The sequence below is a fragment of the Metopolophium dirhodum genome, chromosome 1 (genome assembly GCF_019925205.1).
Source record: "Metopolophium dirhodum isolate CAU chromosome 1, ASM1992520v1, whole genome shotgun sequence".
NCBI lineage: Eukaryota > Metazoa > Arthropoda > Insecta > Hemiptera > Aphididae > Metopolophium > Metopolophium dirhodum.
The window spans coordinates 70,793,242-70,865,330 of NC_083560.1; the positions used below are offsets into that span (position 1 = coordinate 70,793,242).

General features: G+C 30.8%; 5 protein-coding genes and 6 pseudogenes across 5 annotated transcripts; 5 read left to right on the top strand and 6 right to left on the bottom strand.

Annotated features, from left to right (window-relative positions):
• Nucleotides 1-1,020: 1,020 nt before the first annotated feature.
• LOC132936415 (elongation factor Ts, mitochondrial) lies at nt 1,021-3,571 on the top strand. Its single transcript, XM_061003138.1, has 5 exons — nt 1,021-1,270; nt 2,234-2,393; nt 2,456-2,713; nt 2,767-3,085; nt 3,193-3,571. Exons 2-5 carry the CDS (start codon nt 2,238-2,240, stop codon nt 3,453-3,455), a joined length of 996 nt encoding a protein of 331 aa, XP_060859121.1. The 5' UTR covers nt 1,021-1,270; nt 2,234-2,237; the 3' UTR covers nt 3,456-3,571.
• Nucleotides 3,572-4,937: 1,366 nt separating this feature from the next.
• On the bottom strand, nt 4,938-11,751 carry LOC132941169 (E3 ubiquitin-protein ligase UHRF1-like; annotated as a pseudogene).
• Nucleotides 11,752-18,085: 6,334 nt separating this feature from the next.
• On the top strand, nt 18,086-21,124 carry LOC132933744 (histone-lysine N-methyltransferase SETDB1-B-like). The gene is made up of 2 exons (XM_061000020.1): nt 18,086-19,205; nt 20,733-21,124. Exons 1-2 carry the CDS (start codon nt 18,086-18,088, stop codon nt 21,122-21,124), a joined length of 1,512 nt encoding a protein of 503 aa, XP_060856003.1.
• Nucleotides 21,125-23,142: 2,018 nt separating this feature from the next.
• Nucleotides 23,143-24,433, top strand: LOC132941178 (uncharacterized; annotated as a pseudogene).
• Nucleotides 24,434-26,618: 2,185 nt separating this feature from the next.
• Nucleotides 26,619-27,358, bottom strand: LOC132941189 (uncharacterized). Its single transcript, XM_061009130.1, has one exon. It carries the CDS (start codon nt 27,219-27,221, stop codon nt 26,619-26,621), a length of 603 nt encoding a protein of 200 aa, XP_060865113.1. The 5' UTR covers nt 27,222-27,358.
• A 448-nt stretch (nt 27,359-27,806) lies between these two features.
• Nucleotides 27,807-30,509, top strand: LOC132941197 (uncharacterized; annotated as a pseudogene).
• Nucleotides 30,510-30,963: 454 nt separating this feature from the next.
• On the bottom strand, nt 30,964-32,483 carry LOC132941207 (uncharacterized; annotated as a pseudogene).
• A 327-nt stretch (nt 32,484-32,810) lies between these two features.
• Nucleotides 32,811-34,478, bottom strand: LOC132933902 (putative nuclease HARBI1; annotated as a pseudogene).
• Nucleotides 34,479-35,950: 1,472 nt separating this feature from the next.
• On the top strand, nt 35,951-36,475 carry LOC132933538 (uncharacterized; annotated as a pseudogene).
• A 10,872-nt stretch (nt 36,476-47,347) lies between these two features.
• On the bottom strand, nt 47,348-51,351 carry LOC132941224 (uncharacterized protein K02A2.6-like). Its single transcript, XM_061009174.1, has 2 exons — nt 50,250-51,351; nt 47,348-49,907 (listed from the first exon to the last, which is right to left on the bottom strand). Exons 1-2 carry the CDS (start codon nt 51,296-51,298, stop codon nt 47,348-47,350), a joined length of 3,609 nt encoding a protein of 1,202 aa, XP_060865157.1. The 5' UTR covers nt 51,299-51,351.
• Nucleotides 51,352-54,438: 3,087 nt separating this feature from the next.
• On the bottom strand, nt 54,439-58,038 carry LOC132941233 (uncharacterized). The gene has a single exon (XM_061009187.1). It carries the CDS (start codon nt 58,036-58,038, stop codon nt 54,439-54,441), a length of 3,600 nt encoding a protein of 1,199 aa, XP_060865170.1.
• Between the last annotated feature and the right edge of the window lie 14,051 nt (nt 58,039-72,089).

Here is a 72,089-nt window from a genome sequence, read left to right on the forward strand (position 1 = left end):
TTTACCATTGTTTTAAAAATTCCCTAATAAAATAATGTCCGTTATTCGGAGAGTCCGCTATTCGGAGGTTTTCTTATTGAAAAGTAGTGAAAATGTCCCCGTTCCCCAAAAAACGTCCGCTATTGGGAGGTGTCCGTTAGTGGAGGTTTCACTGTATTATTAAACTATAATAAAATGCAGTTGAACATGATTATTAAAAATTAAATTAAAATTAATTTGTATTTACAGAAATGTAGTAATTATGTTTCACCACATTCGTAACGCATTTTTACTAGATAATTTTTTTAATTTTCTCTAACAAAAACTTATGAGGAACCTCGTATTTTTGACAGAGTCAAAAATTATCTATAGACAATGGTTAAAATAGATAAGTACCTACTAAAAAAAACCTAAATTTTCTTATGCCTATGAATATAGCTTAAAACGAGTCAAAATATTATGAAAATTCCATGGTGTATATAATATACTAATATTATACATTTAGTGAACATTTCATGTAAATACGGTTATTTAGAGTTACACTAAAAATTGATTTTAAGTAAAAATAGTAAATAGGTACCCTTTCTTTTTTAATTTTTTTTTGGTTTTCTTGATTCTTTTGAAAACTCCTGGGAATTTTTTACCTCTATCCCTCCAAAGTACTAACTTGATTCGCTTTCCTACCAGAAAAGATGCTGAAGTAGATAATCAAAGTTTTTACTGCCTCAAGAGGACGTGATGACACTATGACAGACACAAAAAAAAACAAAAAACAAACGCACATGTAAATCAGTACATTCATAGATCGGTGATCCACTCATAATCTAAAGTGTAAAATGTTTAAATATTAATATTACTAGTTTAATAATAATTAATTTAATTATAATATTATACTTATATTATAAATTATAATACCTACCACCTAGTTTTATGCGAATCATGATCTGATGATTTATATTATTATAATATTATTATCTATTGGCACCTGGCTACGCGATAACAGTGATACGCGTTATCTGGTGCACACGTTCGGAGGAAAATCTAAAAGCTACAACTTATCACTTACTTCTCGACTGTCGATAATAATTTTTAATATTCACATAATATCTACATTCTATCTTTGTCTGTTCTTTGATATTATATGACTTTAAGCACAATTCAGGCCGAAGTTAGTATCTCCCACTTTTCAAAGGCTCCAGTCTAAGTTTTTTTCATTTTGGTTCACATTTCTAGTGGCGTGAGAAATTCTAGACTTACAAACATCCACCATACAGTGCTTGCAGTTATTCAGGTAATGTATTTAAATTACCCGCCGTGTTCCATATTAAAACTCATTCGTTTTGTAGCTATTTTAAAGTATTGTTTCAGAACATCGCATAACTGTAATATGTTTGTTTAAGTTATACGAGTAGTTTCGAGACAAATGAAGTAGTTTTTTTATCTTAGGTAGATCATTATCATATTGTGTTTGGGTCAGCTATGGCTTGTCCGTTAATCAAATTGATATAAATTTCCTCAACCGTTAATTATAATTTATAATAGAAATAACTATTGTTAAATCAAACAGTTTGATTACAATCATACATACTTTAAGTATACCTATTGGCTATTGTTAAATAATATTGTATTTATTTCCTTATTAATTTGATTTACTTATTTCTAAGTAAGGTCTATTAATTATTTATCTGTATTGTAAAGTATAAGGATATATGTATATTCAATTGATAATAATACCTATTATATTATAGCTCAGCCATGGTAGAAATATAAACAATAATCTTAACATAAATCTAAAGCAACTGTACACAATGTATGTATAAAAATTACTAATATTTCATACACAGCCCATATAATAATAATATGTTGTTAATTATTTACAATATAAATACCGTGTGTCCGCGAAAACTGGGTACACTCCATAACTCAGTTACCTACATTACTGAGTAGTTAATACCTTATACATATTTTAGAATTCTGTGTGCAGGAGATTGATGATCCAATAGTCTAGTTTTATCGTTTTATGCCCTGCAAGCAAAATTAAAAAATATGTATAGGGTACTGCATAATCAGGGATATTTAATTATACAGTATACGCTGTTTTCACGGATACATGGTATATATGTATATATTTTCATAATATATTTCCATAATCTAAAATGAGAATTTATCCTTCCTTGTTCATATTTTTAAAATTAGAATCAATGACAAGTTAGGTTTATAAAAAAAAATGTTAAAGGATTTTTTTTTGTTACAGCATAATGTTAAGATCTTTAATATTAGCTAGAGGAATACATACATCCAGTGCAAACTGGTCATCTAGCAAAGCACAACTTTTAAAATTAAGAAAGAAAACAGGATATCCATTTGAAAGCTGTAAAAAGGCTTTACAATTAAATGAAAACAGTTTAGAAAAGGTAAAAACAGTTAGTTTATATAATTTGATATATTGTAAGTTATAATATATATTTTTGTACAGTCAGAGGTATGGTTAAAAGAAGAAGCTCAAAGGCTAGGTTGGGCAAAGGCTAATAAACTTGCCAACCGTGCCACAGCCCAAGGAGTTATTGCATTTGCAATTGATAACCAAAAAGAAGTTGCTACTATGGTGGAAGTGAATTGTGAAACTGATTTTGTGGCTCGTAACAAGTGTTTTCATTCTGTTGTTGAAGTAGTCACTTCATCTTGTTTAGATTTTGCTAAACAACAAAAAGCCTTAGAAAATTCATTTTCTAAGGTACATACATAATCTTAAGCTAAAAACATTGTCATAATATTACTTGATTTTAGGTAAATTTAAAAAGTGGCGATTTAATGGAGTTAAGCGGTGCTGAAGGTAAATCATTGGCTGATCATGTTGCAGTTACAATAGGTAATCTTGGAGAAAATGTTACTCTCAGACGTGCCACATGTTTAAACACTAGAGACACTGGTTTGAATATTATGGGTCTTACTCATCCATCAAATACAACTGGATCTCAATTTCTTTCCGGTAAATACGGATCTCTTCTAATTTATCGTAAACAACAAGATAGTGAAAAAATTAATCAAAGGTCTATGGAGAGTTCTCATGATGAAATTCTTCGCCAAATGTGTCAACATGTTATTGGTAAATACATTTTTCTATTTATTCATAATTTATCCAAACTAATTTAATTTGTATAAATTAGTTAGTCATTTATGTAAAACAAATTAAAGTGTTTATTTTTTATTTAGGTATGAATCCAAAAAGTGTTGGAGTACTTAATATACATGAACCTATAAAATCTCAAGAAGTGGTGCCTGCTAAAACATTTAATGAAAATGATGATTCATCCATGGATAGTATAGATGAAAAAAATTCAGACTCTACAATTGAAGAAGATGGCATGCTTGAACAAGCTTTTTTATTGGATCCATCCATAACTGTAGGACAAGTAGCAACCGATTATGGAATTGATGTACTAGATTTTGTGCGTTACGAATGTGGTGAAACATAATTACTACATATCTGTAAATACAATTAATTTAAATTTAATTTTTAATAATCATGTTCAACTGCATTTTATTATAGTTTAATAATACTAGAAATTATAAAATAATGTTTTATTTTTTATTTTATTTTCTGTATTAGAAAATAATTCTTTATTATTACATATATGACGTAATATTAATATATAAGGTTCTACCTTATATATTTATTAATGAATATCGTATAGTTCAGAAAACTGATTTTTTACTTATAATATCTTCATAATATCACAGTCTAATTTATAAGATGCTATACTGCTTGGGTTATTTACAAAAAAATATTTCATTGTTATTTAATAACTTTTCATTTTAGTAACTTAACATTAAAATGTTAAAAACTAATCTTTTGACCACACATAGTGTTACAAATACCTTGGTTGTTTATTCTTAGTTTAGTAAGACACTCAAAGTGTTACTGGTGTAATTTTATCAAAATGTTTAGTATTGTCAATTTCTTTGTTAAGCCATTTTATATTCTCTACAAGCCATTTAGCCATATATAAATTTATTTTTTAAACACTTAATGTTGACAGTTACAACACAAATAAGTATTCACTCTTTTTTAACTTAAATTTTTTTATTATGATAAAAATGTCTTGTGCTTGGTTTTAAATTTATAATCAGAATTATCTGTATCATTATGAGAATCTAACCAGGGATTCCACAAAATATACAATGATATTTTGTATATATTATTTTTATCAATTTTTATACAATAAAAATGACCACTATGGCAAAATAACAATTACAAGCAATAGCAATGGTTGTTGCTCGTAGATAGAGTTTAGAAAGCCGAAAAATGCATACAATTATATTATTTAATTTAATTTATGTTTGTAAATATGTATCTAATTGAAAATTTTTTATTTAAAAATAGCTTCTACATTTAAATTTTTTTATTTAAAACTAGCTTTTACATTTAAAATTAATATATCACTGGACATGTTGTGTAACTCGACTATCTATTATGTAGTTAGAACACTATTATAGGTACTTAATATGTGACTTTAATGGTACCTAGTAGGTACTTTAAGACATTTTTAGAACACAAATAAAAAAATAAATGATTAGAATCATAATATTCCTTTATATCTAAATTATATTTGACCTATTATGAATCTTGATGTTAAGAACATTATCTGTATTTGTATGTGGGTTTTTTACAATAATTTAATTTTTTAACAAGTTATGCGTATATAATATAGCGTAAATTTTAAATGCTTATAACTCACTTAAAAACAGGCAACTGAGTTAGTGTTGTAAAAAACTCATAAACTATGAATACTACTTCTTTTTAAAAAAAGTTCCCTTATCTCCAAGTATAATGAAATATAAATATATGTATGCTCAAATAAAGCTTAAAAATAGATTTAAATAAATTATTGTTCTATCCAAAGCGTACTTTCTGAGATAAATAATAATAATAATATATTAAGCAAGTAATTAATAAATTATTTATGACCTGTGTTAAATCTTGGAAATATACAAACGAGTTTTAGCCAATGTAGTATTAATGTTCAAAGAGTAAACTTTTCCCAATTCAGCATGATGGGCATTGGTACCTCAGAACCGAATAATCTTTTTGAACATCCCTAAAAAATAATAGAAATATTAGTTTATATCTAAAAACAAAATAAATCTTAGTCACAGGCTTACTTTACAAATGCTGTGAGCAGATTCTAATGCAATTGGTTCAAAGATCAATATCCAGACAACATATGAACATTAAAGTTTCTTCAACTCTATCCAAAAATATCTATACGGGATATTAATTATAATATAAATTTGTTGTGAAATTAAGAATAATTTTTTTTTCAATAGTTTCACACTTTTTTCCCGTCTTTTAAATTCTCTTTACAATGAACCAAATATTTTTTATTGGTAGCATAAATTGTGATAAATACTTCTGCTTCATTTTCCAGTTTATAAAGCAATTTTTGCTTTCTTTTCGGAGCTATTTTGCTCATTTTTTCTTTTTGGTAAATTTTCATTTGACTTGCTGTTTTCCATGTCAGTGTCTTGTAGTGTTCTTTTTCTCTTAAACCCGGGTAAATCTGATTTTGTATTGCCAAGACCAGTAGAAGGTATATAATTATCAGGATGCTAATAAACCACATGAAATGATTGAACAAATAACTAAATATTTTAAGTGTTACTAACTTTTTTCAATTCACAATTATTTAAAAACCCAGTTGAGTTATATGCTTTTTGCTTTTTGCTTTTTTGTGTCCAAGGAGCTAGTATAGGATCATCTCGTTTTAATATAAAACGCCATACAACAAACTTAGGTATTCGGGTTTTTGGATATTACTTCTTTACTTTGAGAAGACCATCGTAGTTTTAAAATAACTTTTATCTAATTAGTCATTACTAATTAATTAATTAAATTATATTTAGATTTCAATTTTGCCACTGTTATTTAATATATTTAAAACTAAAAGTGTAATGTTTGGATTTTGAAGAACCTATCTTTCAGATCAATTATATTTATAAGTACCTATTTAATTTGACCAGATGACCAGAAAATAAAAACTGTTTTTACAAATAAAATATTGATACTAATTGCCCACTTTGGGTGCATACTTGGAACAGTGGCGTATTTAGTATTTTTGTAGGGGGCGGATGACAAGAATTTGAGCTTACAGATTACAATATAATAATTATAATGCATATGTATACTACACATGTTTTTAAAGAGCCATGGGGGCGGATTTGTCCTCATATTTCTATTGTCAATATCTCTTCATAACCACCACTTGATACAATACTAAATGCACCTTGATTGTCACGGCCATGTATTCCTCCAACTGGTGGTTGGTGAATGCCACTTTCAGACACCTTAAGAACAACAATTTAAAAACCATTTATATACTTGAAAAACAATTTCTCCGCAACCCACTTAAACATGGAATAACCATGTAGTGCCAACTTCAATACCTGGAATGGGGCCAAAATGATTTGGTGGAACAATATTACATTTCTTTGTTCTACCAACACATGCCATTCCCCTACCTCAATCTCGTTTTAATATTAACTCTGATGTCTTTTTTTTTGAGGTCTTTAATTTTTCACCAGCTTTTACAATTTTGTTTTCATAATTTTTGTATGTTGGACAATACCTGGAACAAATGTTTTGCGCTTAAATATACTCATAGTAGTTATAACCATCAATCTAAATACAACTTTTTTCAATAATTTCTGGAATCACTGTCAAGGGTGATGTAAGGTAGGCCATATGAAAACTTTCATCACATTCATCACATAATATCTCTTCATTCTCAGCTTTCTTGCTACCATAAATACTACAACCGCAGTATGCATATAATTTATTAATGTTATTTTTGAATTTAGTACAACTCAAAACTTTAGCTCCTTTTCAAGAAAAAAAAACATTTATTTAATAACTAATATTTTATTTACTAATAACAAAATTTCAAATTTTTGTTCTTACTTTCCTTTACTTGTTTGCATGATTGTATCTTCTTTTTCAGTTCTCTCTGCAACCAACTTGTATGGTTTTATTTTTAAGATATGGTAAAGGAACATCAGATGACAATATTGGTCAACACTGCTTTATTTGATCCAACAGTCATATCTCCCATTACCTCACTATTTTGTCTATTTACTGTTATCTTTTTCACTAATACGTCATATACCAATAGCCACGTTACATTCTTTAGGATGATCAGTGTTAAAATTCACATAAAAACTTTATTATTGATTTTTAATTGATCAAAGGCAAATTATCAGTAGAATATCATTATAATATTGAAAGATATAAGAATATAAGATGTTATATCTTTCAATTAAGCTTTAGTGAGTGGTTGTTTATTAGGGGCTCTAAATTGATATAATTAATTAGACTTATAAATGCAATAAACATATAAATGCAGCTTAAAAAATATATATATATATTTAAGGCATTTAGGTTCTTTTACAGAATAAATCAGTCCATCGTGTTCCTCTTGACTGTCAGAGGAAGTTGGTTAAGTTTCTATACCTACTATATTCAACTTAAGAAACGTAGTACAATTTTTGTTTGTAGATATTATTAATAGCTAAGAACAAAATACAGAGCCCCAGAAATTATGGAAAACTTAGAACATTTTAAATATATAAATTTCTTTAAAAACAAAGTTTTGGAAAATAAAAAATGTATTTACGCTTAAAATATTTTAAAGGTTATTAAAATCATTAATCAAAACATGGATAAAGAAACAAAATATTATTATTTATTTAAATCAAAATTGTTTTTAATAATCAATTAAGCTGTAATATGAGTAACAAATAAAATAATGGACTGAAAACTAAAGCTGAATGTTCAATAAATTCTGATTGCACTATTGTTTTCAGCATAAAAAAAATGGGGAAGGTAGGTATAACCTTGCTGTACAGTTGGTGTCGAATGTATCTTGTGTAATTGAGTAAGCCATTGTAATGCATATTGTATTACTGTGGCGAAGTCATGCATGGTGGGCGGAGGGCCCTGCCCCCTCACCCATTGTCCGTATCTAAACATCCAAACAACATAAAATAAATAACCATTTCAAGGGTTAAGTATTTTTTATATTTTGGTTTTGGCTCACCTTCCTCCACAATTTTAAAATCCTGGCTATGCCACTGTTATATTAGGTTTTAATACAGTTATCATTGCATTCGAATAACAATTCTGAGTGACTACGGTCTTTCAGCCAATATTGCACATAATATATGATATTTTAAGATACCTATGTAGTATAATGTACATTTAAATTGCTGTTATAGTACCTACCAACATTGAAATAATTATAATAATAATAAGTGATAAATTAATAACTGTTATTTATTTTACTAGCAATAGGTAGAATTTATTTTGCTGAAAACATTATATTTACTATATTACCTATTAAGATTTAGATAATTATTATAATTATTTATTTTTATATAATTTATTATTGTTATTAGCTTTTGAGTCAATACCGACTTATCGTGGAGCGGTGTACCTATATATAGGTTTGTGGTAGAAATAGGCAATAGCATAAATTAATATATTTACACATTCAATCTGTTTATGCGTAGGTGCAAGAAATACCTTGATAAATATTTTTTTAAAAGTACAAAATAATATAGTTGAAGAGGTATTATTTGTAATAGTTTCTCTTATAGGTACTTATGTATGTTCCTGTGTTAATATATTTTAATTTTTTTAAAAAAAATTTTACATAAACATTTTAATTTAATTTAAGTCAATAGTTTTTTACGAGGGTTTTTACACCACATTTAGAAAATTAGTCTGTTTACATATTATTTTAATGGATTTTAAAAATTAATATTTTCATGGTTTATGTATACCTTGTCTGTGTGGATGAGCTAATTGACAATTGAAAAATAATTCTCTGTGGCTGACTAAATTATTGTATATTTGAGGTTGACAATACAACTTCAATCAATATCATACGTCATACAAACCACATCGTCCAAATTATTATGTTGTAAAATTAGAATCGCTGGGCTGGGTGATAATATAGGTATTATACAATTTTATATATTTTATAGCCATAGTGTACGTGTCATAGGTATTGAGTCGATCATATGAGTAGACGATTGTTACAAAGACAGGTAGGCTAATTATTACTAATTAAGTTAGGTACTTGAGTAAAGAAAAATCAAATTATCATCCAATAATCACATAGCCCAAGAAAACACAAATTATCAAAATTATAATAATTATTGCCTTGCCTCCCGTCGTGATTAAAACAGTTTTCCGCAATAAATAAAATTTTTAGTTATTTGTTCTAAATTGTATAGTGCTGCGGGGCCCATAAGCGCAACTACAGGGGGGCTTAGTCCCCCTCAAAACTTGTAACAGCCCCCTCAAAATAAATTATTCAATTCTTTCCTAAAATATTAACAAATCTTTAAAACTTAAACTGTATTAAATTAATATAAAAGAAATTTCCTTATTTTTTTTTTTTTTGAAAAAATGTAATTATTTAATTTTTTTTAATATTGCCTATGATAATTATGGTAAATAATATTTACTAAATATTTTAAGCTGTATGCCTGTATTCGTTTTAAGGAAACAATTTATGTCGGTATGATATAAATTATTTTGTATTTGGTAAGATTATTACACATAATTTTACAGTATACACTGAACTATAATATAGAGATAGGTAATAAACTAATAACGAAATAAAAATCCCCTGAAAAAAATCCCCGACCCTAGGAAAAATAACCCCCAGACTACAGTAGTACTGACAACCACATGGCATTTTTCAAACGTTATTAGTGTAATTATTATATTATTATACTTATATAATATAGGTATACTTTTCATTAAAAAAATTAATATATAATAATTAATATTCAAAAATAAGGCATAATTTTTTATATTTTTAAGTGGATATATATGAGGGTGTTGGGGCATCACCCCCACTGGTTACTTTTCATGTAATGTCAGGTGGGGGCTGTAACATTTCAGCCCTAGTTGCGCCACTGGCAGGGCCGGATTGATTAGGCAAGCTATACCAAGAAAATCTCTATTGGCCGCTTAAAGTTTGGGCCGGCCGTGTGAGTATGGGTGAAAATAAATTCATGTTTAAATTTTTAAAATACGATTATCCACGTATATGCTCATAACAATAGCGCGGTTTTATATGCATTAAAAACCAACAAAATATGCGCTAAAAAATCCTAAATATGCATAGTAAAATTAGCAAAAAAATTATCGAACCCTACTATAAATACTTATCTACTTTTTTTCTTTTTTTTAGGTAGTTTTAATCTATAAGAAAAAAATAGGAATCAATTTATATCAACAAAATATCCTAAAACAAATTTGAGTCTTTAAAATCTTTATCTTATTATGTATTTTATTACCCTGATTATTGATCTAAGGTCAGATTTGGGAAAATCGTTTATACCTACAAGTATACCTATTAATTTATTATGATATTAATCGAAACTTTAAAATATGAAATTTTTTTCTTATATTATAATACTATATATTTTAAAAATATCTAAAAAAACATCGAAATATTCACTAAAAGATGAAATATGCTATTAAAATTGTAAAATAAGCCCTTAAAATAGAAAAATGTCAAAAAATGTCAAAATATGCAAAAATATGCGCTATAAAGTTTCATTTTTTAAATCGTCATGTCATGAAACAAATTATTGTGTGCTCACTATTAGCATATCATACGATCAACCAGAATAAATAAGCTGATGCATACAAATCCGCGCTCTACTCTTAACATTTTAGATGTAATTTTGGCCCAGTGAATATGTAAAAGGGCCGATACATAAAAATCCAACGCAGATATAGTGCGATGCATGGGTCTATACCAGTGGTTTTCAAATTTTTTTTATACACGGCACACCGTTCACTTCAAAAAATTTTCACGGCACACTGACCTTTTTTTAGACGAACAAAATTGTTTTGAATTAATTATAATTTTATATACATTTAATTAGAAATGTGTGATTGATGGGATAACAAATATTTATTAATTATTTATTTATTTATTAATATTACAATTACAGTATAATTAGTTATTAAATTTATTTACAAAAAAAAGTGTAGTTTATAAATAGGTATATTTAATGAGAAATGTGTGCCTGATGGGCGTTACAAATATTTTTAATTCTTGGACGAATAGTTGACAGACATACTCTCATTTCTTCTTCCACTGAATTTAGTTTTTCTCGTTTTTCTCGTTTTTTATTTTTTATATTCGTAAATCGTAAGTGCTGAAAACCCTTGTTCACAAAGATATGAGGTTGAGAACGGCAAAAGAATAGTCAGTGCTTTTATAGATAACTCTGGATATTCGTTAGAAACATATATCCAGAATTTATTGAGAGTGATCTTTTTGAATTTCAACTGCAATGTTCGATAATTTTTAATTGAACAGAGATTTTCTTCTTCAACAAGTTTTAAATCAACCAAGTCACTAAAAGACACATTAAAAGGGTCTCGTACCCAGTCATAATTTTTAATATTAATACTTGGAAAATATTTATTCATTTTTACTTCTACAATGTGATAGACTTGACTATTAATGACAAAATGTTGTCATCCGCAACTAGTAAAAAAGTACGTGGAAACATGATTAAATTACCTTGATTAATTTTAGTTTTCCATAAATTCAATTTTTCGATGAAAGCTATAATTTTGTCCGACGATGTTAGTATATTTTCATCACGACCTTGCATACTTGAATTTAGTTTATTGAGATGCTCAAACAAATCAGAAAGATGACTTTGTCCACCACTCTTCATCCCCAAGAAAGTTGAATTCAGTTTCTTCCATAGTTAAAAACCGCGGCACCCAGTTTGAAAACCACTGGTCTATACTCTGTCCAGCGAAAGAACCCGCCGATTCTGCGCACCGCCCGTGACACCTTGCTATCGAAACAGGTTCCCCTATGGCGGGGTGTTGCGGGGGGGGGCAGTTTTAGTCAGTGCGCGGCGCATTCTTTCGCTGGACAGACTATGCTAGGTACAAATAAAAACTACGTGATTATATCACCTATATCCCTCTAAAGTACCAATTAGATTCACTTTCCTACCAGAAAAGATGCTCAATCGTTTGTAAGTAGTTAATCACAGTGCTCGAATTGGGAAAAAAATATAATCTACCTGTTTATTCAATGTACTAAATAGATAACATAATTAATAATTACTGTTTTTGATTCAAAAGAAAACACGTTTTTTGATGAGTATAAAAAAATTTAAAAATTCAAAAACACTGATAAATGATAACCATAACTGAAACTGATAACATTTTATTCGGAACACGACTAAAAATAGTACTAGCACACATCAGTATCTTTGTCTTAAATAATATACTTGTATATTATGGTAAATATGATCTGTGATCGTGAACTACTGACTATATATAAGCAAAACACTGCAAAGTAATGTTATAATTAATCCACATTTAATAAATATTATTTCGGACATTAATTTGTACCGTCAAATGAAATATAGGGGTATGCAAAAAAAAATAGTAGGGGAGTTACGTCCCCCTGTGCACCCTCCCCCAATTCGAGCAATTAATTAAATACAAGATTAACAGATTAACTTAATCGTTTGTAAAGATTTGTTAAAATAAAATTATTGTTTGTTAAGAAAAGCATTAAAAATAATAGTGTTGAAACATTTAGGAACAATAATTATAACGGCTCATTGTGTATAACAATATACAGTAGGAGGTACACCCTCAGGTTTACACCCACTTTACCCTGTCGCTGGCAGGTTGTGTCACCTAAACGGCAATCGAATACCTGCGTCAATCGTTTTCGTGTGTGCACCGAACGCGTTTAATGCTGCTCAGGGCGAATTGCTCGTGGACTTCATTTTGTGATACACCGACGATTTTCAATAATATGCATCATCAATCATCATACATTGGTAAGTACTATAATTAACAAAATTATCTTCTTTTAAACAAAATAAATCTAGGGAATTTCGTGCATTTTTTTTTTAACTCAAATATCTGCAGTGGCTTGAAATTTTCACAGGATATTCTTATTAACATCTACTGGACATGAAATAATTTTTTTAATATTTTGGCTTTTTTTGCGCTTTTTCCCTATTAAATATGTATTTTAATTTTTCGATTTTTTTTATTTAAATTAATATATTATGATAACATATTTATTTTCTTATAAATAAATATGAATATTTGATGTAAGGTTTGTCATACATTTTTCATATATCTGGCAATTACAAAATATCGTTAACATAGTCATAATCTTATTTATATGCCTTTAGACTTCACATTTTCACTAAATTACCAAATTATTAAAATTTGAAAACATTTTTGCCATATAAAATGCATACGAATTTGAATTCATAGGTACCCTAAGTTTCAAAACTTAATACTTTACTTTCCATACAAGTTTTTCTTACTATAATTATAATAACAAGATAAGTGTAATTTAAATATTAAATATTTTATATATTTAATATATATTAATTTCCTAAATATATCTTAGAAACATCTAAAGTTATGACTTTGAAAAAATTGAAAAATGTTTAAAAATTACATAAATTCATAATATATTAACGATTTATCAAACAATTTTAGTATTTTGTTATAACTTTTTTTCAAAAAAATTTTAGTTTTTTGTAAACAATTAAGTTTTTTAATTTTTAAGAATAATAGTTTAAGTTCAAAGTTTCTGCTTACATTATTCAATGAGCTATGAGAAATTAAAAAGGCGCGTGACGGGCTTGCGGTAATTGATTATCTTAAACGTGTAAATGTTACTCGCTTCAACAGTGGTGGCTCGAAATATGGTGCACAGGAGGCACGTTAACTACCCAACAAAATTATATAAAAACTATTAGATTCTTATAGTACATTATAATTGGTTATTTTGTACATGGTCTGTAATAAAAAAAAGTTTTTAGATAGCTTTTTGTGTTGGGGTAAGTGTGTCTATCAACGATTAAATAATTCAATTAGCACAGGTATTTTGGCCGTATACATATTCGCTATGTGCGTCGACATGTCAGTTAGTAATAAATGTTTTTTTGGAACACATTTATATATTATATATGTGTGTACCGGACCTATATTTTTTATCGCACAACGATGTCTCGTCGATCGTCGATAACGCACCACCGTACGTTAGCCATTGATTCCCGGTTTAGATAAGTACTAAGTAGTAAGTGGTACATTATTTTAGGTATGTACCTATACCAAAATTAATATTTTTTACCATCTTACATAGTCATCTTATAGGCACATTTTTGTGCACCACACCTTTATGTGAACCTCGCGAGCCGCCACTCCTTCAGTCTTCATACAATAATTACATACCTACCTTTAAATTGTTGTTATACGTACATGTGATTTATTTTTATGTACTAAAACGTTAGTGGAACCAGAATTTTTCTAAACTGTTTAGTTGTTTTGAAATATTTAAAATGTGTATCAAAATAAATTATTGCATTGCTTTGCTGTAACTAAAATGTATGTAGGTACATAACGAAAATATATTTTTAGTATTTTTAATAATAATAAAAACAAACGTTATATTGATATTCTGATACTTCTATAACTGTCCTTAACACAAAAAATTTACATATTTCTATATAAATCTGTTATAAAAAAGGTCGGCAAGTGGGTGTTGCTCTGATGTACAAGTGGGTCACTGTAATGGATGATGTTAAATTTGATTTCAACGATATGATATCATTGTATAAGAAAAACGATTCTAAGCGAAGACGGTCAATAAAACTATGATATTACTAAGTATATTTGATGATATTGTTGTAAATAAAGTAATTTATATATAATAGTATATAACCTATTTACGTGGAACCTTGTTCTAAAAGTTGAACATTAATAAATTTAATAAATAATACATTTTAAATTTGATAATTTTTTTTAAAATTTGAACTTTAAATGCTTACAAAAAAAATATGCCTATGTAATTTTAATATTTTTCAATTGCGATATTTCGATAGGAAATTTATATTCTATTTGGTTAGTTTTTTTTTATTATGAACTGTTTTCTTTATCTTATTTATTTTTATAGCTTAAGATATCAAATAGACAACCGGGTTCTTATTATTTTGGAAATTTTTAAATTGTAGAATGTAGATATTTTAGTATATAAATTTAATCCATAAGTTAAAATCCATGATAAAGTAAATTTCTTTATCATGTTATAATCATTACCTATATTACAATTTTCAGTACATTATCACATTTTTGTTTCATTGTATTTTTTCCTTAACTAGGTACATATTAAAAATGAAAAATGTATAATATTGTTATGTTGTAAATTAAATATTGTTCTATTACATAAAGCTTTTTATATTAAAAGTAAGCAATGGATATTTACCTAATTTAGATTTGTTAATAAATATTCCATACATGTTTTTATTATAAATATTATTTATTCTAAACTGGATACTTAGAAATATTGACCACAGATTTTAGGTTTAAAGACACCATTAAGAAGTGCTTCTAAAACTATAACTTGATTAGTTTTAAATTAAATTTTTTTTATTTTTTAAGTTAAAATCATTTAAATTATTTGTGGTAAATAAATTATTGGTCCAGTATATTGCAAAAGGTTTTGTAAATGTTGGTCTTCACAATACTGTGCGAGTGTGCTTGATTTTTCGTAAAAAAAAATACCAATTCTGGTAATCTCCCTGAGATGGGCTTATTATTTTAATTTCCCCCATGTGTTAAAAAGCTAAGATCCGGCCCTGCATATTAATAACATAGGTAGGCACTTTCAGAATAATAATACAGATAATAATGTATTATGTTATAGCGTATAGGTAATTACTTATATTACGATTAATGCGAAGGTGTATAAAATCAAGGTGTATGAATGGAGTGTTGTGGGGGGAGCTAAGCCACTGATCACTTTAGTTGACATAAATCTAGCACCCCTGTAAAATTAACCCAAATTGCGCCTATGACAGTGTAGAGTGTCGGCACACATAGTATCACTTATCAGTATGTAAAATATTAATATTTAAATCTTATATCAGACTATTCAATAGACTGCACAGCTGTTGATTCCCCGATACTATATGTTATTCCATGTTATTTTTTTAATTATTGGTGGGTCTGAAGCTTATAGGGTGGGGGGGGGGGGGTCGGAGTGGTCGAGCAGTCTGAGGCGTTCGTTTAAATAGGTATCGACCACTGGCGGCTTTTTTCTCTGGGCATTCAATAGTCTAGAGAGAGAAGCCGCCATCCCCCAACCGGGCATAGCAAAAACCTACGGGTGCCTAATTTGAAATTCTGCCAAAAGCCAAAACACACGTGTTTACCAACCTACAGTATCCTTAAATATATAATCTAAATCTTGATACGGTCGAGAGCGGTATCCGTCTTAACGTGTCTCGTGAGTGTATGTGACGTTGGCGGCGATCTGCGTCAGGCCCGAGGGTGAAGGCAGAGTTGATCGGGTGACACAACACAGTTTAATTTATAGAAATAAAATACACGGGAGATGCTAGGCAGTAGGCGTAAGGAATGGTTGATATATTTAAATACTTTACATAATTGCGTAGCGGTGGCATGATTGGTCACCACGGGTTTACAAAATGAACCGGCTGACAGTGAATTAACGGCGAAACCGACAGGTCGGTACGTGACTTGTGGAGCGTGCGCCATTTTCTACATGGCTGGTTTACTTGAAGAGATTTGTCACAGTTTACTGATGTCAGTACGACAGTATACCTAAGTATCATGTTTCTCAGTGCGTCAGGACACTACGGTGGTGGCGATGTTCGCTACGCGGTGTACGGAAAAAGATAGATCACCGGCCGTTCCGTACCGGTTGACCATTGTACCCATTGGCGCAAATAGGGGGGGGGGGGAGGGCTTGAGAGGACTAAGTCTCCCCAAAGGTCGGTCAAGTCCCCACAGTTTAAAATCTAGTAATTAGTACTCATTTTTATATTTTGTGGTACTAAGCAATATGGCCTACGGGGAGGGGGGCTTGAGTCCCCCCAAAAAATTTAGTCAATTTGCGCCTATAGTTGTACCGTTCCAGTGTTCATCCGCCGTTAACGGTCGGCGCGCTGGTGTAGCTTACCATGGTCCGGTGGTATTTAAATCCCATTTTTAGCAGTTTTTCGTAATTTATCGGTAGTTATTCCCGTGGCATTAAATAACTATTGAGAAAATCGAAAAATGACCTCTCTAAAGTACTATCTTGATCCAATTTGCTAAAAGATAAAGTACTATCTTGATCCAATTTGCTAAAAGATAAAGTACTATATGTTGAAATCGAAGTACTCCTTCTAGTGGAAATTTTGTATACAGGATATCAAAAAAAAAAATAAACACCATTGAAAAACCACTAGCTTCCTCGCTCCGCTCAGAATCTAAAAATGTTTAAATTAATTGCTTAAATAAATACATTTCCCTATCATATTATATTTTTTGAGACCATAAGTTTTAAAAACAATCGATTCAATAGGTACTTTGTTTAAAATTACAAGCAGATAAATATAATATATCTTATAGAAAATTTAAGTTATAACACATAGAAGAATTTTTTCATATAAAATGCATTTTTAATTCTTCTGTTTGTTGAATTAATTTTAAACTTTTAAAATGAATGTTTTTAATTGTTTTATTCAATATTCTATTAAAACATGAGATATGCCCATTTACATACAATATTGTAATCGCATGTAGATTAATATTAATAATACGATTAATTAAAAATATTAACGCATATAGTATTAATATATTAGTATTATATTAGTTGGTGTCATCCTTATTGGCTATATTCATTATTATTAATGGAAAATGGATGTTTTTTGAATAATTTGTGTTTATACTAGTATAGAAAATAAATACATGTATATCATGTGACTTTAAACTTAATCTGTGTTAATTCATTTTAAAAATATCAACCACACATATAATTTGTTTATTAGGTACCTTTATTTCGTAAAATTCAAGTCGTGTAAATAATAATAAAATTAATCGGAAACTCGGCAACTCAGCATAACAATAAATAAACATGTATTGATAAAGAACTATATATTGGTAATTGTTTGTTGAATATTATTTATTATTTGATTTCAATTTTTATTTCCAGACTATAGTGACAGTATAATGAAACATAAAGACACACCGTTTGATGACATTACTCAACCAATTAAAGTTGAAAATAAAATACTTCAAACAGATATCTTGCAATCATCAAAAACTATTCCAAGTCCCAAAAAATATATTATTCATAACTGTAATCATTCTTGTGTAGAATGGGCTGAATATGATCAGAATAAAACAAAAAAAATTAATATGTTGGCAATACCATTACATTTTGGTTTTAATAGACATACAACAAATGGCAATGGTATTACAAATTCAATTACATATTATGAGACTCCTTGTGGCATTTTTATTAAAACGATGACAAATATGATGCATTATCTGACAATAACCAGAAGCAAAATGACAATCGACCAATTTGATTTCAATAGCTGTGTGAATCCATTAGCCCAATTTAATGTTTCAAGACCCGTCAATTTTTTGGACGATATATCTGAAGGCCTAGAATTTAGACCAATAACATGTGTAAATAGTATTAACAAAGAACTACCACAAAAAATTAAGTATATGGTTAGTAGACAAGCAGCGACCGGAGTCAACATAAATGTGGAAACTAATTTCTTATGTGGATGCGATTGTACAGACAACTGTGAAGACAAATCAAAATGTGCTTGTTGGCAGAGTACAATAAACGGACAAAGTAATATGCCAGAACTTGAGAAAAATCCGAATACAGGTTATAACTATCGACGATTGTATACAAATGTACCAACTGGTATTTATGAGTGCAATAAGACGTGTAAATGTCACAGTTCTTGTTTAAATCGTGTTGTGCAACAGCCCATGTCTCATAATTTACAATTGTTTAAGACAGAGAAAAAGGGTTGGGGTGTACGTTGCTTAAATGATATAACACGAGGAACATTTATATGTTGTTATATTGGGGACATACTAACTGAGACTAATGCCACAGAACAAGGTAAACAAAATGGTGATGAATACTTGGCTGATTTAGATTTTATTGAAGTAGTCGAAAAATGTAAAGAAGATTATGAAGAAAATGCTTTTTCAAGTCAACAGATAAAAAGACCTCGAAAACTGTCAAAAAAAACTATGATATTGTTAAATAAACTTACCACACAAAAATCATCTCAAGGTCATATTCAAACAATATGTAATGGTAATACATTTTTCTTTCGAAACAATTTATAATACTTCTAGCTGATCCCGTGCAATTGGTTTCCCGTTAAATATACCAACACTATATGACTCAAACTTTGTTCAATTCGTTGTTTAATATTCGGTGTAAGGTGTTCAAAACTTATTTTAACTTTTCCGTTGCCCGGAATAAAAATTCTGTTTCACAACAGTATGTTATCAGGTAGGCAATGAAAAAACTAAATTAAATTAGCCTATATTCTTCCCAGAGAATATTATCTACACACAAACATTAATTTATATATATATTATATTGACAAATAATAATACAAATCAACAAACATGCCCGTAACCAATAGCAAGCAACATACAATACACTATTATTATTTTAATCTGCAACACAATTTTTTATTATTTAGTTTACTTTTTCTGAACAGATGGCGTCACTGTTGTATTTTTGACATCCACATTCCCACTTTTCCGGTGGATTTTCCAAAAATTTTCTTTGGCAAAAACCTTTTCCTAGCAATTACGAACATCTTAAGAAAATTTGAGCCAAATCGGACCAGCTGTTCTCGATTTATTAGGTAACATACATTTTTCATGCTCCATTTTTATTTATAGATAACAGCTGATGCATGGCGTTGCTCGTGACAAATTATATACCCATGGATTTACCACTTTTCTTAAACTCTGTTTAACGAAAACTTCAGATATTTTCAACACAGTCAGTTTTGATACAGGTCTAAAAAATTTCACTTCGAGGTACACATTCTCAGGAGTACATTTACGTTTGTACCAAATTTCAAAACCACGAGTGCGAAAGACTTGTTGGCTGTGGATTCCAACACACACACACACACACACACACACACACACACACACACACACACACACACATTGCCTTTTATTAATATACATTATTATTAATTATTAAAATATTCATCATAGCGTATGTCATACCATATCTTCCAAACCCAAGTACCTGTCAACCTTAGTAGTTAGGTAGAACAAAAACAATGAAAAGCACGTCATAGTCTGTTTTTTATTTAATATTAAGATTATCCCTGACTAAATTTGATATATGCCACAAAATAAAAAAATGATTAATTTAGCTTTGTAACACTAATATACACAAAAATAATTTTATATTTATTTTTACATACAAACTTGTTTGGGGAGGGTGGTAGAGTGGATTTAAGGCTAAAATTGGTACAAAACCCATTAGGGCAGATGTTTATAATTAGTTTTTAAAGGGGTCCAAATGATTTGAAAAAATGTTGAGGTCCAGAAAATCTCATATATTTTTTTGCTTAGCATGTTATTTCGGCAAAATATTGTTGGCTATCTATTTATTTCCTCTCCATAGTACGTGTGTGGATACTGGACAGAGGGCCGGCTTTTTAATAAACCCTGCTTTATCAGTAATAACTTTGCAAAAGTTCAGAAAAATCGATCTAGTATGATATTTCCTGTTAGCGGAGACAAACTTAAAACTCCTTAATATTTTATATAATAGTATAGATATACTTAAATTTGTTTTTTATAGATAAGAATTTAGCCTTGAACAATACATTTCAATTTTTGGAATTCAGAAACCTCGAACACAAGTACTTAACCTCTAACAGACGCTATTATGGACCTCAAAAATCAGTACGTTACTATTATGGTAATGGCGATGGAGTGTATACCATAAATGCAAAAACTAGTGGCAACATTGGACGATATTTCAATCACTCATGCACTCCAAATTTATTTGTGCAAAATGTGTTTGTGGACACACAAGATTTACGTTTTCCGTGGGTATCGTTCTTTTCGGAACATTACATACCAGCTGGAACTGAACTTACGTGGGATTACGGTTACGAGGTAGGAAGCATTTCAGGAAAAGTGATGACTTGTTATTGTGATTCAGCTAAATGTAAACGAAGACTTCTCTAAGTGTATAAACGTTGTTTAAGAAAAACAGTTATAATTTAGGGTAATATTTAATTAATATAACATAATATAATCTGTTTACATTACAAACTCGGAACTCCACAACCACTTTCACCAGAATATACTTTCACATACTGACAACATTTTATTGTTATAACTTTCACATATTCACAATAGTAGGTAATACACTTATGACTGAATAGTTTTGTAATCTATTATGAATACGCAATACAATAACTTTAAAAGAAAATAGCGACCTCTTTTGCACAATTAATATATTTCTCACTTTTTGATACTACGTCGTACGTGTTAGAATTGTTTAGTTATAATTCATGAGGATCACATGAAACAAGATGAGTTGGTAGGTACTCTATATTTTACCAGTACTATAAAATTCAAGTATCAGTACATCTTAATGTACCGGCAATTTACAAATTTTTCAATATAACTGTTATTTTTAGGATATTGTTTAGCCATTAATACTGTACGTTTATATAGTTAAATATATTTAGTTTAGCTTTCAATGCATTTAAAAGTGTATTTTAGTTGAATTTGGCTGAGATACTAACTTCTTTAAAAAAAAAAAAAGTTGAATAGTGTTTTATTTCCTTATAATAATAATAATAGTTTATTGTCAATATAATATTTTACAAAAAGATAACACAGACTAAAATAAAATGGTTAATGACGCCGCCCCAAAAGCTTAGCTTGTGGTGTGTACAGCAAGTTCAATACAACACAAATATATTACATAAATTATTTAAATAATTAAATATACATATAATATTCTATTATTACTTACGTATTAGGTATAGAATAAACATATTTTATATTATAAGGTAGCCGGTAGGTAATATAATGATAAGAATACAACTAATAATAATAATACAACTTTTTTTTATAATGTAACATAGTTATGATTTAGATGTTTTAAAAAATGTTATAATGATATTTATTTTTATATGATTTTAAATTAATGTTAAGCTTAATACATTAATAAATACCGACATTAAAAACCATTTTTCTACAAAATTCTTTATTGGTTACTGGGATATTCAGATTTAGGTACAGTTTGTTTCACGCGTGATTGATAGCTATATTATGTAACGGGTAATATTCTTTTAGATCTATGTTAAAAATATAATTAAGGATATTCCATATATATATATATACAAGCTATTTAGGTTTCTTACATCGAATGTCCTGTAAAGGTCATCTAATTGAAAATCATAACGGTTTTAATAATATAAATCTCAACAGTGAGTTTAATGTAATAATAAGCGGGTTTAAAGAAAACTTAGATGCGTTATTCTAAAAAATAGAGGTCCTTTTGTATTACAGATATCCAAATTGTATCATTTTTGATGTTGTAAAATCCGTGTCATCTTACGTGATATTAGTGTACAAATATTTAAATTTTACATTGTAAGTAGGTATAACTACTTACTTAATATTATTTTTTTTAAACAATAGCTAGTACTATTGTCATGGAAAATAAAAAAAAAGTTAGTAAGGTCTTATTCTAGTAAATATTTACTTCGAATTATTGCTAGTGATAATGTATTACACATCTCAAAATAGTAAATAGCAACAATGTTATGAATATTTATCTAATTTATCATTGTTATATTATATCATATAATAAATACATATTAAGTATATTTGTTTGTATGTATATGGTTTCTATTTTTCGTAAATTATTTCGTATGTTTAATGATTGGGTCTTTGGAAAATACTATTTTTTCTTTTCATTTATAGTATATTATATTACAATATTGATGCCAGGTTGCATGAAAGCGATCTTTAAATTTATCTAATGATTCATCTATGTTGGCCGGGTTTAACGGTTTAACGGTCAATGAAATGAAGCAAAATACGACTATGGTTGAGAAGGGAAGGATGATATTCTTGTGGTGCAAAAATATACCTTTGCACCACCCAGTTTACGCCACTGCTAATGAATAGTTTTTTCCATAGAGTATACAGAGGCGCCCTAATTGAAATAATATTATGATGCGGAAATGGAAACAAAACAGTGTAGGCAAACTATAGAAAATATTTTATTGTATGTGAACTATAGTATAATACTTATTGTAATTTAATTATATTACTCATTATTAACCTTTATTTATAACTATCAATTATTACTTTAAAACTGAACATTTGAACTATAATAGTTAAAATAATAATATAACTGATCATTTTTATATTAAATTGTATCTATACCTATAAATTATCAGTAAGTAATAATTGTATTAAATAATTATTTTATATGTATACATTTTAATCTATAATTGATAAGCTTGGTCTAACTATTATGGACACCCGCCTAGATCATTAACTTTAATTATTTATTGTTCTAGTTTAACTTAGATATAATAATTGTTCTTACATTATCTATATTTTTTTTAAATTCATATACAGTATTATATTACTATACTGTAGTTGGTGATTCTAACTTACAATACATATTTCACACTGAGTTGTTTTGTTTATATTTTACTCATTATCATTTTGCATCCCTTTGAATTACTATTTAGAATTCACTGTTAACCATTAAATAGTTTAACATTTTTAAAAACGTAATTTTATTTTTATATCGTTGAATTATCTATATTTATTTTGTCAACAAGTAGCTTTAGTTTTTATTTTCGTTATAATAAAGTCCACTATACTTTTTTGTTTTGTATTAGTTTTAGGTTTATCATTCTTGCATAAAGGTAATTTTATGTTTAAAATGTGTGGCTGACTTTTGTCACGTCATTACATAACAATATTATTAATTCTAAACTTGTCGTATTTAGTAAGTGGATTCCAATGCTACCAGTGTTCTACAAGTAGAATTAAATAGTTTAAATTAAATTGTGACCCAAAAGAATTTGATAATTGTGGTGCTTACGAAAAATTCTACAAAAATCATAGAATGCACTAGTGATGAATCTCATATGCCTGACATATTTTGTGTTAAAGTAACCAAACAAGGCCTCCAAGGATTTATACGTGAGTCAAAAGTTTCTAATAATTCATTTGATCAATATCATCAACATATTTGTATAGTATTCTAATATTAATACATTATGTTAATTACATTTTATTGTTTTTAATATCAGGAGATGGTCGTTGGAGAAATGTGATCCGCTGTTGTGGATTGGTTTCAGATACTGGTGTGACTGCCGACTGGTGTATGCACCTGAGTTGAATGGAATGGAGTCTATTGGGATTTGGGAAAAATGTTTTTGTTCGAAAGATAACTGTAATTCGTTCACCAACATTACTCCATTATCGGACATAACAACCACACTGTGTTCATAAATTACTATGTACATATTAAGGAATTGATAGGAATTGAATTATTTTTAATTTCGTAAAAAAATCCGTCCAAACTTTATAGTGTTGATAATTAAATTTTTTTTATACATTTTATAATTTAATTAATTATTACTTTAAAAATATAAACTATTTTAACTATTTTAATTAAATACTTATTTTTAATTTCGTAAAAAAATCCGTCCAAACTTTATAGTGTTGATAATTAAATTTTTTTTATACATTTTATAATTTAATTAATTATTACTTTAAAAATATAAACTATTTTAACTATTTTAATTTTATATTTTATAAACAATTTGATGCTAGCTTGGTCTTTTTAAAAAAGGTCCATCTTCTCAATTATCTGAACCAGGAACAAATTATCAATGTTTTGTACAGTTTGTTAATTTAGTATCAGGTATGAATGTAAGATGTAGATAATTACATTTTAAAATATAGATAATTTCATTACATATTTTTTATAACTAGGACTAGGACCCATTTTCCTAATTAAAGGAGATTTCCGAGATAATTTGATTGATAATGTCGATTTAGGTATTCCATACTTCACAGCAGCTTTATTAATTAAAAATAAGCGTGAATATTTAATATAAGGCTCCTGATATATCGTTCTAATAGCAGTTGAAAAATATTAAAAATACATAGGCACAATTTTTTTTTATAAGCATTTGAAGTTTAAATTTTGACAACATTTATCAAATTTATAATTTATTAATTATTTTGTAGTTAAAAATGTATAAAACTTTTATGGCTAAGGATTGAAAATTTAAAACAAGGGTCCACGTCAATAGGTTATATATAAATTACTTTATTCACAATAATATCATCAAATATACTTGGTAATATCATAGGCTGACTGACCGTTTTCGCTCAGAATCGTTTTTCTTATACAATGATATTATATCATTGAATTCAAATTTAACACCATCCATTACAGTGACCCACTTGTAAGCTACTGAACAGCAGAGCGACATCCACTTATCCACCTTTTTCTTATAGGTGTTTGATACTAGTAGGGCACCATTGAGTTCAGTTTGAAAAAAATTAATTTAATATGGAATGTGTAATAAATGTTTTTTGATTGTTCATAATATATACTCAAAAATCATTATTTCAAAAAACTAATGTACACATTCATTCATAATTTATAAGCCAGATAAATTAAATTTGTTATTCAAATAAGTGAAATTTTTCAGCAACCTTAAAATATCTTAATAATTAACAAGACTGACTAAAAACTTGTGTATCTTTTATTAATATTATACCATGTTACAAATAAAATAAAAATAACATATTCAATTTATTAAATACATAATCAAATTCAAATAACTGATGTAGAATTGTATGTATGATTTGAGGGAAGGGGCATTACAAAACCGATAAATTTATAAAGTCTATACTACCTGAAAATTAAATTGAAATTGTACAATGATTTATGACATTTTAATATTTATATAGTTATCAGTGAATATCACTCAAGACATCAATTAACAAAATGAATTGTTTATATGTTGGTATAAATACAATTAACATATTATTTTGGTTGTTTAAAGTTGAAAAAATATTTTTTAAAAAAATTGTATTAACCAACTAAGCATTAACAATTAGAAAAATAGAAAAGGTAACACAATATATTAAAACCCATACTTTGATATAATATTAAGATATGATAAATAAGTGAGATTCTAAATTATAATATTTTTTATAACATATTTTGAAAAATATTTATTAATGTTACATAAATCAAGTCTGCATGAAATAAATGAATCAATTATATAAAAAAAGGTTTTATCTTACATAGTTAAGTTAATTAAATCATCTTAAATTTGCATAATATAAAAAATAAAGTGGATTAATGTGATATGCAAAAATTAAGTTGATAATTTACGCAATGTTAGAAAATAGTTATTACAAATTAGTAACTAATAATACTGAGGTACATACCAATTCAAAATATAGAATACAAAACTATAAATGGTTTTTATAAAACTTAAACCAAAAATAAAAAAAATAAATGTATGCATTAATTTTAAGGTTGGAATAAATCATTCTAAATAATTGTTAGAATTTACCAATTTACCGAGATAAGGTCATTTGGGACCCAATTTTTCAATATGACCTTTGCACTTCACGGAATTAATGAGGCTCGTCCCAGGGTTTTCCCGTGCTACACCAGGCGGGCTGTGTGACCATTAAACGCGCCCATGCTGCACGTACATTCGTCCCTCCGGCATCCGTTTTCCCGGGCGTACTTTAGGCACTCTATATTACCCGAATACGCGGCGAAGACGCACGTCAATTTGTCCCACGGGCACCCGTTTTCCCGGGCGTACCTTAGGCACTCTATATTACCCGAAGACGCGGCGAAGACGCACGTCCATTCGTTCCACGGGCACCCGTTTTCCCGGGCGTACTTTAGGCACTCCAGATTACCCGATTTCGCGGCGTTTGTGCACGTGTCCTCATCCCATCCAACGCCGATCTCGTGTGCAAGTTTCAGGCAATCGATGTGCTCGTGCGACGCTGCCTCACTGCATATGTTTTTAAACTTCTTTTTAAATTTCTTTCCAAACCTGCGGTTCAATCTTCTGAACAGGGTTTGCCTTTTGTTGTCCCCGTTTAGTTGTTTGTTGATTTTTATTATTTCGAACAGCGACCAGCAACAATTTTGCATATCGACGTCCAGTGTTTCCAGTAAGTCGAACTTTTTACGCTCAATCTTGTTGCAAGCGTAGTACGCCGTTTTCAACAAGCTCGGCGGTGCGGACATTTCTCTCGTTGTCCGACGACCTAGCTGTCCGCTCCAAACGTGCAGTATAGCAGCTTTCTACCCGTACGTAAAAGAAAACTCGAAAAGGTCACTCAAGACATTTAACAATAAAACGATGAGCTATCCGAGTTTACTGTAACGATAAACAACTTGCAAGGAAAAATAATGTTCTATGTTAAAAATATTAGTGGCAATCGACGTTTGAGCACATGCTTACACGCGCCAACATAAGACGGCGCAAGAATAATAATTAATAACGTTAAAAAAAATTCAACCAAGCGCATGAGTTTAGATTTGTGCAAGTGGGTATAAACATAACCTATAAACTAATAGACGGCACATTCCACTCCGTCATGCCATCAATGCTAGGAAATCATATATCTGAGAAAGAAAGAAGTAGTAAATCATGGAGGAAATACTTCACTTTTTTAAAATTTTCTTTATCAACCATAAACATATTATTATATCTTCTTCTTCTAAAGGCGGTATTCCACTATAACACCGTGTTCCGGGTTGGCTGTGTAGACCGTGTGATATCCAATGATATGATTGGATAGTTAATTTCATAACCGTAGTTTGGATACTATGATATTCCACGTTAACACTTGTTACCATAAAGTTAAATTATTTCAACTTTTCACCGTGTGGTTATTGTTGGTATAATATCGAATATAATTTTTCGTTTTATTTATTTATAATTTGTATTATCTTATCTTGTTAATAATTATTAATTAAGACGGTATTCCACTAAAGGCGCCTTGTGAAGCTGTGAGCTCACTGTGAAACGTGAAATGTGATAATAAATAATTTGTTCACGTCGTGATCTTTCGTGGTTTTCCGTACAAAATTGGTTTATTTTATTATACCACAGAATAAAATTATACCATTAATATTTGTAGGTTAGAAATTGTTTTAAATAAAAGCGGGAAAAATAGAATATTGTTGTAATAATTTTAAAATATAATCCTACCTATTTATATTTAATTTTGTAACTTCTTTTTAAGCAGAAGATTGTTTTAGAAATAAAAATTGTTCATATTTTATTTAATTTATTAAGTTAATTTTTTAATATATTAATATATTTTTATCGTTCAACATTTTGTTAAATATATCTTCATTGGAATACTACGAATACCAAAAAAAGGTTCACAGACGAAAATTATTAATTGCATGTGCAGTTCATATTTTAAAGAATAGGTGAATATGTATTGCAATAATTATTAAAAATTGTAAATACTAATGTGTTTAAGTAGTAAGTACTGATTATTATTGGTATTGTATATATAAAAGTAACAGAAAAAAGATCGAAGGTGGCATGTAAGACCTATATTTACGAAGAACGTAGACGTTTGGATCACTACACTACACTTGTAAAAGAGTATCAACTGAATAATTCTGCAATGTTTATCAATTTCATGCGCATGAGCTCTTCAAATTTTGAAGATCTAGTTAACTTAGTTGCTCCTTTAATTTACAGACATCCATACAGGCCTGATATTCTTTCACTCAGAGAAATATTATCTGCAACATTGAGGTAGGTAGTATTAATAATTAAATTATGACATTAAGTACAATACATTAAAATATTAAATGAAAATAATTAATACTTAAATATATTAATATACACTATACAGTATTACAGTGTCGTCCTGGTATCTAAAGCGCCCAGATGTATTTCTTACAAAGGGCCCTCAAAAATGACATAAATGTCATCTCATAAAATGATATAAAAAAGTGGTTGAATGTAATACAAAATATTATAAATTTTTAAAGTTAACTTATTTTATACACAAACAATTAAGTTAACTACATATAGTTAGAGTAACTATTTATAGGTAGGTACTTAATACTATAATATTATGGAAATAATAGAAACAATACCATATAATATACAACTTAACATCTATGTTTTAATGTGATACTACATGTACTATACAAATTTTACAATTTATTTAATTTATATCAGTAATTTTTTTTTAATTGACAAGATGATTTTGCAATTTTATCAACTAGTTTATCTGAGTCAACCAAAATATAATACTTTGCCTTGAGCTCTAAAAATTCTCAGCGCTCGGCCCTAGTAAAGAAAAATTGCATCTTAAAATTACGTAAAGTCCATTATTGAATAAGCCAACCAGTTATACAATGTACCCTATAAAAAAAAAAATTATAGGGGCCCCGGCCACAACCCCATAGCCAGGCCGACACTGTCAATATATTTTATGTATTAATAAATATGACACTGTATGTAGGTACTTAGCAACTGGCGATAGTATGGCCAGTATAATGTATTCTTTTAGAATAGGAGAGTCTACTGTATTAGGACTTATTAAAGAATGTTGTTTGGCTCTATGGGAAGTACTCAAAGATAAAGTAATAACATTGGCATACACTATGGAATTGTTGAGATAAATGTTTTCAAAAATAAAATGACAAATTTTCTGAGGGCATATTAATTTTTTCTGTAGGTGTTTTTTACTCTAAATAAGCATGCTTGGTTGGAAGTGTCTGAATGATTCAGTAATTATTGGAATATGCCGAACTGTGTAGGAGCTATGAATGGAAAACATATTGTTCATCAGGTTACAATTTAAATTATAGATTTAATATAATTATGAATATTAAATAGTTATTTCAATTATATAGGCATTTTCTAATAGTGGTTCAATGTATTACAATTACAAGGGAACTCACAGCATTGTACTCTTTGCAATATGTGATGCCAAGTACAATTTTACAGCTGTCGATATTGGAGCACCAGGACGATGCAGTGATGGAGGAGTCTTTAGACAATGTAATTTAGGCAAACAAATTATAAGTAATGAAATTGATTTTCCGGATGATGCACCGATTGATAGTGATAATGGGTTCATCCCATACTATATTGTAGCAGATGAAGCATTCATGTTGTTACCTAATGTTATGAGACCCTATCCTGGCCGATCAAAGGCAAATTTTCCTATTGATGAAGCAGTTTTTAACTACAGGTTAAAATAACATATATTATATATTATTATGTATCATACTTTCATTGTAATAAATATTTCAGATAATTTTTAAAATATTCAGTTTTATATAAACCAATAAATATTAGTAATTAGTAATTTTATGTTTTAAAGGTTAAGCAGAGCTCGTAGGTGTATAGAAAATACTTTTGGTATAATGGCCTCTAAATGGCGTATATTTCGACGACCAATAATAGCTACTGAAGAAACGGTTAATGCAATTGTACAAGCTTCCGTTGTGCTTCACAACTATGTAAAAAAATATGAAAGTAGAGAAGGTTAATGAATAATTTAATTATTACTAATTTGTTTATACTATATATTTTACGTTTAATATCAACTTACGTATAACAACACGTAATATTAAAACTTACTCTAGGTGTTCAAATGTATTGTGATTCTACAAGAAATTAATCTCATAATATGGATGTAATTGGAGCATTGGCACCTATTAGAGATATGGGATCAAATTTCTACGGCCAAACCGCTAAAGTTATAAGAGAAAAAATTAAAAAATTATTTAATGAATGAAGGAGAATTACCATATGATAAGATTTAAAATGTTTTATTCATTAAAAAATTTCATAATATACTGAAAATAAAATAAAAACAAGTATATACTATTTAAGTATAAAATGAATAGCTTCAATTAATGTATGTATGGTATACAAATTAAAAAAACAACCTTTGTAGTTTACAATATAAATAAAATGCAATAAAAAAAATATGTTGAAAATTCAGTTATCCATATCCCTCAAAATGGTTTCAACTAGTACTCCTTGTAATTTCCTTTTTTTGTTATGTGGCAAGTCAGATATTAAATCTACTATGTAATTATAAAATATTGTATCTGATGATATATTTTGTAATGGTAATGGAGATGTCGGTCTTGAAGCTTTAAGCTCTTCCAGTAAAGCTTCTTCAAATTTGTAGTTACTAGCAGATTTCTCTAAATAAAAAATCATTTAATTTCAATTAGTGTAGCAGATAATTGTAATCATAGGCGTGCACCCTGAGGCCTCTGGATTTTTCTTTAATAAATACATAGATATCTATGCTATACTAGTGAACAATTTTTAAAATTTTACATGAAAAAAGTGAAGCCAGTTTTAATATCTCATAGTATAGATATCTGTGAATAAATGTAATAAAAGTTATTAATTAATCAGTTATAATCGACCAAATGATTTATTGGGCTATAGTAGATAGAAACTAGCAAGTGATCTATCACTTAGAGGCTACTGTCTACTAAATATTTAACAGTTTCTATAAATATATTCGTACGTGATATTTTTCAACAGGCTATGAAATATTATAACTTATAATAGTACTTAATAAAATATATTGTTGTTCTATTTAAAAAAGACTGTCCTTTCGGGGAGGGCTGCAGCCCACTGTAGGGGGTCTAAATACGCCACTGATCTTTGATCATATACAATGGTTGGAGTTACAAATATTATTATCAATGTTTTAAATAATACAAAATTTTCCATCCATACTTAATTTAATATTTTCAGTTCCAACATTTTTAGTTTGTAAATCCACCACATGATCAATGTCTTCTCTTTCTCCAATACTAGATACAGTCCTATAGTAAAAATATATTAAGGCAAAATAAATTAAAATTCAAATTTGTCAATAAAAAATAATTGTATGGATTATTTTAAAGTCACCTACTTATTTTTCATCAAAATAACATCATCCTAAAATATTAGACTGTTAAAATGTTTCCACGGCTTTTGAGGTTTTCCTCCTTTTGAACCACTTGCTTTGTTATTTTTTTTTGATTTTATTCTCTTATATTGGTTTTAAGTATACACATTTTATTTCCAAATCCTTAGCTGAGAATGTACCTTTAATCAAAATAAATTATCAAATATTTAAGGCTTTGTCGCCAGCTCGAAAACCCTCATAGGTTTTACCATAAAAGTTTATTTATGAATTATGATATTATTAAAAAATTTACTGTCCCCATGGTAATTATAAAAACAAGATAATCTTTCATAAAATTGTATTTTATAAAGTGATCTTTTTATTGCATAGGTATTTAAGTAATATAATATTCAAAAGCTACTTACAATTCAATTCCTTTATGATTTCTTCCCATACCTTATTAAGAGCATTGGGATATCTTTTTTTCTTTTAGAAGTCGATGATCCCATAATGGCCTTCTTTTCTGCACTTCAAGAATAAGTTGTGATGTTGAAGTCTGAAGTAAATGGTTTATTTAAATATTTTTACCCTCCACCCTCTTCATATTACGTCAAAGTGATATTAGATTATATTGATTTTCAATAAGTTTTTAAAATAATCAGACAAAATATTTCATTTATTAAACAAATACTCAGTGTAAAAAAGCCTGACATTTTTTATTTTTTTACCAATTGTATGTTTAAATTGCTCAATTGGGCATAAGTTAATTATAATAAATAAATAAATAAATATGCATTTAAAGTTAACTATATGGATACTTTTACCTACTCAGTTCATATATATTATAAATATAGGTTAGGTTAGGTTATAAATATATATATTGGATATATTTTGATGAATGTAAAATTAAATTATTTACAGTAGAAGCATCATCAAATTATGATATATCACTAGATTTAAATCAGTCCTCTAAAGATATAGTTAATAACATACAAGACACTAAAGTTTGAACCCAGGTTTTAAATTTAGATTTAAAAGTAGGTAATATATGTCTCAATCTTCATAAGACCTACAACAAAAGAGTAGAAATATTTGTGTTAGAAAAAAGTATACAAATAAATTAAACAGTCTCCACTTTTTTAATAAATTACCTAAGAAACAATTAATTTCTTTTGTCTATACCATTTCTTTGTGTGACTGCTATTGGAACACCTTCATTTTGATGAAATTCATCAATTTGAATGTCAAAGTCTTGGTCATTATCTTCAATATCATATAAATCATTGTTCTTAAGAGCCAAATTATTTAAAATACAAGCACCAGTCACAATAAGACTCATTAATTCAACTGACTTTGATTCTAGTGACCTACAAATTGAGTAATGTTTTTAGTTTTCTTCTGGTACCTTTATTATATTTAATATCATAATAAACTAAATAAACTACATAATAAACTTATAATAAACTATATTAAATTAAAAATCATTACTTGAGTCTTCGAAAACGCCCTAGTAACAATCCAAAAGCTTGTTCAATAACCACTCTAGTTGAACTTAATCTTTTATTGAATAATTTTTCTCTATCTGACAATATGTGGGTAGCCTTGTATAGAACTAAAAGGCTCTCAAGTAATGGAAACACAGAATCACCAAGAATATGAAGATTTTTAGAAATCATTTCTTGAGGATTGTTTATTAAAGTTTCTCCTAATAAAGAATTTTTAAAAACTCTTGCATCATGCGAACACCCGGGCCACCCAGAAAATATGTAGATAAATTCTAAATGAGCATTACAAACAGCCTAAGAATTTAAAAATAAATAATTAGGTTTTTTCTTAAATATCATTTATACCAGTAGAACAATTGACTGGAATATTTTGCGGTTGGTGTAGTTACTCCTTTTAGCTTTTGCTGAATGTATATGGCAGTCGTCAATACATCCAATAGTATTTGGTACATAATTCATTCGTAAGTTTTTAAAATCTTGCACAGTTTCTTAAACAAAAACAGTTGAATTAAATTATGTTAATGATTACACAAAATCATGATCTACTGGTTTCTGAACTTCCTCTAGGCCATATTATGAATTCATCAAGAAGGTTTGACAGTGCACGTATATATTTATGTATAGTATGATATGCATTCCCTCTATTTAACCCGGAAACGATCACCAACTTGACTGTAAAATGGTCAACAATAATAAATATTATTAAATAATACCTACTAAAATAAATCATTTTTGTTAATTACCGAAATGTCTCAGTGTTACTTAAGTACCAAATAGTCATTAGAGTAGCTTTCTGAAAATCAATCCCAGGTCTTCACTCTTTCTGCTTTTATATTGTGATATTTATACAAAGGTTGCATTTTACACATTAAAACCTTTATTACAAATTATATAAAAATAATAATAAATAGTAAACATAATTTAATTACCTCAACTGAATTTCTCATGAGTCTGAAATGACTTTTAAAATCAATGTCATCATATAAACTGGTCACTAACATGAAATTTGTAATATGGGCTTTCGAATTTTTCAAGAGCAGTTGAATTAATAGCTTTTTCTTTTTATCTAAAGATTTATTTATATTTTGTAGGTGATTTAAACTAAATAATAATACTAAATTATTATTCATTATTTAAGAATTTGATCACCTACAAATTATTAAAAGATTCAACTTGGTACACACTCACAACAAAAATTTTAAATTAGTATTTCTGAATAGTGAATTCTGATATTATTTAATTAATTCAATATTATTAAATGCTTAATTCCATAAGAATATTTTGATATAAAAATATAAAATATCAATGAACCACACAATTGATAAGACAGTGATAATAATTCTGGTTATTGCGGTTAAAAGAATTAACCAACATGTTTCAGCGTATTAACAAAAAAAGCGTTCCTAAATTATTACCAATCCACTGAACAATCCGCTAGATTAGTTGATGAATTTAGGAACACACGGTATCCGTAGGAATAGGTACTGTTAAATACTAAAAGCATTTATTTATGCATTATTCTATATTATATACTTCAATAGTAAAAATATTAATTTTTTAATAGCAGATATTTATTTCTGTGTTTTAAATCAAAAATTACTATATTTATATAGTATACAAACACAATTTATTTTTTTTTTACCACTTCACACTCAATAAAGTCAAACGGGCTATCCAAAAATACACCTTGAAGAAGTCCCTGGGCTATGACCTAAATACTGCTGAAGTACTGAAGTAGTTAGATGTCTCCGCAAAAAAGCTATAGTTCTTGAAACATATATATATTTAATGGATGCTTGTTACTTTCTTACTTTTGAATCCTATACTAGTTTAATGAAGTATTCAAATACCCACATATTTTTCAATTCTTCATGACTCATGAGTATTTATTCCAAATACTTTTTAAATGTATTTTATCCTAGTCTATTAATTATTATAGGTTTGGTTATTTAAAGAAGTCACATTAGTATTGTGTCCTAAATTGTTTTATATTTTGTTCTATAGTAGAAAAACAAATAGGTGGCATGTACGTCCAATATTTAAGGAAAGAAAAACTCATAGACTCATAGACCACTGTCTATTAGCAGAGTTTCAGCTATCAAATTCTGCTATGTATTATAATTTTCTTAGAATGAGCTCAATATGTTTTGAAAATTTGGTTCAACTGATTGGTCCAAGTGTACAGCGTGTACCATCTCGGCCTGATATATTATCAGTTGGTGAACTTTTAACATGTACTCTTAGGTAAATTACTCATATTGAAAATGTATTCTAATGAAGGTACTTTTCAAGCAAATTTTTTAAGTTTAATCTGATAGAAACAGGTACATTGTTTTCTCTTGTAGATATTTGGCCTCTGGTGACAGTATGATGGATATAGGTTATGCCTTTAGAATTGCACAACCTACAGTTTCAAAACTTATTAGACAATGCTGTACAACTTTATGGGATGTTTTATGCAATAAAGCAATTACTTGGAAATATTTTAAAAATATTTACATGTGTCTATAATCAAATAAATTAGTTTAAAATTTAAACATATTGACTTCATTATTTTAAGGTACTAATGAAACCACAAACTGAAAATTGGGTATCGATAGTCAATTAATTTAATATGAAGTGGAATTTTCCAAATTGTGTTGGGAGTATTGATGGCAAACATGTTGTTCATCAGGTGCGGATTCTAAAAATATATATTTTAAAATTACACATAACAGGTATATTTATTTAACAATAGTTATTAATTTAATAGGCATTTGCAAACAGTGGATCTACTAACTACAACTATAAAAGGACCCATAGTATTATTCTTTTAGCTGTTTGTGATGCATCATATTGCTTGACATTAGTTGACATAGGAATTCCAGGAAGATGTAGTGATGGCGGTGTTTTTAGAAATTGTAGTTGGGGTAAACAAATAATTAATAAAACAATTAATTTTCCCAATGCTATTGAAATTGATGATGAAAATGGTCCCATATTGTGTTGTTGCTGATGAAGCATTTCCTTTATTAACAAATGTTATGAGACCATATCCAGGTAGATCAAAAGAAAATTTATCTGACATCAAACCATTTTTAACTATAGGTAACAACTAAAAAGTATTCATATAAAAGATTTTAAATTTAAATATATAAAGAAATAAATTTAATTATTAGACTTAGCCGTGCAAGGCGTACAATCGAAAATGCCTTTGGTATATTGGCTAGCAAATGGAGAGTATTTCGATCACCTATAACAGGAAGTGAGAAAACTGTTATAGCAATAACCAAAGCTGCAGCTGTCTTACACAATTTTGTTAGAATATCTGAAAAAACACAGGTACTAATAATTTATTAAAATTTGTTATAGAAAATGAAAACACTACTTAAAAATGTTCATCTTAAGGGGGAATATGCGATTGAGTTTTTGACGAATTCCGTCGGAGAGCGTTACTAATAATCAGAATCGCGCAATACCCCTACTCTAACTATCTTCGACCTACTGTTGGAAGACGGCGCGCTGGCGACTCAGCAGCGATTCCCACTACTCACGTTCGATTACTATTATTATCTATGCCACTGAAATAATAGTCGCACCACGATATAAAATATAAAAATAATAATAATATTATTTCTGAATATTACTTTGAAGACATTATAAATAAATATCAAAATATAGATATAATCATACATATTATAATATTATGTTGTTTGCTAGTTATTATTGTACAGCTCGTATATTTGGTAATTGCATTTATGATATTGCTATGCATTACCTACCACTATTGGCAGAGTCAATATTTTGTCATTTTAGTCATTCTACGGTGAACGTGTAGTGTGAGCTCATATTTTATTAATAACGTATTTACTATTGTGTTTTATATTGGACGAATAAATTATGGCAAACAAAAAACACGGTAAACAGTCTAAATGCACAACAAAAGTGCAAAATCTAAGTGCGTAAAAAACTTAGTGTCTGGTAAATACTGAAAAAAGGAAAAAAAAAGAAGCTAATACTAATAGAATTGAAGAGGATATCGAAAACCCGACCATAAGGTAACGAAGCAGAAGTATAAAAAGTATTTAAATTTACGTTAGGTTATTAAAAAATGTATGTGTTTTTGACTAATTGTCTCAACTCTAAAGACTAATAATATAACTTATTAAACATTTTACAAACACCTAATGACGAACCCAGTGCCTTAACTAGGTTTTATGAATTGAACCTACTGTATTAGATAATAAAATACTAAAATGAATTACTTTGTTATTTTTTATTTACCTTATTATATAGCTTTTATTGTTTATTTTCTTCTCTCAAATTTACACCTAAGACTTCTATAAATGTCGGGGGTCCCAATTTATTATAAACTGAGGCCCCTTGGTGGTGCTGAGCACCCTTGCCCCCCTCCCCCCCCGCTAGTTACGGCACTGGACGAACCTTAGGTAAATTACATTTTCAAGCATTTCTGTTTTGGGAAACAATTTTATTTGTATAATACCTACCTAATAAAAATACGTATAAATAACTCATATTAAGTAATACTTATAACTTATAAGTATTACTTAATAGATTTTTGGGTTACTTATAAGTTATAAGTAACCCAAAAATCTCCAGAATGATTTGAAAATGCTATTCAGAGGTTTCACTGTATTTTCACCGGCTTTTTTATTTTTAAAAAAATGTTTGAAAAGAATTCTATGTTAAAAAGCTTGAAAATATAATTCAAAGTTCCTCATAAGTTTTTCTTGTCATAGTTTAAAAATATCGATAATCCATATACCGGCATAATTTTTTAGTAAAAATTTAAAATGTTTTTTATTTATGATAGTGTCAATATAGATGAAATTGACCATCCGGGACGTACATTTCACCAGCCCCCCCCAAACATAATTTTTGACATTTTTTTTTTGCAAAACATTAGTGTGCCATTAGTGTGAATTTGTGTGACTATTTTCAGAATTTGTGCGATACTGGTTTAACCGTAAATTCAAAAATATATATGGGGGGCTGTAGAAATGTTCCCCAGCCCCCCCTCATAGAAAAAATTACAATTTTCAAATTTTTCTTTTGCCAAACATTAGTGCGTCATTAGTGTGAATTTGTGCGACAACAACCAGAATTCGTGCGACACCCGTTATACTCGGAAAAAATCGTTTTTCCATTTTGAGCATTTCCCCAGCCCCCCCTCATGGAAAAAATTACAATTTTCAAATTTTTCTTTTGCCAAACATTAGTGCGTCATTAGTGTGAATTTGTGCGACAACAACCAGAATTCGTGCGACACCCGTTATACTCGGAAAAAATCGTTTTTCCATTTTGAGCATTTCCCCAGCCCCCCCTCATGGAAAAAATTACAATTTTCAAATTTTTCTTTTGCCAAACATTAGTGCGTCATTAGTGTGAATTTGTGCGACAACAACCAGAATTCGTGCGACACCCGTTATACTCGGAAAAAATCGTTTTTCCATTTTGAGCATTTCCCCAGCCCCCCCTCATGGAAAAAATTACAATTTTCAAATTTTTCTTTTGCCAAACATTAGTGCGTCATTAGTGTGAATTTGTGCGACAACAACCAGAATTCGTGCGAACCCGTTATACTCGGAAAAAATCGTTTTTCCATTTTGAGCATTTCCCCAGCCCCCCCCTCATGGAAAAAATTACAATTTTCAAAATTTTCTTTTGCCAAACATTAGTGCGTCATTAGTGTGAATTTGTGCGACAACAACCAGAATTCGTGCGACACCTGTTGTACTCGGAAAATTTTGAGCATTTCCCCAGCCCCCCCCCTCTCCACCCATTATGGAAAAAATTACAATTTGCAAATTTTTCTTTTGCCACCATAAATTTTTGCGCTGTCTTCCAGGTAAGTCGAAATATTAAATTTTAACATTGGATCTAAATCAAAAATTTTCATATTCAGTCATCACCAATATTACTTAATGTATTCAGATATAAAATAAGACCTTTTATATATTGCATGCTTGTTTAGAAAATAATATCACATTATTGTACTTTCAGTATGATTTTAAATACGATTTTTTTAAATTTTATTTTTAATAAATCGTTGTGGTAGATCTTATTAAATTTAAATAATATGTAAATGTACAAACTATAGACAACACAATATTATATCAATGAATCAAAATAAGGTTTCTAAAATTATATACCTATGTAATTTATCTTTTTAATTTAAGCTAAATTAATTTTGTTATTTACAATTAAAATAATGAATTCATAAATACTTTCTTGATACTTAGTAAAAATAATTATATGGCCTGTGCCAGAGTAAGGTAATGTGTGCCCGATCCACTGCGACCTCTTATATCGGCTATGCGCGCCTTGCTCTCAACATTGTCTTTCCGATATAAATCTAAGAACATCAATGCTTGGCCTGGTATGCATTATTTTGTTTGTAGGTTTATTCAACCTGGATTCGTCTAATATTTTCGCAAGACACATAGGTAATTATAGTGTTATATTAAAGCTGTAAGGATTGGTTTTGTGTAGGTATTTGAATTTATTAAACATAATATTAGCGTAATATTTGTATTCTCTATATTTTTCCTTTTAATATGATAACACATTTTTATTATTGATAATATTTGACACAACTTTAATTTAAATTGTATTAATTAAGAACTCAATATATCAAATTTTTTTCGGTATCGGTCAGCTTGTAAATTATAAGATCCATGTGGGAAGCCAGTTTCACTAGCTCCACTCGGTAACGGGGGATTTTTAGAATACACATTTTGCGTAAGATACAATGGAAAGTAAAAATTATTGTGGTCTTGCCAGGTTACTCGAAATAGAGTTAAAATGTTTTAATTGGTTGATAAAATGTATATAATTTCGTCAGTGAAGTAGCAGAACACTGTTTTCTAGTTGTATTTTCTTTTGTTAATTAATTGATTACCTATATTTAAAATTACTAATAAGATTTTTTTTTATAAAATAGACCGTACTATGTTTATTGAATCCATAATGGTAAATTTATAATTACTGATACAGTGAAATTAGTTGGTAACTTAACTACTTACGTGTTAGTGCAATAATTGCAGTGCATGTATGTATAATGAATAGATAGAAAATTCAACATTACAATAAAAGATGAGTATAAATATGACATTTATCTTATAAATTATATTAAATTTGGCAACTTTATACAATGGTGACATCGTATTTTAGTATTTAATACGCGCAATGTAAACCAATAAGGTTCGCGCGCAATCGTATTCAACCCGCCCCGCTTACTCCACATGGTTGAATCACTGTGTTCTGAGGTCACTGAAATCAGGAAATTTCGGTAGCCTGGGTACCAGGATGGTATAGTTTACATTTTATATAATTTAACTATAATTTATTATTATTTTACGTCATTCGCACATACATAATTGTAGGTATTGATGGTGTATGGTAGTGTAGATTGCCGAACATTTGAGGTACTGATCTGTCGACATATTTATATTATTATTATTGCACGCAGATAATCACCAAACAACTTTAGAACACGAATATTAAAACGAACAAATATTTTACTGACTAAATCACTCCTTTATATTATTTTTGTATTGGTACTTCTTATTAGCAAGTTAGTTTTTGTTATTAATAACGTGTGTAAAAATACATCTAATAATAACCTTATTATGGAATAACATTTTAGTTTATTTGCTTATAATATGCATATTAATAGTCTGTAATCACTAATCGTATTTCAAACATTTGTATGATTTGCTATATTGATGTTATAACAAATCAGTTCCGAATAATATTTTGTTTTTAGTGACGTATTGATTTTCATCGAGAACGTTTGTTGTTTGAAGTGATTTTTATTAATAATAATATATTGAGTTTAATTTTGATCAATTATTGTGAACATGGGTGGAAGAAAACCAGCTGTGGCACCATCAGTGACTATTGATGCAATTTTACTTTTTAAAAACGAAATTATTGTTTCACATGACGTCGATAATGCTAGTAAGTACCTACAGTAAATTATAATGATTGTGTGTTATTAACATATTAAGATCTATACATTGCAATAAAAAGAAAAACATTAGTTTAGTTTTGATATTTACCTCAGTACATATTGCAGTACTAAGAATCTAAGATTTGTGTATCATGAAGATACTTATATAGATAAGTACAATCAATTATAATGTTGATGTTATAGTTTAAGGTTAAAACATTTGAGTATTTGACAAGACACTGAGTTGAACCGAATACAATTTTATTTAATGTAGGTAAATTGAAATTGAATGTAATGTTATAATATATTTTACTTCACCGATTACCAGATAGCCACTGAGCCAGCGATGAAACAATACTGCTTTGGGACGCGTATAATATGTAGCGTGTCAACGAACTATATTGTTATAAATGTATAAAAATAATTATGTGATTCCGTGTTGGCGTGATATACTAAACGAATGTAAGATGAAATTATGATATATTGATGTATTCAGATTTCAGGGTGTATCTTATATCGTAGCCCTCGTGGTGTTTAATGATTATGAGTCGTCAATTGGAATTTGAAAAAACAAAAGATGTATTTCTTTATATTTTGAACCTTGTAGTATCTCCACAGTATTTTATTTTTTTTTTTTAAGAGCGTCTAAACTTTGAATTTTGACAACATTTTTAATAATCACTACAATAAATTTGCAAATTATTTTTAGTTGTAAATTATGAGATTTTCTTTTAATATCCGTGGATCAAAATCGTTCCAAGGAATCAAAACGATTGTACAAGACGTACATGTCCCCAACCCCACCCGTTTCCTTTTTCAACTTTTTTCAACGCTAATATTATATAGTACTTCATTCCTGCCAATTGCTGCCACCACTTCCAGAATTCCTGCTTAATTACCGCCCCCGCAAAAATCAAAAAACCATGAGCGGGGTTTGGAAACGTACTGTCCAATTATAATTCTGAAAACTGGTGATCTATAAATCTATATTCAATAAAGCTTAGGTGAATAAAAATCTTTAGTAAAAAAATATAACATAAATTAAAAAATCACCAATGGATAAAACAAATCTAAAAAAAAATAAAATAAATATAAATCGAAAAATATAATAAAAATATAAATAAAAAATCTGTGATAAAAGACTTATATTTCATAAAAATATCTCTTTATTTGATATAAAAGCATAATTGAATAAATATAGATATATTTTTTTAAATATAAATTTTTTATCATATATAGATTTTTATTTTTTTGAATATAATTTTTTTATCAAATTTATATATATTTGTATTAAATATAATTTTTTTATAAAATATAGATTTTTTTATTTGATTTATATTTAATTTGTTTTATGCAAACAAAATTTTTTTTGGAAAATATAGATTTTTTATTATTATTTTTTATTAATAATTAATATTTTTAATTAATAGATTTTATTTATTTACAATAAATTTTTTTTTCAATATATACATTTTTTTATAAAATATAATTTTTTTTATTAAAAATTGGATTTATTATTAATATTTTTAGATTTCTTTTTGGATTTTAATAATTTTTTTATTAATATTTTTTTTTTATATATAGATTCGTTTTATATAATCGAGATTTCATATACAACTAAAATTGTTCTATAGATAGTTGTAACGTCACAGCATTTTTTGCATTAATATTATTATATCACCAACATACCTGTACCCATATTGCCACTAATGAGCACACCTTAATTATATATTATTATGATTATCGCGCGCTAATGCAGAAGTGACCGCAGTATTATGTAATAATTGTCCCCTGGCCCCCACAAACCCGCAGTGTACGGTGTCCACATGTCGCCACACACGGCCGCCGTTGCCATCGGCGCTTTCGTCGCGTCCGGCGGCACCGCACCGGCAGAACAATACTGTACACCCCGAAAATCTAATGTATTCCCGCAATATGACGACACTGACCTGCCCCACTCAACACAAAAAAGCTCCGCCGCCGGCATAAGACCACCGCCGTCGCCGGGTCTCCGTCTCAATACACTTTTTCACCTACGCTCTACCTGGCTGGTACTGGCGGCTCCACACCTGCTCGGTCGAGACCATTTACCCGTCTGTTCGACAATCAACACAACCACCCAGGAACCACGCGGCACACAGGTCTTTTCGACCCACCAACGGACTTCTTGAATATACACCAACTGCCATCAACATTTTCGACGCCATTTTTTCCACCATGATGGGCTAAGTCCACCACGAGGGCCCGGGCGGCGGCCGACAGCTGTCAACATCGACCATGCATGCTGCACGCGCATCAAGTCGTAATATACCTACTTTCCCCTGTTTCCCCCCTTTACCAGCACGTTTTCCCGGTAACCCTGCGAGGACCCACCATGAGTGATATGGTGCGTCGCCTCCCGTGGGCCGGGAAAACATGCGACAAATTATATATGATTTTGTAATTGCCATGTGCCAATATATCTCGTTCATAACCTTCGCGTCATTCTTATTATTATTTTGATATCATTTCCCCTAAATTAATTAAATCCTCGGCATTCAGTTGTCGTTGCGTGTACAAAGCCTGTGAGCTCCACCGACTTGGCCCTCGGGTCATCACGCGGTGCGGCTCACAGGTCGCGACAAAAGTGCTCCCCTTTTGTCGTGGGTGGTTTACGGAGCCCTAAAAAGCTCCGGATTCTCTCATAGTTTAGATTCTGAGCGAAGCGATGAATGTATTGATTTTACAATCATTGTCATTGACTTAAAATATAACACTATCCATTACAGTGACTCATTTGTAACCTATACTGCAGAACGGTATTCACTTTCCTTTTTTTTTATATTAATTTTTTAAAGCCTCTTCAATATAATATGCTATTTTTGTTTTGATTAGAAATTGTAGTGGCTACAAATAAAATATGGAATGATATAAGTCAACACTTGAATTATAAAATGTCTCCTAATGCAATCCATACATTCGTACAATTAGGACGACATGGAATTTTGGAAAAACTTGGTGTTTATACAAAAAAATCTGTACCTATAATCGCCCCTATCACAGAATTTGAAGATTACACTAAGAGTGGTAAGTAATTTTAAATTTAAAATCAAGAATAATTTATTGTTTTTTTAAATATTCTGTAATTTTTTATTACCTCTAGTAATTATTTTACTTACTGTAAAGTTTTGTTAAAAATAAAATCTATTGTTAGATTATATGCATTTCCTATTACATTCTAAACGGAGCAATGAATGTATGATTTGACAGTGGCATGTGCTTTTTTTTATTGTTTTTTTGTCACCAAAAGACACCAGACAATAGACAATTTTTTACTAATTGAAAGTTATATCATAGTTTATATGATGTTGATTTCTGTTGGTAAAAAAAATCTTGTTGGACTTTGGTCAAAAGCTAATCAGTTTTCATCAAAATCAACTTTTTATGTAATTCAACATTTTTATATTAGCATTATCTATAGGTACATTGTTAAACATAATCAAAATATTTTTCATCAACTAGGTATACAAAAAAAATTAAGCTGGCTTTTGAAAATTGACTATAACGTTAGATAGTTAGGCAAGTTGTACTTAACCCAATTAAAAATTAAATACATTAGTCACCACTTTTTTAAGAGCTTTTAAACTTCAATAAACAACATTTTAAAAAATAACGAACATTTTAAAATTAATAATGCATAAATATTTAATTTTCTTTTTGTGCATTGAATGCTTGTATTATCATAATGTTGTAGTTCTCTATAAAATGAAATCCTATACAATATGTAAAATAACGTATACTTACATTTTTGATTCGTAAAAAATGTTATTTGGTCAAGTGGTACATGAACATTTTCAAAATGTGTAGGTAGTACTTGGTTATAAAAAGGTTGAGAACCGCTGATCTAGACTGATTGATACTCAGAATATTTATTTTTATTTTAAACCACTAATTTATTGTTCAAGGCAGAGTTGACGGATTTCAGTACACATATTTTCGTATTTCATGGAATACTTGATTATTTTTTCATAAAAAACTCGTTTTCACGAAGGAGTCATTATAATATAATACCTTGATATACTCAAATTAATAATTATACTTTATTAAATTAAAAAAAAAAAAAAATAAGAAGTTATAACATTTCACCAAATTTTAATTAAATTGTTAACTTATATTAGTTTGTATACTTCCAATTTTTTTTTGAGTACCTACGTTCAATTGTGTTTAATTTGAAGTTACAATATACAAATTATTACAAATTAGTTAAAAATACGATTTAAAATAAAATAGTTAAGAACATTTGTCTTTAGATGAATACGAAGAATTTATTAGTGAAAATGATATTGATATGCCATCAAAAAATTTCATATTTACTTTATCGGCTGACGAATGGCAAAAAATCCAACCAAAAGAAGTTGTTTATAAATCAACAAAAAGTCACCAGAGTTCACGATCATACTTAGCTTTACAAAAAGGAAATTGGACACCAGTACTCGCCGAACATTTGTGGATACATACAGAATTGCCTTGTACTTTGACTTTCAAAAGGGCTAAGGTTTATCCAATTGGACAAGTGTATGTAAAAGTTATAGGACGATGCTCAGTATGCGGATCAAATTTTGAAGGATCGGTATTACACAAACCAGCGGAAAACACAAAGTAATAGTCATATTCTTCCTATTTCAAAATGAACAATTTAATTCACTGATTAAATACACAAAATATTTAAATAAACATATATATCTTAGAGTACTTATGGAATGTACGTACAGAGGCAATTTTCACGAAATACACAATAATAAAAAAAGACGAATGGTTGGCCCAGCGAAAGAGAAAGCAGCCAAACTTCTTTGTGAAAATGGAATTTCTTGTCAATCATATAGAGAATTAGAAGCTAATCGTATTGTAAAAATAGGTAGGTAGATATTACAAAAATTTTCAAATTACAAATTCTTTAAGAACATTCTATTATATTTAATAAATATTAATATTTATTAATATTTTAACTCTGTGTAAATACAATTAAAATCATACATTCATAAATGTAATAATTAATTTGTTAAATATTTAGGAGCACCAGAACCTGCGATTTTACCTTCGGGAAATGCGTTACGAATTTTAAAATATCGTTCCATTGAAAACAAAAAAAGGCATAAAGATGTATTAACCGCTCTGTCATTTATGAGAGAAGAAGATGAGTTTAAGGATGTTCTTCATTGTATGGGAGTACATCCATTTTTTTTACATTACTATTGTAACGAACAAATTCATATTTATCGGAACTACTGTAGAAATGTTAGTTATCCAAAGTTGATTATTGATGCTACGGGATCAGTCGTTAAACATTTTACGAAATTTGGACGAGAAAAAACAAAACGCGTTTTCTTATATGAAGCTCTTGCCTATGATGATGATAAGAAATACGGATTTACTGTATCCAACATGTTGAGCGAAAGGCACAATAGTACATCGATTTTTTTTTGGCTGTCAGAATGGTTAAATTGTAACGTTCAGCCTCCGAAAGAGACAGTTTCTGATATGTCATTAGCGCTTTTATCGGCGATTACACAGTGTTTCACACAATACTCTTCACTTAGAACATATATCCAAGTTTGTGCTGATATCGTTATAAAATAAGTACCTTTTCACGGTTCAAACTACATACCTAGGTACTGTTACGTATTTTATATATAAGATAGGCGAAGGTACACACACGAGCATTGACAAAGTACGACTGCTTTATTTATCATTACGCACGACGGCGGACACACATAATAATCACATAATGTTGTATATATATATATATTTATCGTTACAGATAACATATCGGAGTATCGGACACACCGTACAATGTACATACATAACATCTTTCCCTTCTATATAATTTTAGTACAATAAATTAACTTATACAAAATTCATACAATTTAGAAAATAATAATAATGATTTAACATTTACAATTTTACACAATACATAATAAATATAACTTAAAAATTTAAATAGATAAACAATATATTTTTTTTTTTTTTTTTTTATTCAAGTTCCCTTGGATGTACCTCATCATTTAAATAACTCTTTTTCAATTTGTTTACATGCATTAATCTGATTTTATCACCAACCCGGACTAAATAACTGCACGTTCCCAACATTTTCATTATACGTCCAGTTAACCATTTCTGCCCTTTTGAATTATTTCGAACAAGAACTTTATCATTTATTTCGTACTTAGTAACATTAATATTTTTATTCTTTTCTACAATATTTGGTGGTTTTAATATGGACAAATGATTTTTTGGTTTAAAATTATATATTAAATCTGACGGACTACAACCTGTGCTTGTTGTTGGTGTGTTACGATATGATACTAAAATATTATTAATTTTTGATTGTATTCTTTTTACATCTCTCTCTACACACAAACTCTTTATTAATAATTTTTTTATCGTTTGCACTCCTCGCTCTGCCAACCCATTAGACTCTGGATTGTATGGCGGCGAATGTACTAGTTTTATACAATTTTTCTCACAATATGCTTTAAATTCATTTGCGCCAAAAGGTGGACCATTATCGGTTACCATTATCTCTGGGGAACCAAAACGACAAAAACAATTTTCTAAAACTTCGATTACTTTTGAAGCCGTTGTACTTCCCATTGCAAAACACTCAATCCATTTGCTAAAACTGTCAACAATGATTAATAATTTAACTTGATTTATTTCTAGAAAATCGATGTGTATTCTTTTCCAAGAATCTGATGGATTTTCCCACGGAATATACACTTTCTCACTAACATTCTTATCGTTTTGATTACATTGGCATTCCGTACACGTCTTAATAAACTTATCTATATCAATATCGATATTAGGCCACCATACATACGACCTTGCGAGCATTTTCGAACGAACAATACCCGGATGGTTTTTATGTAATAACATTAATACGTCTTCTCTTAATGACTTTGGAATTACTACGCGATTACCTAATATCAAACAGTCATTTACTAACGATAATTCTTCCCGTCTTTTATAATATTGTTGGCAATCTGATTTTAACGACTTTACCCCCGGCCAACCTTCTTTCGTATACTGACTTATTTCTTTTAATACTTCGTCTGTACTCGTTTTTTTGCTCACTTCCTTATACGTTAAAGGTAAATTTTCTAATAATAAAATTGAACAAGCATTTTCCCCAGTATTACTACTTTGAGGTAATCTTGATAACGCGTCTGCGTTACTTATGTCTACCCCCTTCCTATGTTGAATCTCGTACTGATAACTAGACAATAGAACTGCCCATCTTTGTAATCTAGATGAAGCTACAACAGGTATATTCTTTGACGGATTAAAAATTGATTTTAACGGCAAATGATCAGTTACTAAAATAAATTTGCGTGCAAACAAGTATTTATGGAATTTTTTTACTGCGAAGATTATTGCTAACCCTTCACGCTCAATTTGTGCATAATTTTTTTCTGCCGCTGATAAGGTGCTAGACGCGAATAAAATTGGCTTCTCCTCCCCATCTATCAAATGACTAAGAACTGCACCGACACCATAGCTAGAACTGTCACACGTAACTACTAGAGGTAAATCTGGATTATACGTGACTAATAATTGACTTTTTATTAATACCTGTTTTATATTTTCAAACGCTGATCGACATTCGTCAGACCAATTCCAAGGTATTTTATTTTTTGTTAAATTGTACAAGGGAGCTAATATAGATGACGACATTGGAATAAAACGTTGATAATAGTTTATGAGACCGAGAAATGATTTTAATTGTACTACATCATTAGGGCACGGTGCGTTTCTTATCGCATCCATTTTATTTCCATCGGGATGTACGCCTTGACAATCTATTTTATGACCTAGAAATTGTACACTTGAACAATAAAACTGACATTTCTCAAAATTTACTTTAACTCTATACTCATTTAAACGTTCTAACACCGCATTAACATTTTCTTCACACTCTGACCTTGACGAGCCGCAGATTATTATGTCATCTAAATATACTTGTACTTTAGAAACACCTCGTAAAATATTTTCCATGACTGACTGAAATATACTTGGCGCTGACGCTACCCCATAACATAAACGATTAAAACAGTACAACCCTTTATGAGTATTAATTGTAAGAAACTTACGACTTTCAGGTGCAACCTGTAATTGTAAATACGCTTCTGCTAAATCCAAAACAGTGAATACACTTCCCCCGGATAACTCATTAAACACATCATCGACTCTTGGTAATGGGTGTAGTTCAATTTGTAATTTTGGATTTAAGGTAGTTTTTAAATCTACACATATTCTAATTTTATTATTTTTTTTTGGTACTACTACAATAGGCGATGCCCAGTCACTAATTGAAACCTTACTTATAACTCCTTCAACTTCTAATCTATTTAACTCAATTTCTACAGCAGACTTTAGTGCATATGGTACTTGATATGCTCTATGGAAAACTGGTACGCTATTTTCTTTTAAAGATAAATTGACCTCATGGTCTTTTATATAATCAGCTGGTTTATCATTTAATTTAACCACCCCGGGAAACTTGAGTTTAATATTGTTAATTACATCTATTTCACTTAAAACGCAATTATTATTATTTACAGAATTCATAATATTTTTCCCGATTTTGCAATCTACATTACTACTTATACAATTTAGACACATATTCGATCTCCAGTTTGAATATAACTTATCTAACCAAGATCGACCTACTAAAACTTTTTTTACAGAGTTTTCCGTTATAATTAAATATAGTTTAATATTTTTTTGATTTGACATCTCGACATTTACAAGTGTTTGACCTAAAACCTTGACTGGTTCACAATTTACAGAACTTAATTGAATATGTTTTTTTTCTAATTTACATGAATTATTAAAATACATATTAAAATATTTAATCGGCATAACTGAAACCGACGCTCCACTATCAACTTCAAACGGAATAAGCTTATTATTAACTTTGATTTTAATCACAAGTGGATTTCCCCCACTATTCTGAGACACATTATTTACTAAATCAATAGACTCTAAATTATTTTTAATTTTTGTCTTACACATTTTCGACGTATGACCTTTTAATTTACATGAAAAACATTCCCACTCTCTGGCTGGACACGTACGGACATCGTGCTTCCTTCCACATCTATAGCATTGACCAAACTTAAGACTTCGTGAACTTTGACTGCCGTGCTGAATTGACTGACCATTTTTTTGACCAGGTTTTGACGACTTCCCAGACCACGGTTTTCCACCAGAATTTCCGTTCCACTTGAGTTCCGACTTCGATGACGAATGTGTTTGACGAGACACATTTTTCCCATTATTGATAAAATTTACTTGTGATTTATTGTTCATTTGTTGTGTTTGATTACAAACCAACTCCGAATCCAAAGCAATTTTACATGCTTCTTCAAACGTTAGGGACTCTATACCAAGTAATTTTCGTTGACACGATTCATCACTTATCCCTACAATAAGCCGATCTCGCAGTGCATCGTTTAAAAACGAACCAAATACACAAAAACTTGATAATTTTTTTAATGCTGTTATGTACTCCCGAGTTGACTCACCCTGGTTCTGTGTACGTTGGTTAAAAATAAATCTTTCACTCACTACAAGACGACGTGGTGAATATATTTCTTCCAATTTGGACACTAACTCGTCGTATGACTTTAATTGTGGTTCCTCCGGCAAACAAGCATCTTTTAATTGACTATATGCTTCCGAACCAATGTATGCGATTAAATAGGACTTTTTATCAGCCTCTTTAACTTTTAAAACGGTCAACTGCGCGTTTAATCGATCTAAATAATTACTGAATGATTCCGAACCCGGTATGTATTGCGAAATATTCGACATTATAATCACAACAAGAAAATTAAATAATATTTTCACCGAATTTTCATCTTCGTCGCCAAATGTTACGTATTTTATATATAAGATAGGCGAAGGTACACACACGAGCATTGACAAAGTACGACTGCTTTATTTATCATTACGCACGACGGCGGACACACATAATAATCACATAATGTTGTATATATATATATATTTATCGTTACAGATAACATATCGGAGTATCGGACACACCGTACAATGTACATACATAACAGGTACGTATCTACTTCATTATACATATCGTATATACTTCGTATATATATTTTATACTTTTAGATTAAGAGCGGAGCGATTGGTATTATAGTATTGAGTTTTCCAAAAAAAGTACAATAACATTTGTTTAACCTTGGTTACAAATACTTTGCAAAAACTTTTTTTTAGTTGAATAAATTGTTGTTTAAAATATTTGTTCGTTAATCACAAACAGATAGGAACTTAACTATTTTTTAAATATTTTATTACTTTTTACGTTTATTAGGTAAATTTAAACTTCAACTAGGTAAATATAAATGTTAACTATTATGTCAGCGTATTTGATAATCAGATTCTTATGAGATTCTTTAAATTACCTATTACACAATTTTATTTTAGGAATAAAATTTAAAATAGTCAATTAGTAAAATATGAAAATATTGATTGTTAAAATACAACGGTAAAACGTCAAAGAAAAATTATTTTATATTATTTAAAATATATTTATTAAAAGCATTTGAGAAGTATTTGAAAAGCCAAAAAAGTATTAAAATAATAGTATTTAAAATTTAAATACAAGTATTCAAATACTTAACAATACATGCTGACGGACAGTTTCTGCTCCGAATCACAGAATCTAATTTAAAACTCTTTAATATGGCTTAATATCTATGGAATAAAGATATCTGTGATGTAATTTATTCTAAATTACTTATCCAGTTATGAAATATTTTTTTGTTAACAGTATAATATATTAAACACTTAACAATAAACTAATGTGCATACTATTGTTTGTAACAATTATTATTTAAAAATATAACAAAATAATTTTGCATTTTTCCGCAATACAAACCTAAGCCGTAAATTGTAAAAATCGTGTCAATATAATTGTATTAAGTTGTTATGTGTATTAATACCAGTTTTATTTAAACATTAAGTTAATGAAGTCTAAATACCTATGTAGTTGAAGCCTCTCACCAAATATATAAAGAAAAACAAATTATAATAGGTAAAAATAATAATTTAAGATTTAAATTTCTTTTTATACGTTTAGATGCTTCATCAGAGTGGATGTTGCGCATTTTATTAAATTAGCTGCACAGTGGATACCTCTAAAAACAATATCCAGGCGTGCTAAAGAAGTTATTTTAAGAACAATTGGACAAATAATAAAATGCAAACATTTTAAAGATTTGGAAAACATTGTACTATCCCTTTTTGTAGTTTTAACAAACGAAACAGATGGATATGACACAAGGTCAAATATGGAAACTCCGTGTGAAAAACATAAAAAAAAATTGATTGAGTATACGTCAGCAGGTAAATTACATTTATTCAACTAACAATGACTTAATTTACTCACACATTTTTATATTTTAAGTACCATTGATAGTCAACTTGAATCAATTATAGTTAATGACGAAACGGAGAATGGTGACAGATCATGGATGGAAGAAGGACTGGTGTATGAACAAACGGAAGATAACCCCTTTCAGAAATGGGCTGAAACCATTTTTGAAAAAAGTATGTAATATAAAAGTCCTTACTGCCGACCCAGAGGTCGTCGGCCGACTCAGCTACACTTAATATTTATTTTAGCCAGTTTTTTTTGTTATTGCCCCACGCTCCTATTTAATAAGCACCGCAACGCAAGACACGGAGGGAAGTGGACACTGTGTGATTAATTTGAGACTAGATGTCAATGAATAACAACAAGTAATACGTTCTTGTGACGGGCCAGAAGCACCGCCTTACTATTCATAAGAAAATTACAATATTTTATATTTATATGCAATGGGCGCCCACTAACTAACTCTACGGGGACAATTTATAATATTGTTACAAATAATATATAATGTCATATCATCAAAATAATAAACAATGATGTTTTACAATGATAATGAATAATATTGTAATCACCGGTCTCCTCGGTATCCGCTGATTACCATCGACAGTGTTGCCACTCGGTCCTTCTCAACGGTCCACTGGTCCACACGACGATCTAACGCTGGCTACTGGGAATCCCACGATGGCCCACGAAGAACAGGTTAAACCAATAAATCATGCCGTGGTCCACGGGAGGCACCGTGAAATGCACTGTTGGAGCCGCGGAAGACGACACGACCCGCACGTTGCCGGCACACAACGCGACACAAAATCGACGGCTACAAAACAAACGCGATCACGAGACAACAAGTCGTTTTAGCGTGCATTTGGTGCGTACAATTAGTACAATGTACCACAGGTGATCGGCGTAAAACTGTACCCGGACGGATAGACCAAAAGGGGAAAAACACGCAAAACCGCCACGGCCGATACGTGACTCGGCACACTCAGAACCACCGATCACGTGAAGGTAGTCTGTCGCGCGAAACCCGGACGTGACACAAGAGCCGGGGTTGCCGCAGCAAAAGTTGCGACGAACGGACGACAACGCACTGACGCGGCGGTGACGGGTTCGCGGTGAGACGGCAGACGGCGATACAGATGGAACAGGCGGGGCGGGGTATCGAATCTTCTCGATGTGGAGTCGACCGTAATTACCGATGACAATTTATTGTTGTCGATAACGATATGGCGGCCAAATTACGGTATTGGGTATTTCCACAGATATCCGACATCCTCCCCCTAGTAAGACGAGCACGTCTTACTACCGAACACTGCCGGATCTTAAGCTGCAAACTGTTGAAACCTGAAGATTGAACTGATGAGGGTTGGATTTGTACTAACCGATTAACCTGAAAATACATTCTTTTTTTTTTTGTAAAGACACATTATAATAGTAACAATTTTAAATACAGATTAGGATATAATTCAAATGCCAGGGCGTATAAATACATAAATTACAAGTGCCCCTAATTTTTTCTGGCAGCTAACCAAAATGCCCCCTCCCCCCGTGACTCACGACCGCGGTGCCTAGGCGCAGGTGCAAAAGAGTGTATAAGTCAGAGAAGGGAACAATAAAATAAAAAATAAGAAATAAACAGACATAGAGATAGAATGGAGATTTAAAATCTCTAGGGATGGCTAATAAGCTTAACCACTTTTACTACCGGACGGGTCACGATACCCGTAGCAGTTCGGAGCCGGACGACTCGGACAACCTTGTCGGAGCCTGGTAATACCTCTATCACGCGACCCATACGCCATTTCAACGGCGGAGTGTTGGCGTCTTTTATTACGACCATATCATCAACCGATATATTTGGAGCGTCACTGGTCCACCGACTGCGAATCTGGAGAGTTTGGAGGTATTCATTGCGCCACCGACGCCAAAACGCTTGAACACATTGGCTGACCAACTTCCACCGCTGTTCCAAGGTCCGAGTTGTGTTTGGAATGTCTGCTTCAGGAACGGCAAGTAACGGTCTGCCTATAAATCGAGGGATGCGGACACATTGTAGATTGGATAAATCGGTAACGAAACTGCACCAGATCTCCGCGATATCTGAAGGCAGCTGTTCATCCCATGACAGCCCAGCTTTCCATACACGTTGCATTAATGTTTTTGCAAAGAATGTGACATGTGATAAGAGTCCGAGTGGATCGAACATTCGCGCTATCAAGGACAACATACCGCGTTTCGTGCAGACGTGTCGTTCGGGTTGAAAAATATACATAAAGGCGTCATCTTGATGGGACCATTGTAAACCCAATACCTTCGTCCCTATGCCAGTAGAATCATCGAGCGACAGTGGTTCGCACGTTCTGTCCTCGGAGGGGATCTTATCAAGTAGGACGGGCGTATTACTGGCCCATTTTTTCAACTCCATGCCAGCACAATGTAAAACTCGAATAAGACCATCTTGAAGGGAGAGGGCCTCGTCCAACGTGTCGCCGCCTGCGCAGATGTCATCCACGTATGTCTGATATAATAAAGCTTCCTTTACGAATGGAAGGTCACTACAATCCTGCTCAGCAATAGACCGCAACACCTTGATCGCGAGGTAGGGGGCACAGTTGACGCCGTAAGTCACAGTGTTGAGTTCATAAGCTTGCAACATTCGATCGGGCGATGATCTCCACAAAATATGTTGGTACCGTCGATGCGACGGAGATACAGATACCTGACGGTACATCTTGCTTATATCAGTTGTGAAGGCAAATCGGTGAACCCGATACAATAATAGGACGTCCACAACATCGCGCTGTAACTTCGGTCCCGGAAGCAAGCAATCATTCAAAGAAACGCCGGAATACGATGTCGCGGAAGCATCGAACACTACTCGTATTTTCGGGTCTTTATCGGTAGGGCGATAGACGGCATGGTGTGGGATGTAGTAATCCCCATTGGACTTGGCTGGAGACATGTGTCCCAACGTCAAATACTCAGACATGAAATCACAATATAAACTTCGGAGACGAGGGTTAGTGGCTAATTTCTTCTCCAAGTGCTCGAAGCGCTTCTCAGCTACGGCGCGTGAGCCACGGAAAGTGTCAACAGAAATTGCTTGGCGGAACAAGAGCGGTACACAAAAGCGACCAGAATTATCGCGGGTACAGCCATCACGAAATATTGCTTCACACTGCCCCTCCTGCGTAAACTGTTCTGGTGCCGCGTCGGGTTCTTCGAGCGCCCAGAACTTCTCTAGCAGCGTTTCGACAGAAGTAGTAAGTGATGTATGGCAAGACACAGAAATATTGGAAGTTGAATTTGAAACCGGCCCGATGATCGTCCATCCAAATACCGTTCCGAATGCTGTCGGAAAAGCATCGCCTACAGACACACGTCTTCCATTTAGAATTTGGGTAAACAGGTCTGCGCCTAATAAAACATCGATGGTACCAGGGTTAATAAATGAGGGATCCGCTAGGGCAAGATGCTGATATTTATCTGCTATCGAACGGGATAGCGGTTGTCGTGGCATATCAGCCGTAATCGTCGGAAACACCCACGCATCAAAATTGAAGACGGGATCTGGTGAAAATCTTGGTTGTACTTGACAGCGCACTAACCCCAAAACGTTTTGTACCTGAACACCGCCGATACCGGATACAGGTAATGTCCACTTTTGCATCCGGAGTCCCAAACGATTCGTGCACTCCGAAGTAATAGCACTAATTTGTGAGGCTGAATCAATGAGCGCCCGGACCGTATGCAACACGCCAACGTTGTCAGACATGTGTATGAGAGCTGTACCGAGAATGACCGACGGTGAAGTATTTTGGCCAAGACATGACGATGTGGTGGCAACGTCTGGTTGCCCCTCATCCGATGAATTCTCTTCTTTGGACGGAGCAGCAAATCCAGCTGAATGCAGAAGCGAGTGATGCCTTCGGGAGCATTGACCGCATACATTTGAAGACTTGCACTTGGTCACCCAGTGTCCTGTACGTAGGCATCGAAAACAAATCTTATTGACTCGCGCCCAATTGTTACGATTTTCTTGCGTCCAACCCTTGAACTTTGGGCATGACGTTAGACCATGAGTACCCGTGCAACATTTGCAAGACGGTGATACCTTTGACGGGTTGCTGCTTGTAACCATAGAGGTATGCAGTGGCGGCTTCCTCGCATTATGAGATGCAGTCTTAGTAGATTTGTGAGAGTTTGATTGTTTTGATGTAGGCTCTGGTGGAATGCATTCTAATATGGCCACACGAGATTTTACAAACTTCAACAACTCTTGTACCGTAGGAAACCCGTTGGCTAGTTGGGCTTCGAATAACTTGATGCTATAGGTAGGCAAGCATCGAGCGGCTATGGAGAATAATATAAAATCGCCTAAATCTGGTAGATGCAGGGACTCGAGCAACGATACGCCTTCATCGAATACCACTAACAATTTGTTTAACTCAACTAAATTTTCTGAAGGAGCTCGTGGTGCGTTTAACAGTTTCTCGATTAGTGAGCGTGCCACCAGACGGGGTTTGTCAAATCTTTCCTCGAGAGTGGACCACGCCAGCCTGTAATTGTGGTCTGATACCGGAATGCCTCGAATAGCATCTCGAGCAGCCCCCTTGCAACACCCAACCAAGTAGTAGAACTTATCGATATCGGATAAATATGTTCGATTGTCCACCGATGTTGTGAATCGATCACGAAATGTAACCCACTCATAAATGTCGCCCTCGAACGTGGGCAGTGGTATCTCAGGTAAGCGGGTAGGTTTGATGACTTGACCACCACTAGACCTCACAGAACCTGCTTTAGTTGATTGGACGGCACCTGGGCTCACATCTATGGCAACATTGTCGGTAATCACTTGTTCGTCTGACTTTTGGACATTCTGGCCGACATCGTTTAATGATACCTGTGAACCGCCGTGTGTAGACGTTGTTATTTGGTCGGGGCAGTATTGCATAAAACGATGGGCGGTTGCTTTTGAAAACGAGACCAATTCGAACATCTCGACGCCCTCCGTGTCGGGATATTCATTGTCAAGCTCTAAATCCAACAAATAATTCAACAATGCTTCATCTTCGATGGTAAAGGACGACAACAAGTGATCGAGGGATTCAACCATTACCAATAGCTGGGGTACCACAGACGTGTCCTCCGCACTCCGAACGGCCACACTATGGACTGCACGTATTTTATTGACGTAACTCTTGCGTTTGACTTCACAACTACGTTTCAACCGCTTGACCCGCGCGACTTCTTCATCACCAGCCATGACGACGGATTTTTTTTTTTTTTTTTTTTAATATGCAAATACAATTAAATACTAAGCGCAAAATGAAATAATTTAGCCCAAAGTAGATTCTCACGCGACCAAGGGCGCGCTTAACGCGACAAAATGATCAAAATTATTCAACAAATTAAATAAAAGGAGCGCGACAAGTAGCGCGCTTCACGCAAAAATAATAATAATAAATTATTAGACGCAAAATCAAAATATAATAAATCACAAAGCAATAAAAGCGCTTTTACGTGAAATAATAATAATTAAAATCAATAACGCAAATAAAAATAAATAGAAACGACAAGTTGCGCGCTTCACGCAAAAATAATAATAATAAATGATTAGACGCAAAATCAAAATATATTATTACGTCAACAAACGCGCGCTTAACGCTAAATAATAATAAAAATTATTAATTTGCAGAGCCAAACATAAATCAGAACACCACAATTAATGCGCCTTTCGCGAAATAATAATACAAAAGGAATTATTCGACAAATTAAATAAATAACGCGGCAAGTGACGCGCTTTACGCAAAAATAATAATAATAAATTATTAGACGCAAAATCAAAATATATTATTACGCCAACAAACGCGCGCTTAACGCTAAATAATAATAAAAATTAATTTGCAAAGCCAAAAATAAATTAAGATACAACAACTAATGCGCCTTTCGCGAAATAATAATACAAAAGGAATTATTCGACAAATTAAATAAATAACGCGGCAAGTGACGCGCTTTACGCAAAAATAATAATAATAAATTATTAGACGCAAAATCAAAATATATTATTACGCCAACAAACGCGCGCTTAACGCTAAATAATAATAAAAATTAATTTGCAAAGCCAAAAATAAATTAAGATACAACAACTAATGCGCCTTTCGCGAAATAATAATACAAAAGGAATTATTCGACAAATTAAATAAATAACGCGGCAAGTGACGCGCTTTACGCAAAATAATAATAATAAATTATTAGACGCAAAATCAAAATATAATAAATCATAAAGCAATAAAAGCGCTTTTACGTGAAATAATAATACAAATATTATAAAAATGCAAAATCAAAATAATAAGACACAAGTAATGCGCTTTTTTTTTTTTTCGTGAATTATTGATTAAATCGCAAAATTAATTTTAATCTATACAATGTTTACGACCACAACGTGTCAAACAAAAGTTAACTAGCTATAATAGTAAACACACTTAACTTAAGGACGGGCCCATAGATCCTACACAATACAATAAATAAGATGTGGACGTAACCACGCTCTCTGCTACCAAATATGTAATATAAAAGTCCTTACTGCCGACCCAGAGGTCGTCGGCCGACTCAGCTACACTTAATATTTATTTTAGCCAGTTTTTTTTGTTATTGCCCCACGCTCCTATTTAATAAGCACCGCAACGCAAGACACGGAGGGAAGTGGACACTGTGTGATTAATTTGAGACTAGATGTCAATGAATAACAACAAGTAATACGTTCTTGTGACGGGCCAGAAGCACCGCCTTACTATTCATAAGAAAATTACAATATTTTATATTTATATGCAATGGGCGCCCACTAACTAACTCTACGGGGACAATTTATAATATTGTTACAAATAATATATAATGTCATATCATCAAAATAATAAACAATGATGTTTTACAATGATAATGAATAATATTGTAATCACCGGTCTCCTCGGTATCCGCTGATTACCATCGACAGTGTTGCCACTCGGTCCTTCTCAACGGTCCACTGGTCCACACGACGATCTAACGCTGGCTACTGGGAATCCCACGATGGCCCACGAAGAACAGGTTAAACCAATAAATCATGCCGTGGTCCACGGGAGGCACCGTGAAATGCACTGTTGGAGCCGCGGAAGACGACACGACCCGCACGTTGCCGGCACACAACGCGACACAAAATCGACGGCTACAAAACAAACGCGATCACGAGACAACAAGTCGTTTTAGCGTGCATTTGGTGCGTACAATTAGTATAATGTACCACAGGTGATCGGCGTAAAACTGTACCCGGACGGATAGACCAAAAGGGGAAAAACACGCAAAACCGCCACGGCCGATACGTGACTCGGCACACTCAGAACCACCGATCACGTGAAGGTAGTCTGTCGCGCGAAACCCGGACGTGACACAAGAGCCGGGGTTGCCGCAGCAAAAGTTGCGACGAACGGACGACAACGCACTGACGCGGCGGTGACGGGTTCGCGGTGAGACGGCAGACGGCGATACAGATGGAACAGGCGGGGCGGGGTATCGAATCTTCTCGATGTGGAGTCGACCGTAATTACCGATGACAATTTATTGTTGTCGATAACGATATGGCGGCCAAATTACGGTATTGGGTATTTCCACAGATATCCGACAAAGTAAGAAATTTGTTCAGGAAGGAAATGGAATAAATGCAATGTATTTACCATCACTGATTCCTATTTTAATAAAATGCATGAAACTCTTACCATTATGGTCTGGGATTATGATTTCTGTGTTTGGCTATGGTTCAGAGACTGCTAGTTCTGCAGCAGTAGAATCAAGTTTTAAAAAACTTAAAAACTTGACATTTAAATCCACAATATTACCTGTCGGTATCGAAGAGTTTTTGGAACAACATATAAGTTCACTACGTGGAGTATCACTCATCCATTCAACGAAAACCGGATTTGAAAAAACTTGTGAAATTGATGGAGATACCACAGTAGATAACCGAAATGAATTAAAGAAGAAAAAATCAACTTTCCAAGTAGATATGATGATGAGTTCAGGTGATGAAAATGATTATCTACGAATTCCAGACAAATTAGATTGTCCTCTGTGCTCTACCGGTTCCTTACCTTCTGAAAGTGGGGCTCATAAATGTGTTGTTTGTGAGAAACCGGTTCACCCACTATCTACTTGTTCCAGAAGTAGATCAGGCCAAGATAATGTAAGAGTTTGTTTCTCGTGTTGGATGTTTGAGGAAGATACGTATGTAAATAATAATTATTGTAAAATAAATGAAAACTTGAACGAGGAACGAAAAGCTGTAGAATCGTGGAATCGAAAAAGCCATAGAAAAAATAAGTCTTACCTTGTCACAAACCCACATTTAAGACATCTGGACCTTAACAACTCAAAAAAAATAGCGTCGCTCCCTATACTGAAAAATGGATCTCGTTCGACAGAACTTAAGAGTGTTAAGTCTAATGTAGTACAAGGTAGAATTGCATTGACTAACACTTGTGCATTTGACTCGTTGGCTTCGGTGTTGATGGTAAACATTTTAATCTTAATCCCGTGGCTATATAATTTTTGTACGATATGTTTTTTTCAACCATACATTTTTTAGGTATCATATTGTGACAGCCAAAAATATTCTGAAAAGGTTGATTCTATTGGAGAACATCAGTTTTTCAATTTTATTTTAAAAATTGTAAAACATGGAATATCATCAAGTACATACTCGAAAAGAGCTGATCTTATCATTGAGAAAATGAACCCTAAACTTCAACCCTTAGAATACAATATAACATTAGCAAAATTTGATTCCACTTTTGGCCATGTTTTGGATATGATGTTAGAAGATTTTCCATCTGTTAGGGAGAGTGTCCAATGCTCGTCAAATAATTGTGAGCTAAACAAAAAAGCCGCACATTCTCTTGTATATTTAACGTATGAAACAACAGATGGTAAAATTAATGATATACAACGACTTTTGGATAACCGTCAACGCTCAGAGACGTCTATATGTGGTCGAACAGTACATGATTCAGAAAAAATATGCGAGGGAATAAAAGAAATAAATTCAGATACATCCGAAATGCATATAATAATTGATATTCTATACTGGGAAGGTAAATTAGGTTTTTAATCATGAAGTATTTAACTCAACAATTTTTGATTTTAAAAATAATCTTATTTTTAATGTTTGATTATTCAAGGAGAAGCCGTTATTTCATCGAACCGTTCATCTGAGGCTGCGGCGCACGTAAACATAAAATTAGCAGATATCCCTCAACTCTTGTTATATGGTTCAAGAACATATGAACTTACAGGCGTTGTAAGTTTTAAAAAAGGCCGGACTTCGCTAAGAAATTCGATAGGACACTACCACACATATGCCAAAAGAGGAAATACAAATTGGCAGTTATTTGACGATTCAAACAAAATACCTATTCCAATAAATGAATCAAAAACGGTACCCTGTGAGTTCTTAGTTTATACAATTTAAATTAAAGTTGTGTCAAATATTATTAATAATAAAAATGTGTTATCATATTAAAAGGAAAAATATAGAGAATACAAATATTACGCTAATATTATGTTTAATAAATTCAAATACCTACACAAAACCAATCTTTACAGCTTTAATATAACACTATAATTACCTATGTGTCTTGCGAAAATATTAGACGAATCCAGGTTGAATAAACCTACAAACAAAATAATGCATACCAGGCCAAGCATTGATGTTCTTAGATTTATATCGGAAAGACAATGTTGAGAGCAAGGCGCGCATAGCCGATATAAGAGGTCGCAGTGGATCGGGCACACATTACCTTACTCTGGCACAGGCCATATAATTATTTTTACTAAGTATCAAGAAAGTATTTATGAATTCATTATTTTAATTGTAAATAACAAAATTAATTTAGCTTAAATTAAAAAGATAAATTACATAGGTATATAATTTTAGAAACCTTATTTTGATTCATTGATATAATATTGTGTTGTCTATAGTTTGTACATTTACATATTATTTAAATTTAATAAGATCTACCACAACGATTTGTTAAAAATAAAATTTAAAAAAATCGTATTTAAAATCATACTGAAAGTACAATAATGTGATATTATTTTCTAAACAAGCATGCAATATATAAAAGGTCTTATTTTATATCTGAATACATTAAGTAATATTGGTGATGACTGAATATGAAAATTTTTGATTTAGATCCAATGTTAAAATTTAATATTTCGACTTACCTGGAAGACAGCGCAAAAATTTATGGTGGCAAAAGAAAAATTTGCAAATTGTAATTTTTTCCATAATGGGTGGAGAGGGGGGGGGGCTGGGGAAATGTTCAAAATTTTCCGAGTACAACAGGTGTCGCACGAATTCTGGTTGTTGTCGCACAAATTCACACTAATGACGCACTAATGTTTGGCAAAAGAAAATTTTGAAAATTGTAATTTTTTCCATGAGGGGGGGCTGGGGAAATGCTCAAAATGGAAAAACGATTTTTTCCGAGTATAACGGGTGTCGCACGAATTCTGGTTGTTGTCGCACAAATTCACACTAATGACGCACTAATGTTTGGCAAAAGAAAATTTTGAAAATTGTAATTTTTTCTATGAGGGGGGGCTGGGGAAATGCTCAAAATGGAAAAACAATTTTTCCGAGTATAACGGGTGTCGCACGAATTCTGGTTGTTGTCGCACAAATTCACACTAATGGCGCACTAATGTTTGGCAAAAGAAAATTTTGAAAATTGTAATTTTTTCTATGAGGGGTGGCTGGGGAAATGCTCAAAATGGAAAAACGATTTTTCCGAGTATAACGGGTGTCGCACGAATTCTGGTTGTTGTCGCACAAATTCACACTAATGGCGCACTAATGTTTGGCAAAAGAAAATTTTGAAAATTGTAATTTTTTCTATGAGGGGGGGGGGGCTGGGGAAATGCTCAAAATGGAAAAACGATTTTTCCGAGTATAACGGGTGTCGCACGAATTCTGGTTGTTGTCGCACAAATTCACACTAATGGCGCACTAATGTTTGGCAAAAGAAAATTTTGAAAATTGTAATTTTTTCTATGATGGGGGGCTGGGGAACATTTCTACAGCCCCCCATATATATTTTTGAATTTACGGTTAAACCAGTATCGCACAAATTCTGAAAATAGTAACACAAATTCACACTAATGGCACACTAATGTTTGCAAAAAAAAAATGTCAAAAATTATATTTGGGGGGGCTGGTGAAATGTACGTCCATCCGGGCGTAGATGAATCTACATTACCAAAATTGAATGTATTGTTCGTAAAATCTGATGAACCTATGTTATCAGGACATCGATTCGTAGATATAGAATATTTTATGAAACAAATTATGGAGTTGGGTAAACACGGTTGTAAGTGTATTATGGGACGATATGAGTTAATAAAAGAAGTACGAAATGGAGTAGCATTCAAGCTTTATTTCAAATGTAATATTTGTAACCGACATAAAGTTGTAACATCTGAAAAAGAACAGTGTGAAAATAGTGTCAATAACGCATTCGTTTGGGGGGCGCTGTCAATTGGTATTGGACATCGGCAGGCTGAAGATTTATTTGCAGTTATGGATTGTCCATCACCATCTTTTAAAAAATTTAAACGGCATGAAGTTGTTATAGGAAAGGTAAGTAAATTGTATTTGAGAAAAAAGTGTAATTATTGATGTATTTACGCAAAAGGTAATAATTATAAAAAGGTCATACTTTTATACATTTAACTATAGGTATGGGAACAGCAAATTTCAGATATGTTGAAAAAGAACGGTGAGCTGGAAAAAGAAATTGCTATACAAAAAGGAAACTTATATAAAGGTCCCCATACATCACAGTAATCGGCGATGGTGGTTGGGCTAAATGAAGTTACGGCCATGGTTTCAATTCCCAATCTGGCGTGGTAACTATAAATTTTGGTATTTACACTTTACATACGAATGTAATATAAAATTATATAGATAAGTTTAAAAAAGGTGGACAAGTTTTCGCTCTGCTGGACTACAGCAATAGTTATAGATTCTGAGTGGTTTTTGACAATTCGACTTTGGTTTTTGGTGTAACTTTAAATAAATTACAGTAGATACATTAAATCTTGGCTATTACAGTGACCCATTTGTAACCTACTGTACAGCAGAGTGACATCCACTTGCCCACCTTTTATAAACACAATTTTTTTTATAAGCATTTAAAGTTCGAATTTTAACGGTTTTAACCGGTATTCAAAATTGGTATCTGATATTGGTTTCAAAGTCCTGCATTATTATTATATTATTAAAATCAGTATAAAAGTTGAACATTTAATAAATAATTTTTGTCAAATTTTGAAATTTAATAGGTACTTTAAAAAAAAAAATTGTGGTTATGGATCTCTATTACTAATGCTCAATTTTCTATAATTTTTTTTTTGATTTTATAGGGAGTAATTATTGGTGCAGAAACCAAAAAGCCTGTCTACGTAGGTGTAAGGAATAAATATTGTAGTACCTACATGTTCTTCGGCAACCAAAAATGATAAAAAAATTGATCATTTGTGTTTCCGAAATTATGGTATGTAAATTATAAGTATGGAACAAGATATTATTGTAGAAGGCTTTCGTCAAAGCCTAGAACAACATGGTTTAATATATAAATATTATATTGGCGATGGTGATTCGAGTGTTTATGCCAGAATAGTTGAAAAGGTGTCGTATGGTCGATATGTTGTTAAATTAGAATGTGCTAATCACATAACCCGTAATCTTCATGATGGTTTACGAAAACTGGTTACAAATAAACAGTTCCCAATTCATGTACGCAAGGTGTTAACGCATGGTTCTCCGTCTCCTCTAGAAAGACTGGTCAAGGGGGTGCGGACTGCAATTAAGGAGTGTGGAAAATCTTATGATGTGAACACATTGAGACAAGATTTAAAAAATGCCCCATATCATGTGCTTGGTTCACATGATGGTTGTCGTCCTGCATATTGTACACGGTTAAACATGAAGGAAAAGAATAATGTACCATTGATGGAAAGTGGAAAAATAATGTCCGAAATTTTAGCAATTGTTGATAAAGTGACTAGAAAAGCCGATCGTCTAGTTTTTAATACTACAGCTAATATAGCCGAAAACTTCATGAGTTTAGTAGCAAAATTTAATGGTGGTAAAAGAGTAAATTATACCAAAACAGGTTCATATGAAAGAAGAGTGTTAGGTGCAACACAAGTTCACAGTAGAGGCCCATCTTGGCAATTAAGTCCTTGGAAAAAATTAACAGGAAAAAGTCCTGGGAAGTTATTTAAACAAAATGTATCTAGGCGTATTGCAATGTCAAAATATAAAAAAACAAAATATTTATAGGTGTAGAGTAAATCGTGACAAAAGTACGGTGAACCATAATTTTGATTACGGTCCAGGCGCTGCTGGGCTGGATATGACTGAAGAGGACTTTAAATTTAACGTGAGTCAAAAGTTAGGACAGTTAAAAATAGAAGCTCTTACGACTCGAGCAATTAAAAATTTAGAAAACAAGACCATTGGTCAGCATGATAATGTACAATGGCATGAAGCAAGAAAAAATCGACTTACCGCTTCCAATTTTGGTTAGATCAAACCATGATCAATGGCACAAAACTGTGAGACCATTTGGATTGTTTTTGATGATGAGCATCCATTTTTGGGTGCAAGTCCGGATGGGTTAGTTGATGATGACAAAATAGTAGAAGTCAAGTGTACTCCATCTATAGGCCAAAAAAGTTTAAAAGATGCAGCTCTGGATAAAAAATTGCAATTTTGTTTAGAGCTTACAGAACAGGTCAACTTCAACTAAAAAAAAACCATAAATATTATTGGCAAATTCAAGACCAACTAAACATAACAAAAAAATCAATATGCATTTTTATTCTTTTTAGTATGGGAAATAACCTATATATTCAAGAAATCAACAGGGACGAATATCTTTGGACAAATAAGATGCTTCCAAAATTAATTTCATTCTACATGGACTGTATGTTGCCTGAAATTGTAGATCCACGAGTTCCGAGAGGGCTGCGAGTACAAGACCCGGTCAATATCACGGAAGCACAATTTCTAATGGAAAAAAAAATATAGCTACCCACATATTTTAAATACATTAAAACAAATTGGTTTATAATTAATAATTTTAAAGATTTTTTAATTTTATTTACCTATTATAATACTTACACATTATTATTGGTACTTATAATAATTATTTAGAATTATTTATTTCTATAGTTATGGGTCTGTAATTAGTCTATTAAACGTAGTAAATTATAGTTAGTTATAGTAAAAGTAAGTACAACAATAAATAACATTTTTACATAGGATACAGTACCAATGTTTCGACAATAGCCGCGTACCTATATAAAATGCATCGCTGTGATCTAGATTTTTTTTTTTTTTATTTAAAAGCCTCTAGTATAGACTATGATAGCTTAACAATTACATAGATCTAGATTTTTACGACGTTCAAATTTACCATAGTAAATATTGACAACCATGATATTATAATAAAATATGTCTATTACAATATTCCTATTATAAATTTAAATTTTGTTTGGTTTCATATTTAAAAACCCTATCGGTTTTTACGTTTAATTAACTAACCGACTTTTATTTTATTTTAAATAATGGTATAATATAATTTATAAACAAATGCTTAAAATCTTATTATTTTTTAAGACATATTATAAAGTTTGAGATTAAAATATTGAAAAACTAAGTTCAATGCGGCCTGTAGAATATTACCATCTATAAGTTAACAAAAAAATTATCAAATTTGGTTGATTCCACAGAACAGGATCATTATTCTCCCGTATAGCGTATTTTTGTATACAAAATTACATTGGCTCCCGGCGCCTGAAGTGACAAGTGACAACTGTAGCAAGTTGCTGGCAAGCCGCTGGCTGGCGGTGGCGCGGAGACTGTTATAATACTGCGGGCGCATTGGCGTGCGTGCGTCAGGTATTAGGGAGGAGCCAAAAAAATTGAAAACACCAAAACTCAGTTCCTTTCCAAGTCATTCAATAATTAAAATATTTTTGATTTGAAAAATGATACTGATTAATAACAGTAATACCTGTATACTACCGTTGAGTTTTTTTTCGTATTTTAAATAATGAAAAAAATATTTTAAAAAAACCAATTTTAAACAAAGAGGTAAGTTTGAATCCTTTTGACTTAAAAAAAGAAATAGTTATCAAAAATCGGCCAATGGTAGTATACCAAAAAACATGTCCGTAAACAGCTCAAAAAGAGTCAAATTATTTTTAAAATTTTATCGTGTATAGAAAATGATAATACATATTACATTCAGTGAAATTTTCAAGTATCTACAGTCGTACGTTTTTTAATTACAAGAAAATAAGAAAATCGTTACATGAGATATCGAGTGAATACAAAATGTTGTAAAAATATGAATTTCAAACGCTCATAAAAATTTAATTTGACTTTCTTGTAGACATTTTTTTTTTTGATAAAGGTAGACAAACTTATGAGAAATCTTGTATTACATTTTAAAATCTTAGATTTAAAAAGCAAATTTTTATGAATTCTCAACTCAAAATAATTTGCTAATTTTCGTGATTTTTCCGTAATTTGTCAAGATTTGAACTTTAAATGCTTATAAATAAAAACTGTGACTAAGGATTTTTAATTTTTTCCATCTGCCCTTGAAACAATAACCTTAGAGTTGCACCAAAAACCAAAATCGATTTTCTCAAAAACAGATTTTGCGTGAAAATTCCCGTTTTTCTTTAATTTTTCTTTTGTTTTTCACATCGCTTTTGAAAACTACTGGGAAATTTTTACTTTTGACCCCCCCAAAGTACCAACAAGATTTAATTTCCTATCAGAAAAATTACTGTTGAAAGGTGATGACAGACACACACAAAAAAAAAAAAACACACATCATTGTAAAATCAATACATTCATCGTTCCACTCAGAATTTAAAAGTATCGATAGCGATAGCGAGCTACTTTTTTGGAGGAGTTTTAGCGTGCTTTAAAAAACTAGTAGCGTCCCGACCACTGGTTTTCGCCCGTATATTTAATATTATTAATGTTACGCACGACGCGCGCAACGTTTTTACGCATTCTGCGCCTGTGTACCTACCAACAGCCGGGACAGCGATATCGTGATTATAGTCATTTTTATATTATTTAAAATTATCAAATCAAAGTGTATGATATTATTGTTACACCATCTCAACGGCAAGTAGCAACATCAGATTTCATCATCGAACACCACCATCAACAAATTATTATTCCACTACTATGTCATAAGGCCAGAATTAATTGTTATTGTCATAATGTACCAGTTTTTTTTTAAAAAATTATTGTTAAAGAAAAAAAACGGAATTATTTAAATTGTATTGTTTTCATCTTGGAAAATATTATTGTTTGTTTTTGTATTGTTATTTATTTAGCGACAGGTTGGAGTACATAAACCACGGTTATCGAGTAGAAACGTATCTTTTATAAAATTTCGCATGGTATTCATTCGTGTCATTGGAAGAAATATTATAAATCTAACTAAAATAAGGTATTGGGTGATATCATAGTCTTATATTAGATGTCGATGAATATAGATTTAATGAACATCGATGGTGCTATTAGTTAAATGCTCTTGTCGATTTAGTATTGGGGATATTATTACTATATTGAGTCACAGATTTTGAAACAGCAGTGAAATATTGTATGCATTACTTTAACTTAATTTTAAATTGTATCATAAAACGTAAATAGCCATTGTATTTGTATAATGAATTATGTAACATCAAAAGAAAAAAAAATAATAAATTCATGTTTTCTAAAACAAATCTTGAAATTAAAATTAATTATATCAAAACTTGGCTTCGGCCAACAGCTATAATAAAAACTTGTATTACATTTTTAAGTTTTTTAACCGAACGAATAACTTTTTATTAACGATTATAGAAAAAAAAAAAATAATCAAATACAACCCAAGCGAAGACGGTCTAACAAAGGTTACCAAACAATTTTAACAAATTTTTCTTCGTTTTTGTTTTTCCTGATTATTTTTTAAAATAGGTACTGAGAATTTTCAATTTTGACCATCCAAAAGTCACAAATTAGATTCAATTTGCTTTCAAAAACCTATATATCGAAGATTATGATCATTTTTTCTACTAGAAAATGAGAAGTAGAAATTGTACAAATATGTTCAAATATCTTACCTAAACGTCGGACAAAATAAAAATAAAATTGTAGGTTATTCATTTTTAAGCCCCTCCCGAATTGAAAAATCTGGGGTACGCCACTGCTCCATGGCTCCACAAAAACTTTATTAATCTATAATATTAGCAATAGGTACATTAGTAGCTAAAAACGTTTATAATATTGATTATAATAAGTATTAAAAAGATTTTAAATATAATAAAATGTGAACAAGTAGGTACCTTTCTGCTGTACAGTAGTTGTCGTGCATATCATTGTAATGGGTGTATTATATTTGAATTCAATGATAAATCGTTGCATACGAAAAATTATTCTGGACGAAGATGTTGTATCATCCTAAAAAATTAATAAAAATGAAAATATCTTACGGCTATACATAGCGTAACTTTCAGGTAAACTGTTTTTTTTATTAAAGGTAGAAAAATTTGTGGGGAATCTCTTAATCAAATATCTAATGTTAGCTCTGAAAAGAAAAACTTTTATGAATTTCTAACTAAAAAATAATTTACAAAATTAGCTCAAAACGAGTCAAAATAGTTTGTAAAACTTTACCAATTGTGGAAAATGATCATATAAATATTTGGTGAATATTTCAAGTGTATAGAGTTACGGTTATTTGTTTTAAAATTACAACAAGATATCAAAAATTGATTAATGGGAATTCGTTAGGTACAATCATACATTACGTCTTGTATAAGTTTAAACAATTTTATATTATTTTACAAAGAAAATCTTCTGTTCATCGAGTTTAACATGCAAAAAAAGGGAAAAACAGGCCTACCTACCTGATAATTTACTGCTCGCAGGCTACATCCGAATTGCATGATAAAAAGAAGTCGAAATTGCTTGATATCTCCTGATTGGGCCAGAATACCGGTTAGATAAAAAGGTAATGCAAAGGTCTAATGTAAACTCCACCAGTTATATTTTCTTACCAGGAGCGTAATTAGGGGAGGGGGATATATCCCCCCAAAACTTTTTTTTTCTGCTAACATTCTGATCAAAGTATTGGTAATAACCATTAGGCATTAATGCTTTCTAAAAATGTATATCCCCCCAAACCAAATTTATACGCCACTGTACCTGTAATGGATACCTATATGGAAACTTCTCCAGTATTAAGACTTTCCTTATGTAAAACTAAATGATACTTCTCTACTAAGTAAACTCAAAAATTCAATATGAAAAAAAACTTATTGTGTTAGAGAAAGCTATAAATACTAAATAGTTATAAATCTTATAATAATGGATTTATATTAGACTTAATGGTTTGAATATCTACAAACTGTATCTCATAATTTTAGTTTACAGTTCAAAATATTATAAGCATTATAACATATAATATCATGATAATATAATAAACCTACATATTTTTTGATTATTAGTTAATACAATTTTCCAGGGCTTCAAACCGTTTTCAAAACCGATTTCAGAAACCGTTTTAAAACCGAAACCGTAATAAAAAACGAAACCGAAAACAATTGGATACTGGTATTAAATTCAAAATCGAAACCGTTAAAAATTGGAAACCGGATTAAATTCAAAACCAAAATCTGAAAAAATTGGAAATCTTTATTTTTTTTTTAATTGACGTGTTTTTGAATACGTAAATTCCATTAATACGTATAATTAGTACTCATAATACGATTAAGATCATAATTAAAATGTTGATAACCATTTCATTATTCGCAAAAGAAAATTGGAAACCGGTATACAAAACCGAAACCGAAACTGAAATTTCTTAATACCGGTATTGCTAAGCTGAAACCGAAATCGTAAAATTTCAAAACTGGTATACAAAATCGAGACCAAAACCGAAATTATTTCAATCGGTTTCAAACCCTGCAATTTTCTTTCATTATTTTTTGACATAATACTGGCCATCTCAATTTGTATGATTTGGTCAAACAATTATTATTTTTATTAAGTTTTTATATTTTTTGGCATAATATACTTATTTAATAAGGATAATTATTATTATAAAATTATGGTTTTTTGTTTAATAATAATCTGTATATTATATTAATTGTATAGTGTATATGTTACTGTGAATGTCCGCAATTGGTGAATGCTGACAGTCACCT

Coding starts and splice junctions, on each gene's coding strand:
- LOC132941189 (XM_061009130.1), bottom strand. CDS start 27,221: ATGTCCGCACCGCCGAGCTTGTTGAAAACGGCGTACTACGCTTGCAAC.
- LOC132933744 (XM_061000020.1), top strand. CDS start 18,086: ATGAAACATAAAGACACACCGTTTGATGACATTACTCAACCAATTAAA. Junction 19,206..20,732: donor TATTCAAACAATATGTAATG/GTAATACATTTT, acceptor TGTTTTTTATAG/ATAAGAATTTAGCCTTGAAC.
- LOC132941224 (XM_061009174.1), bottom strand. CDS start 51,298: ATGCTCGTGTGTGTACCTTCGCCTATCTTATATATAAAATACGTAACA. Junction 49,908..50,249: donor TTTGAAGTTGATAGTGGAGC/GTCGGTTTCAGT, acceptor TTGCGTTTTAAG/TGAAATAGATGTAATTAACA.
- LOC132941233 (XM_061009187.1), bottom strand. CDS start 58,038: ATGGCTGGTGATGAAGAAGTCGCGCGGGTCAAGCGGTTGAAACGTAGT.
- LOC132936415 (XM_061003138.1), top strand. CDS start 2,238: ATGTTAAGATCTTTAATATTAGCTAGAGGAATACATACATCCAGTGCA. Junction 2,714..2,766: donor TAGAAAATTCATTTTCTAAG/GTACATACATAA, acceptor ACTTGATTTTAG/GTAAATTTAAAAAGTGGCGA. Junction 3,086..3,192: donor AATGTGTCAACATGTTATTG/GTAAATACATTT, acceptor TTTTTTATTTAG/GTATGAATCCAAAAAGTGTT.